This window comes from Capsicum annuum, chromosome 4, assembly GCF_002878395.1.
Source record: "Capsicum annuum cultivar UCD-10X-F1 chromosome 4, UCD10Xv1.1, whole genome shotgun sequence".
NCBI lineage: Eukaryota > Viridiplantae > Streptophyta > Magnoliopsida > Solanales > Solanaceae > Capsicum > Capsicum annuum.
The window spans coordinates 3,948,345-4,020,433 of NC_061114.1; the positions used below are offsets into that span (position 1 = coordinate 3,948,345).

The 72,089-nt window shown below is 36.5% G+C and overlaps 1 protein-coding gene across 1 annotated transcript; it reads right to left on the bottom strand.

The window, feature by feature from the left end:
* Positions 1-24,036: 24,036 nt before the first annotated feature.
* LOC107854207 (receptor kinase-like protein Xa21) lies at positions 24,037-27,828 on the bottom strand. Its single transcript, XM_016699210.2, has 3 exons — positions 26,777-27,828; positions 24,571-26,562; positions 24,037-24,482 (listed from the first exon to the last, which is right to left on the bottom strand). Exons 2-3 carry the CDS (start codon positions 26,477-26,479, stop codon positions 24,145-24,147), a joined length of 2,247 nt encoding a protein of 748 aa, XP_016554696.2. The 5' UTR covers positions 26,480-26,562; positions 26,777-27,828; the 3' UTR covers positions 24,037-24,144.
* Between the last annotated feature and the right edge of the window lie 44,261 nt (positions 27,829-72,089).

Here is a 72,089-nt window from a genome sequence, read left to right on the forward strand (position 1 = left end):
CATCCCCAAGACCATCATCGTTTGACATCTCATGTATGGGAAATGACTGGTACAAGAGCAAAAAGGGCTTAAACAGACTCTCCTTTGAATTATCTTCGATCTCATCTTCTTTTATTGGTTGGTATCCTACTCCACGCTTAAATGCTCTTTCCGAGACCATAATAGGCTCAATAATTTCTTCGGAATTCTTACTCAAGGCAGCCACAACTTTCTCTATCATTTCTACTCCTTCTATCATTTTGGAGTTTCGTGAATCCACATTAGCAATTGTCTCGCTAGATACCCATTCGCCTGCTATCCCTTGTGATTAGGCAATAGGTTACTAGCAACATTGGGTGCCAACACCTGAAGAGTGATGATCTTCTGATCAATCAAGTCCTGGACCTTGTGTTTTAGATTGATGCAATCTTCAGTATTATGCTTGGGAGCTCTTGAATGATAAGTATAGAATTGATCGGCATGAAAGAATTCAGAATTGAGATTGGTAGTCTTTGGTAGAATAGGCTGTAAATAACTGGCCTTCATCAATCTTTCGAAGAGATTGGTACGACTTTCAGCCAATGGAGTGAATTTTTTAGGAGGCTTCTTCTCAAGGCTTACACGTAGGTAGTTATACCAATTTTGATTAGTAGGAGGAGGTACTTGATGATAGTTTGGAGGCGCTTGGACATTTATTTTATTGTTTGGAAGAATAGCTTGAACATGAGATTGATAATTTGGCTGCGGAATTTGACACTGGGGTAAAATATTTGAAATTGGAGCTTAATATTGGTGATGGGCGTAGAATACAGGCGGAAAATTTGGTGACGGTGGTGAGGAAAGACTATTCCTAGGCTTGAATTTCCTCTTCAATTTATCAACAAAATCAGTAGAGACCGCAGTCACATCCTCTCTTTTCTTCTTTGAGAATGCAGAAGATTCAGATGATATTGGGGTTTTGGCAATTTTCCCTGTTCGGATGCCTTCCTCTAATGATTCCCCAATCTTTACTAAATCTGCAAAATTTGCTTGGACAGCGAATACCAACCTAGTACAATATTCTCCCTCCTGAGCATGAGAGAACACGCCATGGGAGGTTGTACTTTGGCAGCTTCTTTTCTCCAACGGAAGGCATAGTCTCGGAATCACTCATCATTCCTCTACTTAATCCGATCTAATAAATATCGGTCAGGGACTATTTCAATGTTAAATGCAAACCTATTGAGGAAACTTTTGGCCAATACCCTCCAACTAGTCCATTTTTTCAGTTCTTGAGATGTGAACAAATCTAAGGCTTCTCCACTTAAGCTTCGGTTGAATAAGTGCATCAATAATTACTCATTTTTCCCTACTCCCCCCATTTGATCACAAAACCTTCTCAGAGGGGCCGTTGAATTTTCGGTGCCATTGAACAGTTTAAATTTAGGGACCTTATACCCTTCTGGTAGATCTACTCCAAGGTGAACACATAAATCATCGTAACCTAACCTGTCGTTCTTCCCCGCTTCATGAGATTCCTTGATCCTCATGATCTTTTCATTCATAGCTATCAACTTTATTTCATGCTCGCTCCTCCACTATCAACTTTATTTCATGCTCGCTCCTCCACTCTTACTCCTTCTCCTCGTAATGGTCCACCTCAAGATTAGGAAGGAAATTATAGATGTCAAGGGATATGATGACATAAGAAGGATTTGGAAAGGCAAATTGATTTTATGGATGAAAGGAAATTGGTTGGTGGGTGGGGAGAACACTTTGGAAACTGGAAAAGTTTTGTGGAATTTGAGAGTAGCTTGGTGGGATCTGGGATGGATTTTAAGGATTCAGAAATGAAGTTTGTGGGTTCAGAGATAGATTTGGCAGATTTAGTAGATCTGCGGATGGATTTTGTGGATTTACCAATGGGTTCTGGGATTTGGGAATGAATTTTGAAGATTCGGAGAAGGATTTTTTAGGGCGAGGGCTAGATTTTGTAGATGGTAAGAATCTAGGTTATTTTCATGATTGGTTTATTTGGACAAGTGGAGGGGCAGAGACGGACGATATGTTATTTAGCTGATCCCCCAGAATAGGCGTACTGAGGGGAGGGATTTGGAATGGAGTCCTGTGTCTTCCTGGAGCAGAGCATTGAAAGCGATGGCCAGGTTAGCCAAATCTCGAGTACGATTTATTTCCCCCTGAATCATTTCTAGCTTTCTTGGGAGTTCCACAATCATCTCCTGTTTCGCTATTACATTATCCCTGATGGTCAATATATTTTCTTCATTATTTCCGGTCATTATTGAATGACGGGCAGAGGATGGGGTTTTGTGAGCTTTTGATCGGGTGAAGTAAGGATGTTCTACCAGATTATTTCAACATGGAGTAATTTCTATTATTTGTAAAGTAAAACAACTCAAAGGCAAATGTGTTAGTTTCCACATATGATAAGCAATGCAAAATACTTGACAAAAAATAGCCACGTAGAGTTGTTTGTGTCATAGCCAAATCAATCCATAGGAGCATAGCGGATAAATTTGTCTTTGATCCAAACAAACGCACATAAACACATAAGACAATTATATCACATAAGAACATTATACTAATGCATATCCTAACTGGGGTGACCCTTTTGAGCCAAGGGTTTAGGCCTAACGATTTTTGAAGAAAAATATATGCTTGCTTAAGGTCAATCCATTATCCCCCAACTTTTATAGACACTAAAAGGGCATAAATACCTACAAAATATAACCCAAAAGGGATACAATTTTTAGGGAATGGGAAAAAACATGAAAGAAGACACGTTTCCACACAGCGGAATAGAAAATACAAACTCCTGGGTGCTTCTTCTATCAGCCTTCGCCTTCTCAGCTTCGTCCACATCTTATATTTGTTACATCCGTTGACTTTCAAACTGCGCCTTAGATGCAACCTCCCAAATCGATCAATTTCTTGCTCAATTTGCTTCAATTCTTCTTACGAAAGTAAGCAAATCAAGCTTTTTACCGACCCCCAAAGGATAATGGATTGAATTAGATAAGCATATATTTTATTCAACACATAAATATGGTTCATCTATAATTGACTCGGGATCAATAGACGCAGGAAAGGTATTCTAATGAGCCCAATACCCCGCTCAGATATTGGGTCGTCCTAGACTCATGCCTAAAATAAGATTTTGGTTTCTTTCTATCCTAGGTGTCTAGAGTTGGTTTGAACACTAGTTCTCAAGTGGACAACTTGAGTTTGAAAATATGAATAGCCATCAGACGACTCATGTGCTAATAAGCCATTCGTATTTCCAACACATTTTTGGAATTGAACAATATGGGCCGGGACATCCACGAAGCCCCGAAACAATTTACATAATGTAGAAATATGCCATGAGATGCGATAGTTAAACTTTACAGAATCGAAACACATAAACACCTAACAGTTAATCAAATGACAAAATCAAACATTTGGTTATAACCTAGTCAAATTCCCCAGCAGAGTCGCCATTTCTGTTTTGCGGAGAAATTTTCTACTTTTGAATGGTCGCCACTTAATTTTGAAAAGGAATTAAGAAACCCTTATAAAGTTGCTTCAAACGATTCAAAATAGGAAAATTGTTTAAGTTAGAGATTCTAGGTAAGTAGTTCCTATTAACATTTTAAGAAGGTGTTAGGCATCTAAAATATCCACTAACTTGCGGCTATCCGGGCTATTTGAAAATCGTCTATGATTAACCTTGAAAAAAGTTGATTTTTTAAAAGAAAGCGATTTTAGGAATAATTTGGTATTTATGAAAAACAAGTTTTTTAGCGACTTGACTAAGGATTTAACTAGGTTCGCAAAAAACATAAGGAAAACAAGAATAAAGAAGAGGGAAAAGGGAGGAAGTAAGGGATTTAGGCCATTGGGCCCAAATCGATAAGACCTGTCCTAGTCTAATTGGTCTTTCGACCCATTTCACCTGTCCTAGTCTAGTTTTTTCTCTCGAACCCTTGGCTCGAGTTGGCATCACTTGAAATAAATTTACAACCTTGGCTTCGAGGCCTAAATAAAGGAATAAATGAAATAAATAACTAAAGGCGACAATAAATGAGTAAATAAGCAACATAAGTAAAAGAAATAAAAAAAATAAAAATCGAGAATTTCAAGTCTCTTAGCCGCTTCAAATATGGGTTTAACCATTGCTTCTTCTCTCGCTTCCTTCTTGCATCAATACGCCATATGATCGATGTTTGGGCTTTCTCTCAGAATTTACTCGACGAGGAAAATGCAATTGAGAGTCCGTGGCGAACTCAGATGCAACACATTCACACGCATCAAAAAGGAAAAAAAATAATTAACAATTCTACTAATCGATTTGGTCACAATTAAACACATTATGATCAAACTGCAAATGATGATCACTTAAAGAACTTATATCCAAGACAGTTCAAAAGAGGATCTGAGAGAATCTTAAGATCCATTATCACATTGAGAAGGGTAAGTGTTAATTAGAATATAGAATCTACATGAATTTAGTTGTAGGTCGAATCTACATGAATTTAGTTGTAGGTCTTTCCAAATATTACTATGTGATGTCGCAGGTAAGCAACCGAACACCTTTGAATCTTAAATTGGTGCAGCAAACAAATTGTTTTGATACACTTTCAAAGGCACAAATTCTTTATTCATCTCAACAATCATTGATCTAGAAATAACTATAAGGCTCTTACTGATATTTTAGAGATCAAGGCTTCTATAATTCCCTAGTGTAGTGGTAACTCCATTGATTTGTCATTATACGAGACAATTATTTATACAACCAATTAATCACGAAGACAATTAGCTACTAGAGAACAAAGAAATATTTCGATTTGAACAAAAAATAGCCATTCAAATTAACTAGAACTAAGCAAGTGGGCAGGTTGCATTTAATAAAATCAGAATATAATCTCCAACTATAACCCAACATAGATAGCTCGAAACTGCACCGATGGTGATCTAAAAATAGATGAACCAAGCAGGACAGTAATACTACTAGGTAAATGACATGCCAATTCGAAATGAGCAACAACTAAATTAATACGAACAACTAAAAAGCAATCAATAAAAAAAAGAACGAAAATTCTCAAAGTTTTCGTCTTAAACTGGAGAACCCCCCAAACAACTGAAAACCATGATGACGGTAAGACAACCCCCAAAAAAGAACCACCATTTAAAAATAACAAATTTAACTATCATGAATCATAATGATGCATCAATCTTGGTAACTTCGTCTATAACAATTTTCAGGAAATGAAAACGAATGTAGCCATTCTCCAAAACATGGTCTTGCCAAACTTTAAGAGTTTTAGACCCTGAAATCACTACCTAAATGGGAGAAGAAACGATGCAAAACAGGTTCAAGAAAGAGTTTGCAAACTTCAAGGATTTTCCAACATCAGAAATGCCAAACAATGACCAAATCTAATCATACCCAAAATTATAATTTTGACAACGACAATAATCGGTGATAGGGACCCCATTTACCCCCCTTTTTCATTGAAGCACAATATACAACTGTCGCTACATACTTACGCACCCAGCTTTACCTCAACATGCTAAACGACGAAATTCATACACACACTTGTACAGAACAAACATACGCAGATACAAAGAGATGAAGAAGAAAGAACGGGAAGCAGAGAGGGAATTAAGGGTAGAAGAAATAATAAGATAGTGAGCGATAGAGAGAACGCAGCAAAATCAACATCACAATCAGAAGCCTCTACTCGATTACTGGACTACGTTCATAGAATAGTAGCAAAAGAAAGAAACACACACTGTGATGAAAGAACAAAAGGAAACACGTTCACCTTTTACGGAGCAGAAAAAGGGTACCTCGAGGCTAACTTCAGAATCACAACCACTAAAGAAAACATCTTCCTGCGAATCGAGGCTCTAATCTAGTGGTTAAACCTTCGAATACAAAAGCAGAATTCCTTCTAAATGACTGATTTTTTACAAGAGTTTTCTTTCTTTTCTGTTCTTTTCTTTTCTCCCTCAATTTCTCAAACCCAAAATTTCCTCTCTTGTGTTTCTGCCTTTTAAGAATTTTTTCCTCAAATTCCTAACCCAAGAATTTCCAACCCTCCAAAAAAAATCCTCTGAAATAGTGACCCAAGGGGTCTATATATAGAAGACGAATTAGGGGTCCTTTTGGGATTTGAAAAAAAAAATGATATTTTGAATTTTTAAATTCTAAAATCTCCCCCCATAGCCCATTTTCGTGCTCAATTCGTATCAATTGTTGGATTTTCTCTAAGAAATTTGTGACGGGTGGACCAATAGGGTTTGGGAAAAATCAATTCCCTTCAAGAACCAATGAAAAACGTCTCAATATGTACGAAATCATACAATCCCATCCGAGAATCGTGGGATTGAACCGTTGGAGAGGCCACCTAGCCTCGTTTCTAGAATATTCTAGGCTTCTCATCGTCCAAATGTTACGTGAAACGCGTGTGAAGAGAAAACTGACGGGCTGGGGCTAAGTCGGTTCGAAAACAGGTTGGAGATGATTTGGTTTTTGCTGGATCGGGTTGTTGGAGGCGGGTCGTGAAGTTCATGGAGTTGGTACGTAGCTTTTGGTGAGGGTTGTATGCTAGTTTATGCGTCTGTTTTGTTTGAAGGAGATAATGGATGGGGAGTGGGCCGGGTCGGAGGGATTTTGGGCCTGGGTTATTGGATTAATTAGTGAAGGGAATGTGCTGATTTTGGTTTTGATTAGGTTATGGGAATTGGGGATTTGGCCAATTCATTTATGTTTTGGCCAAATTGAAAATCAATTGGCCAATTGAATCGCAATTGGGGCCAATTTGATTTCAATTATGGTCAAATCTAATAGATTGGCTAAATTAAGTCAAAATTCGAAATGAATTAACATCTTATTTAACCCCGAGTTTCTTGATTCCATAAAATCAAAAACATATTTATTCAAATAAATTATATTTAAAAATCAAGACTTTGTCCTTTTGGATTAATTTTTAAATTTAATCAATAAAAGTCTAATTTTATTTAAATATAAAAGTTTATACATTCTCGTATAAAAATACAAAAATGTATTATCGTTAATTAATTGACAAAATTAGCTCAAATAAATATTTTAAATTGCATTTACTGAAATAAAATAATTATTGTGATTTTATTTTAAAATTGAAGAAACTCGAAATTAAATTGGATTGCGGAGGGCAAAAATTAGGTGTCAACACTAAGCATAACTTGATACCATACTGAGGCGTGAGGAATGGAGAACTCACGGCATGGACTCATTAAAGAGATCTAATCTGAGGATATACCTGAAATAAATCTGAATTTTCACTGATCGTTAAGAGCAACACATGTGCACAAGAGTCATGAACTATAGTTTTTGGAATTCATAACTTACGGAAAGTAATTGTGACTGCTGAACAAACTGAGAACTCATCATATTAGGCACTAGGAGAGTACATGATTTCTTATCATATGCATGACCACGAGCTATGATCATGAAGCTGAAATATAAAGCATGAGTATGTATCGGAATAACTGAAGTAAACTGCTGAAATAAGAATAGATTGAGCAACAGTCTTTCTCACAACCAATTCCACAACTTACTCGTACATCTATTAGCATTTGAAAACTTGACTTGGTTACTCGTTCTATCATCTCCCCCTTAGATTTAAGCCATTACTCTAAGTTTGTGAATCACTATATACACTCTGGTATAAACTGAAATCACTTTACTCTAAAGTCAGGGATATAATAGTACACATTAAATTAAACTTACCCTATAAGATGATATCTTTATGTACAATAACCAATGCTAATACCTCCTTCTAAGATTTAACCCTTAGGTTTCTATAGCCCCAAAAGTCATCATATAACAGGTTAAACATTCACCAACTTAGATTCTTCTAACACTAAACATGGATATCTCCAAACCTTTGATGAACCATACCACTTTTGTCATAGTCCACCAGCATCATGCCGGCAAATGTATATTTCTAAACCATGAGAATCAAGATTATACAAAAAGTCTAAATATCATTAATCATAACTCCATAACTTAGCTATCAAGAACATCACATATTATCTAACTAGTCTTTCGCAACCTAGCAACAGAACGGTACTACTAACCACACAACATGCAATGATCTTTGAAAATAATGCATCCCCATAGTACCTTTGACGTACTTCTACATCATACTTACAACATCAGACTTGATTATGAATTAAATAAACTTAAGCTCTTGTATACATTGTTCAAGCCTACTAGATCACTTTCACACAACTAGCACCACCACATCAATTAATTGTATCCACTTTGATCACCATCTACTATTCCAACTTAGTGTCTAGTTCTAGGTATGATGAACCACAACTTCACACAATTTTCTTACATGCCAACATCTGAAAACATTAATCCGCTAAAACTTCATAAAAGTAAGGATAAATCACAATCCTATGATCTATCTTATTTAAAATCCATTAACAGATTCTCCTTCTACACATCATTACTCTCTACCCCTTTTATACAACTAAACTTAGTTCATAGCTCTATAAGTCCCAACTAAACTCGCTCTTGTAACCTTAGGGGCATCTAAATTAACACCACTCATCCATCAAGTACCTTTATTAATAACCTATAATTTTCTTGGACGAAAAACACCGTCAATAACTCTTTTCATACTTCAGGTAAACAACAATTCACCTTAACTAATAACTCCTTCTCTTCCTTACCTTCTACTAAACTAACACACAAGGACATATCACTTCATTGCCAACTCAATCTCATGCAAAAAATTTGGCCATACATATATTCAATAAATCACCCTTACCACTTTCCTTGCCATTACGCCATTAAACCCCAGTTCCAACTAACACAAGAACAACAAGATGAACAACATGATGCTAGTGAATTAAAATAAGCCCCATGCAGCTCCACTAGACTTTGATTTTGTGTTTTGAACAATAAATAAGATAAATGACAAGGCAACTATGCTAGTGAATCGAAAGAGCCCCACACGGCTTCACTAGACTTTCAGTTTCAACAACACAATGATAACAAGATTACAAGAGATAGAAGCTTGACACACAACATTCAATGATCTAAGAATACACATCTTACTCTATATAGATAAATAAAATCAAAGTCAAACACTTCCCCCATAAACTACCATACAATCCACACATGATACTATCTACCATATTAGTCTATCACTATAAAATGGTAAATCATTCTCAAACATTAGTTATTCAACTAAACACATTTATCTACACAAAAATCACCCTCACTCTAATTTTTAACCTTGCGACTTCACATCACCAACTTCTTGGTCCAATATCACTAACAATAGGTCATGACACCGTCCTTTAACTTATACTACTACTCGGGTGAAAATACAGTTCCAACATTCTTCTACACATTATTCCCCTAAAGAATGACGTCTACAACATAAATTTTTAAATGACTGAAAACACTTAATACTTCAGGCTAGCTGGAAAGAACGATTTCATCTAAATCAAAGTTTACACTAGAAGCAATATACCTTGGATCACTAACGAACTCTTCTCAAGTCCTTGCACAAATTTTAAACTCTTATATGGCTTAATCATAAAGGACCATACTATTTAGACTCTAAACTTCTACACTTGTTTCACCCCAATAATGAGACATATCTGAGCACATCAAAGTAAGAAAAGAATTGGGATGACTTTACTTCTGTATGTGTGACACCATAGCATGAATTAGAGTATGTAAGAAGAATATTCTGACTCCATAGCACGAAATAGAACATGAAGAAAGAGAGACATTCCTAAATGCCTAGTCGCCTCCTGCCTATAAGTGTGGTGCACTACATATCCATAAATAAGACTCTACCCAATGCAATGTCGCAGACACCCTGGGACCATGAACAGTGCTCTGATGCCAAGTTTGTCACAACCCAAATTGGGGCCTTAGGAGGGATATCCCAAACCTTGAAGGCCCAAAAGCCCTTCTAACTTGTAATCATACACACTATTCATATAAAAAAAAGAAGTGCAAAAAAAACATACTGAAACAGATTCATGGTCATAAGTCTGTACTCAATTTATAATGTAAAAATAAATACCAACAACAACTAGACAATGTCTGAACCAGTCTGCAAAATCTCTACTACATAATCAATGAAAACTATTGGAAAACTGGGACAAGGTTCCCAGTAGACCAAAACCACAATAATGATAAATGCTTGAGAGGAGCTAGGCCTTCTGAAGTATAGAAGCCTCGCCAACTAGTACTCTTCACTTCTGACTGAAGAAATCTACTGCTTATCAGGACCCCTAGATTCTGCCTCAGAACCTGGGAGGTAAGGAGCTCAATACAAATGTACTGGTACGCGAAGAAATCCAAAATAAAGCTTGTATATAAACAAAATAATTGAGATCTAGTCATAAACATCGTGAAAGATATAATTTCAAAATACATGGGAATTTTTGACAACATAAAGCCTTTCTGTCAATGCAATCTATTCTTTGTATTACTTTTGAGTTAGGTGGCCAAACCTTACAAGTCTGATATTCCATGGGCTATATGGAATCTGCCATTTACTCGGTGGGGAAGCCCCCAACCCAAGTTTTTTGCAAGGGTTGGAGTCTTTGAATCTACTAGACCGCAGGTCCATCGCCAGCGTACAATAATATACCTGGATCAGCAAATCACGAATTTAGGTAATGAGTTATTTGAACTCATTCCTTCTTTGTGGAACCACCAAACATCTCTTTAAGCCCAATGTTTTCCTTTTCTGAACATGCATCACTTTAGTTTCAAAATCTAAAAATCTGATTCCAAACATGCATTCTATTTTGTTCTGAATTAACATGGCATTATCTGAGTTGGTGTCGTCACACCAAGACTTGCAAGTCCAATTTGTGAACCCTAATGCATCATGCATGATTATTTTATCAAAACTCAATTCAGACCACCCAAACATGCAAATATTATAAGAGATTTCATGTTCCAAAAGCATAAGTAAAAACTGTTAAGAATTGTAATACTCGAGCTTATTCCTAGCTAGAAATCATCTCAAGGATGCTAGTACTTGCTTTTAAATACAAATCTATTTTTTGTACCCATGGTATTTTTTAGATTTCTACTATCTATCATGTGGGAAATTGAGTTATCTTTCAAACGATACCAATTTTGTCCCAATCCAACACCAGACGAGGAAGTTATGGATGTTTTATTCAAAACTTATCAAAACGCCCAGGTGCGACGTCCAAGTTGACAGACCGCCAAACGAGTGATGGAACACCACTTTGACCGTCATAGCCAAGGCAGTAGGGCCACGTTCTGGATAATGATTGATGGATGAGTTGACGGACCATCAGATTTTTGATCGACTGTCATCCAGGTTGTCAACTCTTATCTAGTGAACCCCATTTCGGGTCCACGTATGACAGTTGAAATGATGGACGATCAAGTTCCTGATGGACCATCAATCGGGTCATCACGTGCCACATTTAGTTTACTTCTAGGCCATTTTAACAAGGGTATTTTGGTCACTTACCACTTGCCTATATATACCCAGATGAGTTTGAATTCAACCATTTTACTCATTATTATTTCACAAACAAAAACTAGGGTTTCTCTCAAAATTCAAAAGATTTCTAATCCTTCAAGCTAAAACACATAAAGAACTTTGAGTCAGGTATGCGTAGTGTTCATCTATGGATCCATTTCATTCATAGAGCTCAAAAACCATGTTTTAAATATTATTTTATGATTCTCTTGTTGTGATATAAGCATGTATATGTTGATGATTGTTGTTTAAGTTTCAAGATAATATCTAAAGTTGATTTAATGAAGTATACGAGTTTGTTAGTTGAAAGCCATGATCCTTATATGGCTTAATATGGTGAAATTCATGAACACACATAGGCTAAAAGAATGCATACAAAGTGTTTGATAATATGCCTAGATGATATAATTCATATCCCATGATTTAATAATGCTTAAATGACAAGTCCATGCTCTATGCTTTATGATTTCCCATGAATTCCATGTGAGTGATATGCGTTGTTGTTGTGATATGGATTGACCATGATATTAAAGCTATGCAAGTATATACATGTTGTATGAATTTCCCTTCCATGTATAAGATATTGAGAGCTATGCTTAGTGTTAAATCTCCTACTCATGATCTGGTAAATTGTGGACACTACTCTTATGATCAAATTAGTCATGTGTGTCAGTTTCCTTCTATTGAGTCCTGGGGGTACTTGTACCCGAAAGATATAGCTGCATTCCTAGAGCCATGTCATGTTATCATGATAATCTCAATCAAGCCGTGATTTATAAAACTCAGTCGGGTATGTGACTCTGGAAACCTCAAAAATCTCATGATTTCAGTTAATTCCCAAATAGTAGCATTAATCCGTCAGTCAATGGAAATCAGTTACTCAATCCATGTACCATCAGTTAAATTACATTCAGTCTCTTCAGATGGGAGTAGAAGTTAGCACCGAGTAAACCTGAGGATGGGAACTCACTTGCCAGTTTAGGGTGTGATTCTTAGCAATCATCTTTCTGTTCCATAACTGCATAGACAACATAGGTTGAGACATCTTAACCTGTCAAATTAGGGTTGATGAGGTGGTTAATCCATCAATTTAGGGCTTCTACCACTCTCATTTTAAGTACCTGCCAACTAAGGGTCACTCACAGTTGTCCTTACTAGTAGCGTGGTATTGACACCTTTCCAATCAGGGAAGAGATTGGACCCCAACTTAGCTATATGCTTTATTGGGGCATGTCGGTCAAACAACTAACTCTCACAGTTTCATTCCTAGTTTCAGTAAAAGAACTCAGATAGTTCTTCAGATTTTAGTATATTAGGACTATTGAATACAGTCAATTCAGTTACTGAATAGAATATAAATAGTTATATTAGATTCAGGATTTCAGACACAGTCAACTATGTTATTAGAATTTCAATATTTTTCATGCTATATATCAGTAGATCATTTATTTGTTTCTAGATCTAGATATCATATAATCACGATCTTATTTACTACGTATGCATGTTTATGATCTTATGTTCATATCAATCAGTCAGTTAGCATCATTCATGTATGTAAACCCTTTTTGCATTTAGCCTACCTCACTCGTATACTCAGTACTCCCAGTTGTACTAACGCATTTAAGCTATGGTGATTTCTTTCACCTTACACCATATGTTCACAGATACGAGCTCCAGATCAGCAACAGTAGTAGTATTCCAGGTGCAGAGTTGCAGTGAGTTCTCATCCATTCAAGGACGATATTATTTATTTTATTTATTATTTCTGTTCAGTTTTTCTAGATGGAGTTAGTTGGAGACATGTTACTTCAACTCTTTATTCAGAAAGTATTTAGAGGCTTTCAGATTTAGTTCAGATTGATTCAAATTTCAGTTGTTCTGGGTATTCGTTACCCCATATGGATGTTATGATTTGTCAGATAGTCTATGCAGTTGAACCTTATGGCCTCTTGTTTATGTTTTTGGTATTATTATATCATATATTCTAGTATACAGGTACATATATAAGTCATGGGTTAGCTTGTGGTCCCTCAGGATCATGGGCACCATGTAGCGATCCGATTTAGAAAACTGGGGCGTTACAAACTTGGTATCAGAGCCTAAGGTTCAATAGATTCCTAGAAAGTTTGAAAGCTACATCTAGTAGTCTTGTGCATGGGTATGTTGCACGCCACATTTTTGTGTAACAGGTTATAAGATGTTTTAGGAACAGTTTCCCTTCTTTTGGTATTCATATCGTGCTAGTGAGTATAATCTCAAGTTAAAGTCTTAGTCTAATTTGTTCTTCTCTTATTTCAGAATATGCCTCCAAAAAGAAGAAACCAGCCAGCTCCTCAGCCTGAAGATCCTTTAGGCGAATATGTTTCTCATGCCGAGTTTACAATCGCATTCACCACACTTGCTCAATTTGTGGCTGCCCAAAATGAACGGCCACCAGTTATTCCAGCCCAGTGGCCAATTCTGTAGTAGTTAGGATTCGGGACTTCTCCCGAATGAACCCTCAATCTTTCTTTGGGTCTAAGTCTGATGAAGACCCTCAGGAATTCATTGACCAAGTCCAGAATGTCATAGACATCATGGGAGTTACTTTTTGTTAGAGTGATGAGTTAGCCATATACCAGTTACAGGATATTGCTCACACTTAGTACAAATAGTAGAAGTTCGAGAGGTTAGAGGATGCAGGTCCTATAGATTGGGAGGAATTTGTCACGACTTTATTAGACAGATTCTTTTCCCAAGAGCTGAGGAAGGAAAAAGTTCTAGAGTTCATCAACCTCAGGAAAGGAAATATGATGGTTAAGGAGTATTCTCTCAGATTTACTCAGCTAGCCAGATATATCCCTTATATGGTTGCAGACAACAGGGCTAAGATGAGTAAGTTCGTGTCAGGGGTGAATGATAGCATGGTAAATGAGTATAGGTCTACGATGCTGAACAGTGATAAAACTTTACCCAGGATCTTGACTCATGCTCAAAAAATAGAGGAGCAGAAGATTAGGACTAGGAAGAGACAGAACAAGAGAGCAAGGTCAGGCAGTTTTTGTTTCGCTCAACCGAAATTAGAAAGAGGAAATCGTTCGCAGTTTCGTCCTAAGCTAGCAATTCCAGCTCCTTCCTCCACCAGTGACCCAATACCAAAATTCAATGATGGAAATAGAGATTGAGCACCAGGCTCTAAGTCTCAGGGCAGTGTCAGCAATGCCCGAACTAATCCCCTGTGTCAGACTTGTGGTAAGAACCACAAGGGTACCTGTAGAGCTGGTAGCGATGTTTGTTTTGATTGTGGTAAGCCAGGCCACAGGATTAGAGAATGTCTGCATTCAAGTCTACAGGGTCAGCAGAATTGCTCCACATCCCATCCGATCTCCCAAATCAGCAAAGTGCCGCCTCCAGTACTACTAGTGAGCAACACCCAAATAGAATCTATGCTCTTCAGACCCAACTGGATCAAGAAAATTCTCCTGATGTCATTATTGGTACGTTACAGATTTTCCATGTTTATGTTTATGCGTTGCTAGATCCAGTCCATCCTTGTCTTTTATTACTCCTTATATAGCATGCGATTTTAGAATCAGTCCTAAAATTTTAGCAGAGCCCTTTTAAGTCTCTACCCTAGTGGGTAAAACTATCATAGTTCGGCAGGTATATAGGAACTGGCTGGTTATGATATTTTAGAAAGCCACATCAGTAGATTTAGTCGAGTTATAGATGACTAATTTTGCTGTCATTCTCGGCATAGATTGGCTTCATTCCTGCTATGCCATAGTCGACTGCAGAACCAGGGTAGTTCAGTTTTAGTTCCCAAATAAGCCCGTCCTAGAGTGGAAGGGTAGTACTTCATCTTTTAGGGGTCAGCTTGTTTCCTACCTTCGAGCAAGAAAAGTGATTTATAAGGGGTGTGTGTATCATCTCGTGCATATTAAAGATTCCAGTTCTGAATCTCCTAGTCATGAATCAGTCCCAGTTGTAAATGAGTATTCAGACGTGTTTCTAGAAGACCTTCCAGGAATTCCTCCTGAAAGGGAAATAGACTTTGGCATTAACCTTATTCCAGATACTCAACCAATTTCTATTTTGCCATATAGAATGGCACCAACAGAACTCAAGGAACTAAAAGATCAGTTGAAGGTTCTCTTAGATAAGGGATTCATCAGGCCCAATGTATCCCTATGGGGTATAGCAGTCTTATTCGTGTGCAAGAAAGACAGTTCTCCCAGAATGTGTATCGATTACCATCAGCTCAATAAAGTTACGGTCAAGAACAATTATCCTCTTCCTAGAATAGATGACTTGTTTGACTAACTTTAGGGTGCCAGTTATTTCACAAAAATAGACCTCAGATTAGGCTACCATCAGCTCAGAGTTAGAGAATGTGACATCCTGAAGACAACTTTTCATACTCGGTATGGTCACTTCGAGTTTCTAGTTATGTCCTTTGGTCTTACAAATGACCCATCCTCTTTTATAGACTTGATGAACCGTGTGTTGAAGCAGTACTTGGAGATGTTCGTCATAGTATTCATAGATGATATCTTGGTCTATTCTCGCAAAGAGCGTGATCATTCAAACCATCTCAAGATTGTTCTACAAACTCTTAGGTAAATTCAGTAAGTGTGAGTTTTGGCTAAGATCAGTAGTATTCCTTGGCTATATTATTTCTGGTGATGGCATTATTGTAGATCCTAAAAAGACCAAAGCAGTAAGAACCTGTCCTCTCCTCATCTCTCCATTAGATATCAGAAGTTTCTTGGAATTGGCTGTCTATTATAGGTAGTTTGTCGAGGGAGTTTTTTCTATTGTATCCCCCATGTCCAGATTGACTCAGAAGAAGGTCAAGTTTTAGTGGTCAGATCCTTGTGAGAAGAGTTTTCAAGAGTTGAAGACTCGACTTACCTCAGCTCCAGTTCTAGATCTTTTAGATTGTTTAGATGGGTTCGTGGTATATTGTGATGCATCTAGAGTGGGTTTAGGTTATGTCCTCATGCGGCATGGTAAGGTCATATCCTACACCTCCAGATAATTAAAGCCCCATGAGAAGAATTATCCTACTCATGATCTTGAGTTAGCAGCCATAGTATTTGCCTTAAAGATTTGAAGGCATTTTCTATACGGAGTTTATGTAGATGTCTTCACGGATCATAAGAATCTCCAGTATGTCTTTTCTCAGAAAGATCTCAATCTTCGTCAGAGAAGGTGGTTAGAGTTTTTGAAAGATTATGACATGAGTGTTCTTACTAATCGGGCAAGGCCAACATTGTGACGCTCTCAGTAGACTCTCCATGGTAGTGTTTCTTACGTCAAGGACAAAAAGAAGAAGATAGCTCGGGAAATTCATTAGCTCGCCAGACTAGGTTTTCGCTTAGTCGATTCTTCGGAGGGTGGTGTATGTGTTCAGAGTAGTTCAGAACCATCTCTAGTTTCTGAGGTAAAGGAAAAGCAAGACAGGGATCCTAGCCTTGTTAAGGTAAAAGAGTCAGTTTAGAATCAGAGGGTAAAGGTTTTCTCCCAAGGTGGAGATGGGGTTCTTCGTTGTCAGGGTCATTTGTGCATTCCAGGTGTAGATGACTTAAAGCAGTGGATTCTTATAGAAGCGCATGGTATGCAATACTCTATTCATCCAGGGGACACTAAGATGTACCGCAACCTATGGGAAATCTATTGGTGGAGTGGGATGAAAAAAGATATTGCAGAGTTTATGGATAAGTGCTCTACATGTCAGTAAGTTAAGATAGACATGAGAAGCCTAGTGGACCCATGCAGGAGTTCACCTTTCCTACTTGGAAAAGTGAACATGGACTTCGTGATGGGTTTTTCTCTAACTCATCATCAGCACAATTCAGTAGTGTTTATTATAGATAGAATGACTAAGTCAGCTTATTTCCTTCCATTTCATACCTCTTATTAAGCTGAGGATATGCCAAACTCTATATCAAGGAGTTAGTCCCATTACACGGTGTTCCATTATCTATTATTTCAGACAGAGGTACTCAGTTCACCTTTAACTTCTGGAAAGCATTCCAAAAGGGTCTTGGTACCCAAGTCTTTCTCAGTACAGCCTTTCATCCTCGATTATAAAGGACCATTTATACTTTTGAAGATATGCTAAGGGCTTGTGCAATTGATTTCTAAGGAAGTTGGGATGACTAATTTTATTTGATTGAGTTTGCATACAACAATAACTATCATTCCAGTATTAAAATGGATCCATTAGAAACTCTCCATTGCGAAGCTGTAGATCTCTAATTGGTTGGTTTGAAGTCAGTAAGGCCTCAGTCATAGGTCCTGACTTTGTTTTCTATGCCTTAGAGAAAGTTCAATTGATCAGAGAGAGACTCCAGGCTTTTCAGAGCCAACCGAAGTCTTATGCTGATGTTTATAGAAAGGATCTCGAGTTCGAGGTTGATGACTATGTCAATCTTAAGATCTATCCCATGAAAGGAGTAAATAGGTTCGACAAGAAAGGGAAACTCAGTGCCCGCTATGTCGGTCCCTTCAGGATTCTCAATCGTTTAGGCAAGGTAGTTATGAGCTCGAATTACCTTTAGATTTAGCCTCGGTTCATCCAGTCTTCCATGTATCCTTACTCAATAAGTGCGTAGGTGACCTAGCAGTTGTAGTCCCTATTTAGAGCGTTGATGTTTAGAACAGTTTCTCTTATGAAGAGATCCCAGTCAAAATCTTAGGCTATCAGACTTGTCGATTGAGGAACAAAGAGGTCCCTCTAGTTAAGGTTCTTGGAGAAATCAGTCTATCGAGGGAGCTACTTGGGAAGAAGAAGAAGATATGTGTGCCAAGTATCCTTACCTCTTCTCCGCCAATTCCCATCAAGTTCAAGGTAATAGTTCTCCTTTAGCTTATTCAGTTTCATATTCATGTTCCCTTTATAAACGTGGTATCTACTACCATTTCATACTCTGTCATCCATTCATGTATCAGTTTAGTTATAAAATCATGCATCAGCTATGCATTCTCGTCTTGAGAAACTCAATTTATCAAAACACTCAGTCATGCATTCATGTACCAGTTAGCCATGCATCAAATGTACATGAGTTCAGTATATTTAGCATGTGAGTCATAAATTTATGTCTCAGTCTCTCATGTTTAGTTCATGCTCATTTATTATTTTTTCTCTTAGTCAGTCTCATTCGAGGACAAATATTCTCAAGGGGGAGATATTGTAATACCCGTGCTTATTCCTAGCTAGAAATCATCTCAAGGATGCTAGTACTTTCTTTGAAATACAAATCTATTTTTTGTAACCATGGTATTTTTGAGATTTCTACTTTCTATCACGTGGGAAATTGAGTTATTTTTCTAATGATACCAATTTTGTCCAAATTTGACACCACACGAGGAAGTTATGGATGTTTTACTCAGAACTGACCGAAATGCCCAGGTATGAAGTCCAAGTTGATGGACCACCAAACAAGTGACGGACCACCACTTTGACCATCACAGCCAAGGCTACGGGGCACGTTCTGGATAAGGATTGACGGCCGAGTTGACAGACCATCAGATTTTTGATGGACCGTCAACTCTTATCCAGTGAACCCCATTTCTTGTCCATGTATGATGGTCAAAATGATGGACCGTCAAGTTCCTGAAGGACCGTCAGTCGGGTCATCACGCGCCACGTTAAGTTTACTTCCAGGCTGTTTTAACAAGGGTATTTTTTTCACTTACCACTCGCCTATATATACCCAGATGAGTCCGAATTCAGCTATTTTGCTCATTATTATTTCACAAATAAAAACTAGGGTTTCTCTCTAAATTTAATCTCCAAGAACAAGATCCAATATTCTTCAAAAATCAAAGGATTTCAAATACTTCAAGTTCAAAAACATCAAGAACCTTGAGTCATGTATGAATAGTGTTGGATCTATTTCATTCATAGGGCTCAAGAACCATGTTTTAAATATTATTTTATGATTGTCTTGATGTGATATGAGAATGTACATGTTGATGATTGTTGTTTAAGTTTCAAGATAATATCTAAAAGTGATTTATGAAGTATATGTGTTTGTTAGTTGAAACCCATGATCCTTATGTGGCTTAATATGGTGAAATTCATGAACACTCTTAAGCTAAAAGAATGTATGCAAAGTGTTTGATAATATTCCTAGATGATAGAATTCATGTCCCATGAGTTAATAGTGCTTAAATGAGAAGTCCATGCTTTATACTTTATGATTTCCCATGAATTCCATGTGAGTGATATGCATTGTTGTTGTGATATGGATTGACCATGATATTGAAGCTATGCTAGTATATACATGTTGTATGAACCTCCCTTCCATGTATAAGATGTTGAGAACTATGGTGAGTGTGAAAACCCCTTCTTCTGATATGGTGAATTGTGGATTCTACTCTTACGATCAAGTCAGTCATGTGTGTTGGTTTCCTTCTATTGAGTCTTGGGGGTACTTGTACCCTTAAGATATAGCTGCGTGCCTAGAGCTATGTCATGTTATAATAATCTCAGTCAAGCCATGATCTATAAAAATTAGTCAGGCATGTGACTCAGGAAACCTCGGAAATCTCATGAGCTCAGTTAATTCCCAAATAGTAGCACTAATCTGTCATTCAATAGAAGTCAGTTACTCAGTCCATGTACCGTCAGTTAAATCACATTCAGTCTCTTCAGATGGGATTAGAAGTTAGAACTTAGTGAACCCGAGGATGGGGACTCACTTGCTAGTTTAGGGTGTGATTCTTAGCAATCATCCTTCTGTTCCATAACTGCATAGACAACATAGGTTGAAACATCTTAACCTGTCACATTAGGGTTGATGAGGTGGCTTAATCCAACAATTTAGGGTTCCCACTATTCTCATTTTGAGTACCTTCCAGCTAAGGGTCACTCACAACTGTCCTTACCAGTGGTGCGGTATTGACACCCTTCATGTCGGGGCAGTGCAACGCCTCGAAAATGGGTTTCGGAGTGTCACACGGTGCTTGAGACTACGAGTATCCCCAAGCTAACCCTTTGAGCCATTTTCATTTAGTTCAACACGAAGCAATGGGATTTCCATAAATAACCCTCAAATATCAACAGAGTAATCATCATCCAAGAATAAAATAATTTCAGAAAGATAACAAAATACGACTTATTAGTCAACTCCCAAAATCTATACTAGTTTGACAACCCTCTAAGAAAATCAATAAAACCAGCGAGCCATTGAGACATGCCCCAAACTCAGTTATCAAATGTAAACAATTCCGTGAAACCAACATCAGACATCACGTCCTCGGAACATGAGGACTCACAACAACAGAGGATGTAGAACAGCGTGCCCAAAGAATCACTGTCAAACCTGCAACTGAGCACCTAAACCTACATTCCGAGAAAATATAGCCCATATCTGAAGATGTGGGTCAGTACCATGGAAAGGAACCGAGTATATAGGGGTGTATGCTGTTTTATAAACATCATCATCATAAATATTTATAAGAAATATGCAGGATGTATGAAAGACTCACATAGCCCAAAGAAAATCATCATAATCATGAGAGAATGAAATAAGTATAATAACACATGTCAGTCATCATATAATTTGTCAATCACTTTTAGTTCATCAAGAATATCAATTCTCATAATGTAAATATCATTTAAATCTTTCAAAAGAATAACTTTCACAATTCTACTTTCAAATCACTTCACCATTCACCATAGACACAAGGAAACACACACACTGGGACATCCTATGACCGACATAAACCATGTGAGCGACATGGAGTCCAACGTACAACCCACGTTGGGGAGAGCCATCCTATCCTTTCCATCGGAGTAGGACTATCGACATCAAATCCACATAAACTAGTGATCACTATATAAATCAACCTCAAGCTCACTCCTACGGGGCCACGTAGTTCTAGGGAAGTAAGGTCATTTTATACCTCCCACTCGGTGCTAAAGATTTCTCCCGAACTTAGCTCAAATCATTTCAAAGACAATCCACAACAAAATAATTTCAGTAATATATAAATATGCATCGGGAGCTATCATGCTTCCCATCTATCAAAATCAACCACGTTGTGGATTTCTTTCACACTCGAGTTCAAAACAACTCCATTAAGATCAAAAGGTCAAATCATTCAAAATATCTCAAATATTCAACATCAACGTGCTTATAACACACACTTTCTCAAAAAAACACAATTTCCAATGGGGATACACGACCCAAATATCAAAATCATACTACATATCGTTCAAGATTCATGCTTTATATCTCCACACATGTAAATTCATCTTTCAAAATCATAAACATCAAGATTTCATAATAATCATCACAAGATACTGGTTCATGCTTCAAATTCGTAAAAAATCAAATAAAAATCATGCCTTTGTAAAGAAAATTACTTTTGGGCACAAGAACGAAAGAGAGTTCTTGTTTAAAAACCCCACATACCTTGAATGATGATCTTTAGATCGATACTCATTTTCGAGATGTTAATCGTGCCTTTTAATGATGGTTCTTGGAGTTCTTGAACTAGGAACTTGGAATCTTGAATAAATTTACAGAATTAATAGTGAACTTTAACATCATGATCTAGATATTATTTATTTCACCATAATGGTGATCTAGATATCAGTAGATCATGTATTAGTGTCTAGATCTAGATATCACGTAATAACGATCTTAGTTACTATGTATGCATGTTTTCACTCTTACATTCATATCAGACAATTAGCATCGTTCATGCATGTAAATCCTTTTTGCATTTAGCCTACCTCACTCGTATACTCAGTACTCCCAGTTGTACTAATGCATTTGCGCTATGGTGCTTTCTTTCATGTTACACCATAGGTTCACAGATACGAGCTCCAGATCAGTAGTAGCAGTAGCAGTCCAGTTGCAGAGTTGCAGTGAGTCCTCATCCATTTGAGGATGATATTATTTATTTCATTTATTATTTTAGTTCAGTTTTGCTAGACAGAGTTAGTTGGAGACATGTTCCTTCAACTCCTTACTCAGAAAGTATTTACAGGCTTTCAAATTTAGCTCAGATTTGATTCAGATTTTAGTTGTTTTGGGTATTCGTTACCCCCTATGGATGTTATGATTTGTCAGATATTCTATACAGTTGAACCTTATGGCCTATTGTTCATGCTTTCAGCATTATTACGTCATATATTGCAGTATATAGGTACAAATATCAGTCATGGGTTAGCTTGTGGTCCCTCAGGATCATGGGCACCGTGTAGCGATCCGATTCAGAAAACGGGGGCATTACAAGAATGGACCTTAGGCCTAACTCAACCTCAAAAGCTAGCTCAAGAGGTGAGGATTACCCAACTCCATATAAGTAAACCACTAGTCTATTCCCCAACCAATGCGAGACTTTTACCCACTCTAACAAAAACTATGCAAAAATTCTCATTCTTTCAATAAACATGTGGTGGTCATGCAATCTTTGACAAGCCATGCAACTCTTTGCATTTTATGATTATGTTCAACATTAATCAACATAAACAACCCTCTCTTTTATAATCAAAATCATAATCCAAATATAACATTACTCAAGACATTTCATATCATGCTTTTCAAGATACATTCAAAACAATTCATAGCATATCATAAGTAAAGGTAAAATCCTAACAAGAGAGGGATTTTTCATGATTCATGCTCTCAATTCAAACATCAACCTTAAAACACATGCTTACACACACACACACACACACACACACACACATATATATATATATATATATATATATATATATATATATTTCCAGATCAATGTGGGGAAGGCCTAAAGACCAAAACAATATCATTAACGCTTCTAAAACATGAATGTATTCATAAATCCAAAACTCTTTTCTTAAAAACCATGATTTCTATGCCCATGAGATTTTAGGAAAGCCCCGCGTACCTTAAATTAGAAGCTTTTGAATGAATTTTCACGTTAGGGATGCTATACGTACGATTGATGGGTGCTTCTTGTAGCCCTCACAATGTTGATTTTCTTGGTGATTTTGAGAGAAAATAATGTTATTTTGGTGTTTGGGGCATTTAATCCCGTGTTATGGATGAATAGGGGGTGAAAATACCACTTTTGCCGTTAAAAACGCGAGAACAGAACCTGGAAATTGGGTGTGTGTGACAGAGCATGCGTCGGACGCTAATTGCGCGATGCTACTATCCCAGTCACAAAAATAGCCATAACTTTTCGTCCGGGTATCGGATTTTGGAGAAATTGGTATCGTTGGAAATATAATTGAAGATCTTTCATTTGATATATAGTAGGCCCTCTAACTCATTATATACAAAGAGTTATAGTCAATTGAAGTTGACCCAAGTTTCGACGCTCACTCAAACTCAAATTTCAACTCATCCTTGGGTTTGGGGACCTCTTTGATCTCAATTCATGCTCAAATAGGTTCCCACACTACAAAATTGGTTAAGATGCCAAATTATCATAGGATTTATGGCTTTTGGATCATCTACGCATAGAAACAACGGTTTTTGTTCTGGCCCAAAATGCGGGGTGTTACATTAATCTTTCTTGAGACATAGTACTCTAGTATGAACTTCTTCTAATAATTCTTTTTTTAATATAAAAAAATATTTTTTTATACATAATATTCAATTTTTTTAATACTGATTTGGAACAAAAGATTCCAAAAACATGTTTAACATGCAAGAAGTTGAATCTTGATCTTCTGCAGCATCCCTACAACATCTTTCATGTTAGTCCTTCTTGCTGGAGATTCAGCACAACAATCTAATGCAACTTTCATGATTGATGCCACAACATCCAACTCCTTCTGTAAGCGATTACCAGTTGATGTTACCAAGTTGGAATCTACGACGTCCATTATTGCCTGTGGGAGTGAATAACTCACCCATTGCATCAAGCTAAGGTCACCCTCAAACTCATTAGGCTTTCTCCTAGTAAATGTTTCCAGAAACATGACCCCATAACTATAGACATCACACTTTGTTGACACTAGTCCTTCCAGTCCATACTCTACAGTCAAACAATTCATTTAAAGATGCAATATACTTTCTAGGTGGGAAAAAAAGAAAGGAATAATCAGCAAAATTAAGAGACATACCTGGCGCAATATACCCAAATGTTGCTAAGGTTTTAGTGTACAAATTACCCTGATCTTCACCAAGCAGTTTTGAAATGCCAAAGTCGCTAAGGTGGGCAACCATATCCTCATCCAACAAGACGTTACTAGGCTTCAGATCACAGTGTATTACCGATGACAAGCACCCATGGTGAAGATAATCCAAAGCACATGCCACATCTATCATTATGCTTAGTCTCTGCCTGGTATCGAGGAAGTAGTTGTGTGAATACAAATATTTCTCAAGACTCCCATTAGGCATATACTCGAGAACTAAAGCTTTTATATCAAAGTTGGAACAACTATTAATGACTTTAATGAGATTCCTATGGCGAAGGCTGCACAAAAATTCACATTCCATATCAAAACTCTTGAATTCCGCATCCAGTTTCAGGTTGAACACTTTAACGGCAATGACAGTTCCACTTCTGAGAATACCTTTGTAAACAGAGCCAAAACTTCCAGAACCAATTAGATTACTCTCGCTAAGCGTATCTGTTGCTTGTATCAATTCATAGTATGAAATTCTTTCTCTTGTTATGGCCGACAATGAATCAGCTTGTTGAGAAGCTCTTTTACCTTTTCTATACCTTACCCATAAAAGAATAAAGGTGCTAGGAACAACTACTAGTGCAATTCCCAGCAAAAGAAAAAGAACTAGCATTTTTTTCCTATTTGATTTGTGCTTTGATGAAGTGGGGCATGGCGGGACACTAAATCTTGAAGATCCACACAATGCTTCATTGTAGATGAAAATCTGACTGGAGAGGTTCTTGAAAGGACCTCCCGAGGGTATTTCACCATACAATTTGTTGACAGAAATATTGAAATACTTCAAGTTTTGAAGCTTCTCCAAAGACTTAGGAATGTTTCCAGATATATTATTATAAGAAAGGTCTAGGAATTCCAAACCTACCATGTTGCTCATTGAGTCAGGTATAGATCCTTGCAACTTATTGTGTCTCAAAGAAAGGTGCACCAGATTTTGCAAGCCTCCAATTTCTCTAGGAATTTTATTTGAGAATTGATTCATCGATAGATCCATCTTGGTTACCTCCTTTAGATTTTCAATTTCTGGAGGTAAAGAACCTACCATGTTGTTTGACGATAAGTCAAGAACCACTAGATCGTGAAGGTTCCCTAAGCTTGGTGGTATATTAGAACTCAATTTGTTGGAACCCAGATGTATCTCCCGAAGGGGTGTAATATTCCCTAAACAATAAGGAAGAGATCCTGAAAATTGATTTTGACCCAAGTAAATATCACCCAAATGCTGGAATTTGCATATATGATCTCCAATAAATCCTGTAAATTTGTTGCTAGTCAAGTTGAACCGCTGAAGGTTTCTCAAGTTCCCAATTGATGTGGGAATCGATCCAACCAAGTTGTTTCCAGAAAGATAAAGGAATAATAAGCTGCACAAGTTCCCAACCTCATTAAGAATTCTCCCTTGGATTTTACAACTTTCAGTGTCAAATCTTCTAAGAGAGGTGGAAATGTTCTCCGTGGAGGCTGGAAGCATGCCATTTAGTGGGTTCAAATATAGAGAAAGATATGTTAAATTTCTGCTATTGGTTAAGGAAGTCAGGATGCTTAATGATGAGTCGCTGGTTAAATTGTTTCTCCGTAAATTTAGATACTGTAGATGAGTCAAATATCCAAGTGAGTTGGGAATCAAGCCACTGAGTTTCTTGACTGAAAGATCTAGATGAGTAAGTTTTGAACAATTGGAGGTTGAATGAGGAATAGTCCCAACATGATTGGTTAAGCCATACAGAAAAAGTCTTTCAATGTTGGGTAAGATAGAATCAATATTTGGTGGGAGGTTTCCTGATAGATTGTTTAATGAAAGATCAGTTATTCTCGGCCCTGATATGTTGAAGATCTCCATATGAAGTGAACCACTAAAACTATTAGTCGAAAGAACAAGTTCATCCAACTCAATGAGATTGCTTATCTCTTTGGGTATTTCACCTGTCAACACATGAAGAAAGAATAAATACAAGTGAAATGAACTAGTTAGCTTATCTCATTTGGTGTTTTTTGTCACACTTTTAAAGATTTATTGGTAATTGTTACATTTTATTACTCATCACATGCATATATTCATAGAATTTTAATAGTTCTAATGGATCTATAAACATTAACATGAGTAAAATAGTGCTAGTATTCATAAGATGAAACGTACCATAGAAATGGTTGGTTCCGAGTTCTAATATCTACAAGTTACTCAATCTTCCAATTTCACTATGTATTGCTCCATCAAACTCATTTTCCGATAAATACGAAATTTGAAGTTGAGAACAACTTGATAAACTTGTAGGCATATGACCTCGAAGCTTGTTTGTGGATAAATAAAGCCCTTTGATTATTGGGATACCATTGCATAAACCATTGGGAAGATGTCTTGATAAGCTATTGCTTGCAAGTGCAATGACTTCGATTCTTGAAATATTGAGAATTGTGAAAGGTATAGAACCCGTAAGTTGATTAGCTTGTATGGATAGCACTTTCATGTTGTGAAGATTGATGATCCCTTCTGGAATGTTTCCTTGAAGTGAATTAAAAGATCTCTCCAAAGTCTCCAACCTTGAGGCATTCGAGAGTGACGTTGGAATAAAGCCTATAAGCTTGTTACCTCCCAAGTTTAATACACTAAGGTTTACAAGACTCCCAATGACTTTTGGAATTTGACCCTCTATGGAATTGAATTTCAAATTCAAAGTCTCAAGTTTGGAAATATTAGAAAAAGAAGGGATGGAACCAGGAAAATATTATTTCCAAGGTTTATAAGTTGAAGTTGGTGTAAAAACCCAAACCAAGAGGGAACCTCCCCGCTGAAGCTGTTGAAACTTAAGTCAAGAAACTTAAGACGATGCAATTGTGTCATTTCTTGGGGCAAATTTCCATGGAAATTGTTGCTTCCCAAGTCAAGAGAAACAAGAAATGTGAGGTTCCCAAGTTCACTGGGTATTAAGGCCGTAAGAGCCATGTTGGAAAGATTCAAGTACTTTACTAGCTGGTGGCGGGAGCCACAAGTCACTCCAACCCAATGACAAATAGACATAACTGGAGACCAACTTTCATCCAAGTAGTGAAAGGGGTCCGAAATGATTTGAGATTTCAGGGAAAGGAGAGCTAATTTATCAGTGGAGATATTAAATTGGTTCATGTCTGAACTACTTATGACATAGTACTGAAGCAAGGAGAGAAAAGAGGTGAAAGCTTTCTCCATAATTGCATATATTGGTAAGAATATGGATATGGATAGTAATGATGTGGTTTTGAGTCTTTAAATAGAAAAAAGGTCTCTTTCTCTTTCTGATTTTAAAATCTATAAAAATCTTTTTTATGAGAACTTTCCATTCATACATATTTAAGGAAAAAAGGACTAGCTTTCCTTTATTCGTTAATTAAGTCATCTGAAGATTAATAATACAATGAAAGAAACAAAAAAGGAGACTTTAATTTGTTTAAGTGGCAGACCAAGAAAAAAGACTCAAAATGGAGTCTTCCACTAAGTTTTATACCACATGTAAGATGCTCATTGGAGGAGCAAGAATGAATTGATTAGATTTTCTTTATTATTAGCTTTGTTCAACTCCGGTAGATATAGGTGAAATTCATAATTTGAGTTAACAACTTAAACAGTCCTGACTACAATATCACAATGAATAAGGATTTAGTTTTGGCAAACCAAAATTTAACTAGTGTTAGCTATGGGTTTACAGGGATTTATATCTTTTGATACGGAGTATAGATATATATGGAAAAAGGTACTAAAACATCAACAACTGTTTGGTTTGAACCTGTGATTTTAAAGGAATTCTCGTAGTAAACCCCCCGGTAAAGTTTGTTATTACTGATGGGCAAGCCCCAATGTCTCTTAAGTTGCTAATTGATGTGGAAATCGATAGATCCAACTAAGCTTTTTTCGTTGAGATAATGTCATGTTAAGATGGTTTATGTAACAATTACACCTTATATAACAGGTAGCAAACAAGAGTAGGAACCAATGCTAATTTGGTATTTGGTATTCAGCTTTAGCTTTCAGATACAAACGGCGCGCTATAACTCCATATTCCCATTAGAGAATTGATTTATTTTTTGGGTTTTGAAGAATTTGATTCAATTTGATAGACCCCTTTGTGTGTAGGAAAGACGGCTCCCTCCGCATGTGTATAGATTACCATCAGCTGAACTAAGTTACATTAGAAATAAGTACTCTCTTCCCAGAATCGATGATCTTTTTGACAAACTTTAGGTTACCAAGTGTTTGTCTAAGATAGACCTTCATTCAGGGTATCATCAGTTGAAGGTTAGGGAGAGTGATATTCCCAAAACCACTTTTCGAACCTGGTATGGTCTCTATGAATTTCTAGTCATTTCTATCAGACCGACTAATTCCCCCGCAGCATTTATGGACCTCATGAATAGGGTGTTTTGTCAGTTTCTAGATCTGTTCGTCATAGTCTTTACCAATGAAATCTTGCTTTAATTTAAGAGAGAGGAGGAACATGCCAATCACCTCCGAATAGTCCTTCAAACTATTAAAGATCATGAGTTGTAAGCAAAGTTTTCCAAGTGTGAGTTCTGGCTTAGTGCTATTGGTTTCTTGGGGCACATTGTTTCTGGTGTGGGAATTAAGGTTGACCCTCAAAAGGTTGAAGCAGTGAGAAAATGGCCCAGACCCATGACTCTGACCGACATCTGGAGTATCTGGAGTATCTGGAGTATTACAGAAGATTTGTAGAGAGTTTTTCATTCATAGCTACTCCACATAATAGATAAACTCAGAAAAAAGTGAAATTCTTGTGGTCTGACTCTTTTGAGAATAGTTTTGAGAAACTGAAAGACAAGTTAACTACTGCACTGGCTTTGACCCTTCTTGAGGGTACAAAGGGCTTTGTTGCGTACTGTGATGTGTTCTGGGTGGGACTTGGGTGTGTACTTATACACCATGGTAAGGTGGTGGCCTATGCATCTAGATAGTTAAAGGTGCATGAGAAAGACTATCCCACCCATGATCTAGAGTGAGTAGCGATGGTATTTTCACTAAAAATTTAGCGTCATTATCTTTATAAGGTGAATGTTTATATATTTACTAATCATAAAAGTTTGTAGTATGTTTTCACGTAGAAAAAACTAAATCTCAGGCAGAGGCGATTGTTGGAATTGTTGAAGGACTATGATATGAGCCTTCACTATCTCCCACATAAAGCCTGTGTGGTAGTAGACGCCCTTAGCAAGTTGTCTATGGGCAGTCTTTCTCATGTGGAGGAAGGAAAGAAAAATATTGTGAAGGATATTCATTGGCTTTCTAATTTGGGAAAAACAAACCAGAGAGCAAAATCGGAGGTGATGGGATTTTGAGTTATCAAGGTTGACTATCAAGAAGTAGCTAAATCATTCTTATGTGCTAAGGTTAAGGAAAAACAAACCAGAGATTCTATTTTGATGCAAATTAAGGAAGAGATTGGTCAGCAAAAGGTAATGGCATTTGAAATCGGAGGTGATGGGATTTTGAGTTATCAAGGTTGACTATCTGTGCCAGACGTGGATGGGTTGAGAGAAAGTATTTTTGATAAAGATCACACTTCCAGGTACATTATTCACCCTGGATCTACAAAAATGTATCATGATCTTAAGGCTATTTACTATTGGAATAACATGAAAAGAGATGTTGCAAACTTTATGGCTAAGTGTTTGAATTGTCAACAAGTTAAGGTAAAATATTTGAGATCAGGTAGCACTTCCTAAGAGATAGCCTAGCCTATGTGGAAATGGGAGATGATCAACATAGACTTTATTATAGGACTTCCGAGGTCACGAAACCAATATGACTCCATTTGGGTGATAGTAGATAGGATGACCAAGTCTGCCAATTTTCGTCCAGTGCAAACCAATTATTTGGGGGATGATTATGCTAAGCTGTACATTCAACAGATAGTTCATTTGCATGGGGCTCCAGTGTCTATTATATATGATTGAGGCACACAGTTCTATTCTCAGTTTTGGCGGTCTTTTCATAGAGGTTTAGGTACCAATTAAACCTTAGTACCACCTTCCTCACTTAAATAGACAGGCAAGCAGAGTGCACCATTCAGACCATAGAAGATATGTTGAGGGCTTACGTGATTGACTTTAAGGGTAGTTGGGTAGATCACATTCTGTTAATATAATTCCCCTATAATAATAGCTACCACTCCACCATCCATATGGACCCTTTTGAGGATTTTTATGAGAGGAGATATAGGTCACCCATTGGGTGGTATAAAGTAGGTGAAATCCGTTTGTTTGGGCCTGACCTTGCTCATCTGGCTATGGAGAAAGTAAAAGTCATTAAGGAACAACTTAAGACAGCTCAGAGTCGCCAAAAGTCTTTAAGCAATGTTAGAAGAAGGGAGTTAGAGTTTCAAATTGATAATTGGGTATTTCTAAAAGTCTCCCCTATTAAGGGAGTCATGTGATTTGGAAATAAAGAATAACTTAGTCCTCTCTATATAGGCCCTTATCAGATTACGAGAAGGATCGGTGGGGTTGCTTATGAGTTAGATTTGCCCGCAAGCTTAGTTTCTGTTCATCCCATATTTTATGTATCGATGTTGAATGTATTGGAGGTCATTCTCTTGTGTTGCCTGTGGAAGATATTAATATAAGAGACTTATTGTCATATGAAGAAGAACCCATTGCTCTTTTAGATCTCAAAGTTTGAAAGTTGAGATGTAAGAGGATAGCTTCAGTTAAAGTATTGTGGAAGAATCATAAAGCTGAGGAAGCTACTTGGGGTCAGAGAATGACATGCGTGAGCGATATCCGTCCTTCTTTGAATCTGTAGATGATGATATGAAAGGTACTAATCTTATACTACTCGTTTCTTTCCATGTAGTGTATGAAATCATGCTCATTGTATTCCTAGTAATCATTTGGGAATAAATGACCCCAAGGGGGAGATAATGTAACACCCCTTAGTTGTAATGCTCTATTAATGAGTCTAAAATGACCTTTAGGACCCCCTAGTGATGGTAGACCATGTGTAGACGTTGTGGGAGGTGTTGGGGGTGTTTTAGGTCCTCAAATCTTAGTGTGCGTTGTAACATAGGACCTATGTGATGGCTCTGCATCATATTGCCATCGCCTACTACCATTGGAAAGGCTAGGCAATGGGCTAGGCACCGCCCACTGGGAAGCTTGGCCATGCACAAGGCGCTTCCCACTTAGGGGTTAGGACATGGGCAGGGCGTCGTCCAGATAGAGCCTAGGCCATAGGATGTGCACCGTATGGCCAATACATAGTGGCGTAGGGGACTCCATTTTTGTGTTATTTTAAGTGAAACAAGGTATTTTTATGTCTCATAACCATCCCTAAACACTCTTAGGTGAAATTAAAGTTCATATTCAATTATATCACTCACAAATCCTTTGTTCATCATATTTAAGAACAAGAGGAGAAAAACAACCTAGGGTTGAGAGATTAAGCCTCGAGAGTAAAATTTTCTCAGTGTTTCCTTCAATCTAAGGTATGTTGGACTATCCTAAACTCCATGGGCATAACTTTATCATTCAAACAACTTTTGTAAAGTATATGTTTTTGTATATGAGATGGGTTTTGTCATGATTGAAGAGCATGAATTATGAATTTATTTTATTATGAAATTTAGTATAATTTTTGAGGTTGCTATCCAAAATTTGAACCTTTTTCACATATACGAATGTTATAAATTTTGACAAGTTAAATGAGAGCATGATTTTTACGAGATTCCCTCTCCTGTTATGGAATATATTGTTTAATTGTATTGTGGGTTGTTTCAATTGAATGAACTATGGGTTTGAAAGTAAGCTCCCTATTATTGTTATGGTTCACATTGTTTATGACATGATGAGAGGGTATTTTCCTTGTTTATAAGTGTCCATTCTGTTAATTGAAAAAAATGCATGTGTTTTAAAGAAGGATTGGCCACCATTTGATAAAGTTTTTCAAAAGGAGTATTTTTTATATGTTTGCATGTGTTTTTAATTAAGAATTTCCTCCTGAAATATTTGAATCTTTTGGGGTGGTCATCTATATGATTTCTTTTATGAAAAAGGGCTATGATTATGACATGAGATGATATGGCTTGCAAGTCTAGGTATGGCTATACTTGACACGAGGTGACCTTATTATGAAAGATACAAAATGTTTTGAAAGCATGAAGCATTGTTTTAAAGGACTAAAACTGGGCTTAAAGAGAGCTAGTTAGTTATCCGAAGAAGACTTGACTTCAGATAACTCCTAGCCCAAAATCGTGTTTTGCCGATAATGGTTTTATGCACTATTCGGAAAGTGGGATAGCATGGTATGTCGACAAGTTGGGCATACCTTTGTCATGATACTCCAATCCTTGTGGCAAACTCGGATTGGGGGATTGGCCACGGAGTTAAGGGCGGACCCATATAGCCCGTGGGTATTCATATTTTGTTGGGTGGACCATCTAGCTCAGAATTAAAATAAAGAGTGGTATCATGATTATAAGAAAATATTTTAAGACGCATCAAACAATGAACATATGTTTTTAATTATCTTATGCTAAATGTTTTTATGAAATGCTCTCACCTATGTTGTATAAAAATATGTTATTTTGGATTGTTCTACATACCAGTACCTTTGTGTATTGACCCCCTATATTTCAGGTTCATAGGCCCAGTCCCGTGGTCCCGCTAATCAGTAGATCATTGTCAAACATTTGGAGTTGGTGAGCCTTCCTTATTTCGGAAGGTCTTTTTCCATGTGTTAATTTCATTTGATTTTAGTTCGTGGTCCGACCAGGGGCCTTGTCCCAATTTCAAACAGATTATTATTTTAAGTTTAGTAGAGACTCCGTAGACTGGTTATAGATGGTTATGGATTTTCTTATGGATTTATGTCCCGTATTGTTAAGTTGAAATAATAGAACCACCATGTTTCCAGTTTACTTCTGCATTATTATAATTGATAAGTTATGCTTATGATTACAAGCTAAGGGGTCTCTCGGGCCTTCATGGTTTAGGATGCCCATCGCGGCCAGGTCCTTGGTTCGGGTCGTGACATTAATCCACAATCTTTCCGCAACAGCCATATACCAATTATGTTGTGAACGATGCACCATTTAGAACTAATATTGGGAGGACCAATAATGCATCATAAAAGCATTACTTGTTACTTGATTCAAACGAAAAACACAATTATCAGACTTTTGGAGTAATAAGAAATGATTGGAACCTCACCACCTAATAATAGAAACACAATTGACAAAATAACTCTACATTTTCTCCTTTGAGTCACTTTCGGAAAGAGACTGATACTCCAAATTATCTACATCATCATTTCGAGGAGGTCAGCCCAGAGTTAGACTGATAATATGGCAAAGGGCCCCGAAGAGAAAAGAATGCATTTTTAAACTTGTCTCTCACATCATCAACTGTACCAAAAATAGACTATGAGACATTACTCTAACAGAAGGCAGAAGATTAACTGGAGGCATACCTGGAGCTAATTTAACTAACTGTTCATTATTAAATTTACGGGGTCAGGTCAGTATGGCCGCGAAAAGGACTCGGTTTCAGATGGGAAACATAGTGAGTCATCATAATGAGGAATCCAGCGGATGCATTGAAAGTAACAGATCCTTTCTGAAGTGTAGGACAAACAAAATCCATTCCGCTCTAATCAGGATATTTTATTATACTAACCATTTATGTTACTTGCCTAACTGTATTTAAAGAGAGAGAGAAGAAGATGGGAAAATAATCGTATGACAACTATTTAAAGAGTATATACAAGACCTACATCAGCAAGGATAGACTTGAAAGTTACAACAACTATAAGAACTCTATAACAACAAGGTGTCTAGTAATTATCCGTTACTACGCCCCCAAAAGTTGGTGGTGTCAACAACACCCAACTTGGAATAATGCTTGACAAAAGAGATTCTTGGAAGTGGTTTGGTGAGTATATCTGCCACTTGATCAGCCGAATGAAGGTGTTGAACTGCTATATCCTTGTTTTGAACTTGTTCATGAACAAAGTGAAAATCAATAGCAATATGCTTCATCCTACTATGGAACGCCGGGTTGGCACAAATGTAGGTAGTGCTAACATTGTCACAAAATATCCAAGGAATGTCTGAAATATGAAACCGAAGCTCATGGAGTAAACTTGTTATACAATTGATCTCAGAAACAGGAGCTGCAACAGCCCAATATTCTGCTTCTATGGAGGAAGGGAGACAGATCTTTGCTTTTTAGTGGACAATGATATTAGGGAGCTGCCAAGGTAAACAACATAACCTGTGGTAGAGGTTCAATCAAGAGGATCTCCATCCCAGTCAGAATCTGAGTAGGCTAGTAAACGATGATCATGTTCTTTGGCAATCCGGAGGCCAAATGAGGATGTTTTGTGTAGATACCAAAGAAAACGTTTCATGACTGTTCAATGAGATATGAAGGGCTGGTGCATCGACTATGAGAATTTGCTGACAACAAATGTTATGTCAAGACATGTAAAAGAAAGGTAATGAATTTTACTGATGATCCACCTATAAAGAGAGCTATATACTAGAGAATCTTCAGCGAACTCTGGGAAAGTTACAGTAGAATCCATTGGTGTTGGAACATACTTGAAATTTTGCATATTAACTTCCTGTAAAAGATCTGTAATGTACTTCTGTTGAGGAAACAGAAGACCACCCGGATAATAAAAGACTTCAAAGCCAAGTAAATAATGAAGTGGACCAAGATCCTTCAGTAAGAATCGGATTGCAAGATTATCAATAACGCTTTGAACAACATGAATCTGATTACCGGTAACAATTATGTCATCAACATATACTAGGACATAAACAATAAACTCAAAATTCTGCTAGATGAGCAATGAAGAATTAGACTGGGACTTATAAACCCCAAAGTAACCAAATAATTTTTAGGTTCAGTGTACCAGGCCCTAGGGGCCTGTTTGAGTCCATAAATAGCTTTTTGAAGCTTGCAGATATGCGCCGAATGTGCAGAAGATTCAAAACTGGGTGGTTGGCTCATATAGACTTCCTCATCAAGACAACCTTACAGGAAAGCATTATTGATATCTTTTTGACGAATGGGCCAGCTTTGTTGTGTTGAAATCGAAAGAACTATTCGAAAAGTTGCTGGCTTTAACTCAGGGCTGAAAGCGCATTGGAAGTCAAGGCCAGGTCTTTGTGTGAATCCTTTGGAAACCAAGAGATATTTGAACCTATCAACAAAACCATCAGGATGATATTTAACCCAAAAAAGCCACTTACTTAATCCACCAAAATTTTTGAAGGATCACATGGTACCAACTCCCATGTATGGTTCTGAACTAAGGCATCAGATTCATTTTTCATAGCTTCACGCCAACGTGGGACTTGTTGAGCTTGCTTAAAGGTTCTAGGTAGGGAGGAAGTGGTTTGAACAACAGAGTGGAAATGCTTAGTCTTAAGGCTATTGGTCTTAGATCGAGAAATCATGTTATGGGTGGGCGTTGATTTAGAGATAGGGGCAACAAGAGAAGGTTGTGGGGCCACAATAAATGGGACAATTGGCGAGGAAGAGGGTTGTACCAGTGGAGTTATTTCTACACTAGTAAGTGATTATTCTGGATTGTGGCTGTATATTTAAATGCGGAGAAGGATGAACTGGTGAGGACTAAACATTTGGTTGAGGTGAAATGTGGCTGAAAACTTAATTTTGTATGGTGAGGAAAGAGGGAAGCGGAGATGTTGGAGAAGGAGAAGAAGTATAAGATAAGGGAGAAACTGAATTACCTAAGGTGGTGGTACTTGTTCGGGCAGAGGATATGGGTGAATGTGTGTCCATGGGCTGCTGCACAATGTGAGCCGGAAGCTTATAAGAATCATTTGATTATTGAGTATTATCCTATTGCTATTTTTCAATTGAACAAATTTACCAAGATACATCTTTATTTTGTGTATTTTACAAATGTGAAAAAATATTTTTCGAACAGAAACTGATTTTCAAAAAATAAAATGTCACGAGATAAATATATTTTGAAAGTTAAAAGATCAAGACACTGGTGGCAGTAATGTTCATTCGTAAATCCTAAATAAACACACTATATCGAATGAGGTTCGAATATGTTTTTGGCATATGATTTGAGCAATGGATAACACAAACAACCAAATACTTTATTGGAGTCATACTTGGGCATAGTTTGAAATAAAATTTCAAAGGGGAACTTATGCTGAAGATTCGGTGTAGTTAGCCTATTTATAAGATAAATGGCTTGTTCATAGGCAAAACTCCAAAAGTGTGAGGGTAAAGACACTTGGTGCAGCAAGGTTCTAGTAGTTTCAATAATATGTTGGTGTCATCTATCGACTAGAGCAGCTCTCTATGGAGTATACGAGTGTCACGACCCGAATCAGGGTCCTGGCCGTGATGAGCATCTCAAACTATGAAGGCCCGGGTGCTCTTCTATATCTGGTAATCTTGCACACTATTCACAATAATACAAGAGAAATCTGGAAATAAACAAACGGAATCATGGTCATGCACTGAGTTCAACTTAACAATACGGAATGAAATCAATAAGTATCTAGACAACATCCATCTCAGTCTGTGAAATCTCTAATACATCAGAATATAATAACTTGTCTAAAAATGGGACAAGGCCCCAATAGAACCCAAAACTAAAATGAAATAATAATGTTCTAAAAACAGGCCTTCCTAAACAAAGAAGGCTCACCGACTGCACATCTTTTTCTGATAAATCGACTGCTTAGCGGGACCTCTGGACTGAGCCTCAGACCCTGAAATATAGGGGCAATACAAACATACTGGTACACAGAGCTATCCAAAATAATATGTTTACATATACATAACATAGATGAGAGCAAGTATGAAATATCATGCATGAAATAGTTAAAAACACATGGACAATTTCAATGATCTTAAAATAATTTTGTCAATGCAGTTTTAATCATTGTATTACTTTTACGATAGGTGGTACGTGCTACAATTCTACGACCCCACGGGCTATATGGAGTCCGCCCTTGACTCGGCAGACAAGCCCCCAATCCAAATTTTACACAAGAGTTAGAGTTTTTTATTCTGATTCTGATACACCACAGGGCACTAGGTCAGTATATAATCCCTCTTGGGGATACAATAACCCGCATCGAAAAAACACAATTTCGGGTAATGAGTTTTCTGAACTCCCGCCTTCTTTGAGAAACCACCTAATATCTCTTGAGCCCATTTTAAACCTTTTCTGAACAATCATCATTCAAAACTCACATTCTAAAAATATAAGTGAAATCTGACTTCTATTATGTTCTGAATCTACTATGGCATTATCTGTGTTGGTGTCGTCACACCAAGTCTTGCAAGTCATATTTCTGAGCCATAAAATATCATAGTAAAGTCTCTTCTTTAAAGCATAAGGTTTGGACCATCATACTTCTAACAATTTATGAAAATTCATACTTCAAAATATTTATCAAATTATACAAAGATCACTCTTTTCAACGTTTCAACAAACATGTGGTGGTCATGAAGTTTGTGACAAAATATGCAACTCTTTCGCTATGTATCTTCAACATTTATCAACATGTAAAAGAACCATCTCCTCAATTCAAAACCATAATCAAGTCATCAACAATAACTAACACATTTATATCTTGTTTCTCTAAAAGTAATTTAAATGGCTAATAACAAACGAAAACAAAAGGCTTAGTAACAAGACAGGGGTTATAATTGTTCACGCTCTTAATTAAATATTAAATATAAATTTCATACATACTTATATACTATTACAAATCAATTTAGGGCAAAGGCCTCAAGACCAAAATAATAATATCATTTAAGAATTCATAATGCATAATTACAAATGCAAATTCCTAAACCTTTTTATAAATCGTGATCTTTATAACTTTAAACCTTATTCAATGTGTTTTCAACAATCCTATGTAGTTTAGAAAAACCCCATGTACCATAGATTACAAGGTTTAAGGAGTTGAACTCAAATCTTGATTCGTTCCTTGGAAATCTTTGACTTAAGAGTTTGATTCTCGATCATGAAGGAAACCCTAGTTTCTACCTTTTTCTTGAGAGTTGAGAGGATTGAGATGTGTTTAAAACTGATAATGGTTGAGTAAATAACATTTCAGGTGTAATTTAATTCCTGGAAAAGGTTTTTGGAGTGAGGAAAGGGCAAAAATACCCATAAGGAAACCAAAAAACTTGCAGAATTACATTAGTTAACGACCAAGGTTGATGGACCGTCACTCAGGTGATAGGCCGTCACCTAGGTCATTAGTTTTTGGATGAATTTTACCATTTTCTTCCCTAGACTTACGACTAGGGATGGTAGGCCGTCACATAGTTGATAGTTTGTCATCCTCGTCGTCATATTTTGGCAGAGAGACACTTCGAAGTAAAATGATCATAACTTCCTACTCCAATATTGTATTAAAGTGAAACTAGTTGAGTTGGAAAGAATACTCAAAGAACTTTCATTTGATATATAGAAGGACCTCTAACTCATTATATACAAGAAGTTATGATAGAAGGAAATTGACCCATGTTTAGACGTTCACCAAAACTTAATCGATAGAAAAATTTTCAACTCGAGTTTGAGTTAGGGAGCTTTTGTGACCCTAATTCATTGTAAAAGGTATTCACACACTACAGAATTTATTATCATACATATATTAACAAAGAATCATTGGGTTTGGGTCTATATACATAGGAAAGACAGTTCAAACTTTAGCCCGAAAGTGCAGGGTGTTACATTATCTCCCTCTTGGGATCATTCATCACTAAATAATGGGTAGGGACTTCTTGAAGCTCTAAAAGTGTAGAATAAAGAACGTAACATGTAACACCCCGATGTCTTCTTAGCTAAATTCTGTCCTTGGAAAGTCTAAGCATTAGCTTTTAGAATGATCTAAATTAATTTTCATGTGTAATTTCCTAGATTTCAAACTTTCATTATGTAGATGACTTAATTAGCTTTCCAACGATATAAGATTCATCCAAAATGGACCCTCAGTGAAGAAGTTATGAATAATTTAAAGTTCCAGTTATAAACATCAAAATTTTTGTGTCTGGCGCATTGCGGAGAGGGTCAAATTGACAATTGTCAAATCCTAGTGGGGCTCCACGATGATGGCACATTGCGGAAGTACTCAATTTCCCACTCGTCAAATGCCAGTGGACCACCGCGATTGTGGAGCGTCGCGGTGGCACCCAAAATCGGGGTTTTAAGTTCAAATTTCCAGTTCTGTTTATGTAACACCCCGTAAAAGTTGTGCATGGATTATCCTTTAATAGAGTGATCTTAGGCTTAAAAACTTGAAAATTTTTCTAAGTGTAATGAGGACTTAGAGTCATCTTAGCTGGCAATCTTTGGGATACAACTTTTCAACCTTCCCGATATCTATTTTTGATTTTTAAGTTGCGTCATCGGACAAGCTCATAGTACATCTTGGATAAGTTTTGGAATTTTTCGGAATGCATAAGGCTGCGTTTGGATTTCAAAATACTAGCAAAACGCATAGCCTATTGCCCAGTTTTCAGCATTTCAGGGTCAACTTCAAACAATCACAACTCTATGAATATAATGAACTGGGAGAGCTTCTACCTATCAAATGAAATCTCTTTGAGTCTTATTTCCAGTGCAACTGGTTTCATCCAAATCCAATAGCTGAGTAAGGAGTTATATCCATTTTACTTCAGCCTGTTAGCTTTTCAACTGAGGGACAGTTTCGACTTTGTTTATTTTCTTAGGGGCATTTTAGTCATTTAAACTCACCCAAATTTCGTCTATAACACCAGATTTAACTCCTAATTCATCAAAATATAATCCTTTTCTCAAATTTTCTCTCATGAACACCCCTTAGGGCTTCAAACAAAAATCCCAAATAACTCAAGATTCAACCGTGGGTTTTGGAAGATAATACGAGATTTGGAATCTCCACATCATAGGTTTCAAGGATCATCCCTCAATTTCTTAAATAAAGGTATGCGGGGTTTTCCTAAAATCTCATGGGCATAGAAATTTTGTTTTAAGAATGGGGTTTTCGAATTCATGTACATACTCATGTTTTAGAAGCTTTAATGATATTGTTTTGGCCTTTTGACTTTCCCCCAAAGTGATTTGAAAATTATATGTATATGTATATATTTGTTTGTCTTGAAATATGAATTGAGAGCATGATTTACATGAAACCCCTCTCTTGATGTAAATTTTCCCATGTTTCACGTGATATAGATTGTTTTGAAATACATCTTGAAAAATCATGATATGAAATGCTTTGACTTTTGCTATGTTTGGAATATGATTTTGAAAATGAAAGAGAGGGTTGTGAATGTTGAATATGCATGTAATGAAAGAATGCATGATTTTTCCAAAATGCACATGACCACAATGTGTTTGATGAAAGTTTTGCATGGATTTGACTTGTGTTTAGGAACATGAAATCTTTTATGCAAACTACATGTTTGGGTGGTTTGAAACTATACTTCTATGAAATATCATTCTTAATGCATTATGGCTCAGAAATAGGACTTGCAAGTCTTGGTATGACGATACCAACTCAGAAAAATGCCATAACAGACACAAACTAGTTGAGAAATTAGATTTTATCAGACTTTCATGATTTAGAAATTTCAGAATGATGCATGTTCAGAAAAGGTAAAAAATTGGGCATAAAGAGATATTAGGTGGTCCCTGAAGAAGGCTTGAGTTCAGACAACTCATTGCCCAAAACCGTGATTTACTATCTGGGTATATTATTATACGTTGTCTTAAGTTCCGTGTGGCGTATTAGACTCAGACACTCCAATCCTTGCGGCACATTTGGGTTGGGGGCTTCCCCACCGAGTCAATGGAGGATTCCATATAGCCCGTGGAATATTAGACTTATTAGGGAGTGCCACCTAACTCAGAAGTAATACAAAGATCAGAAATTGTTTTGACAAGAATGTCTTATGATCTTTGAATGGTGCCCATGTGTTTTAAAAACTATTTTACTCATGATGTGTTGATGAAAATTGGTCTCATCTATTATATATATGTTCAAATACTTTATTTTGGATTGCTTTGTCTGCTAGTACATTTGTACTGAGCCCTCCTCTTTTTAGGTTTTAAGACCAGTCTAGGGGTCCAGATAAATAGTAGGTATTTCAAATCGCAGAGCAGATTGTGCAGGGGTGATTCCAGAAGGCCTGTTTACTTTTAGATATTTATCTTTAGTCATGTTTTGGTCTACTGGGGGCCATGTCAGTATTATGATCACATTCAAAATGATCATGTTTTCATATTAGATTTTTATTTTCACATTATCTTTTATTACATGAATATTATGCATGATTACGATCATCAGAGGGCATCCTAGGCCTTCACGGTTCGGGAATGCTCATCACGGCTTGGGCCCCAGTTTTGGTCATGACAAACTTGGTATCAGAGCACGATTCATGGTCCTAGGGTGTCTGCAAAATTGCATCGAGTAGAGTCTTGTTTATGGGTGTGTATCATGCCACACTTATAAGCAGGAGGCTACTAGGAATTTTGGAATGTCTCTCTTTCTTCATGTTTTAGTTCGTGCAATAGAGTCAGAATGTTCCTCTTTCATACTCTAATTCGTGCTATGGTGTCGCCCATACGAAAGTAAAAAGTCATCCCAAATTCTTTCCTTACTCTAATGTCTTCTGATATGTCTTATTATTAGGGTGATTCAAGAATAGAGGTTTAAAATCTAAATGGTATGGTCCTTTCTAATCGAACCATATAAGATTTAAAATTTGTGCAAGGATTTGAGAAGAGTCCGTTAGTGCTTCAATGTGTATTGATTTCGATGTAAACATTGATCCAGATACAATTGTGCTTTTCAGCTTGAGGTATTAATTGCATTTAGTCCCCTTTAAATTTATGTTACAAATGTCTTGCTTAAAGGGGGATGATGTGTAATAGAATGTTGGAACTGTATTTCCACCCGAATAGTAGTATGCATTAAAGTGTTGTTGTCATGACCTATTGGTAGTAATATTGGACCAAGAAGTTGGGGATGTGAAGTCACAAAGTGAGAAGTCAGAGTGAGGGTGACTTTTGTATAAATAAATACTTCAATTGAATAACCGATGTTTGGAGATGATTTACCCCTTTATAGTGATAAACTGATGTGGCAGCTAGTAGCATGTGTGGATGGTATGGTAATCCATGGAGGAAGTTTTTGACTTCGATTTTATTTATACAGAGTAAGATGTGTATTCTTAGTTCATTGGATAATGCGTATTAAATTTCTATCTCATGTAATCTTGTCATCAAGGTGTTGTTCAAAGATAAAGTACAGTGAAGCCGTGTGGGGCTCTTTCGACTCACTAGCATAGTTTTCTGGTTATTCATCTTATCAAAATATAAAATCAAAGTCTAGTGAAGCCATGTGAGGCCTATTTCGATTCACTAGCAACTCATTGTTCTTGAGTTGGTTTAATATATGTGTAGCTAAATCTGTTTGCATGCGATGGAGTTGGTAAAGAGGTGATTCGTCCTTGTGTGTTAGTTTAGTAGAAGTAGCGAAGGAGTTGTTAGTCGGGGTGATTTGTCCATTGCTTGAAGTGTGAAACATGGCTATATTAGCCAGTAAGTTATAATTAGAGACTCATGGTTGTTTGTGGAATTTGAAGGTAGTCTAAATGTACACTTGAGTAAGTAAGTATGAGGTAAGAAATCCGTATAAGTAGAAAAGATTGTATGGGGTTATAATATAGGATTAAGGTTGATCATGTCTATTATGTAACTTTACCCCTTGACCTTCTTTTCGTTGGTAGTTGTAAACTAGTACTACTTGTGAGAAGGTATGTAGTGATTTTTGAGGCATTTGTATAGTATGTCCCAAATTTTATGGACTAGCATATTATGTTGCATTTTTCAGTGCTGATAGATAATTGGAAAAGGACTATATGCCTGAATTTAATGTAGAATGTGGCGGTAAAAATAGTGGCAGGAGATTAATGATGTATGTTTTGTGGGAATAAATTAGTAGGCTAGATGTGTTGAAATAGTACGTGCTAATGAGTTATGATAAGGAAGACCGTAAGGTCAAGATCAATTATTTGTTGTTTGGAAGTTCTAGTGTACTAGTGTTTCTTGATGTTTACTTCATGGTTTCCAAGTGAGAATCATGTGTAATGTTGGGTTGTAAATCATGTTTAGCACTAGACATTAAGTTTGAAAAGTTGATGACCATGAAGGTGGATGTGATGATACATTGATTAATGATACTAGTTATATGGAAGTGATTTATTTGTCTTGAACGGTGTATGCAGTAGATTAAGTTTATTTGATCCATGATAAAGTATGATGTTGTATGTATGATGTAGAAGTATACCAAGGTGATATGAGGTAGTGGCATTTCTCTAAGACTATTACATGTTGCGTGTGGCTAGTAGTACCATTGAGTTTCTAGATGGAGAAAGACTAGTAGATGTTATATGGGCTCTAAATAGCCAGGTTAAAGAGTTTTGATTGGTAGTGTTGGGCTCTTTTATATGATCTTGATTCTCATAGTAATGAGATATAAGTTTGGAGCCGCAATATTGGTAGGCTATGTCGAAAGTGGTATGGTTCATCAAACGCTTGGTGATATCCGTGATTAGTCTTAGAACCTAAGTTTGAGTTTTAAAGGTTGAACTGATAGAAATAAGTGTGCAAGCATTATACTAGGACTATTGGGGCTATCGAAATATAGAGTGTGTCTCAGAATGTAGTTTTAGCAGTGGGCTTTCCACTTATATGTGTGGTCTTTCAGGTTAAGTTCTATTAATTTTGCATATTGTCATATTTCAAACCGCAGAGTGTAGTGAGTGTTGTTAAGTTTAAAGTCTAGAAAGGGATCTCCCAAAATTAAGATGATGGCTTAAAGACAAGGGGAAGATGATAAAACAAGTAACCAAGTTCGGCCATCAGATTCTAGTAGTGATGTCAGTATGACATAGAACATCAGAAGGGAAGAGTGAGGCTCAACCTATTTCGGTATCAGTATTTTTCAGTTATCCTAATACCTACTCGTACCTCACGTTTTAGTTCCATGTTCATGTATATGATAGAAAATCATGTGCTTTTCCAGATTCCTAAATGAGGAACTTCAGTTCATTCAGCTGTCGGAATCACATTCCATGTGTTATGAACCCTAAATTGAGGTCATGCAGCTCATGACTCATGTATTCACTCTTTATAGTGTGCTCAGTTCCCATAATTCATGCTATACTCTTTATGATAGGTGAAATATAGTTCATAGCCATGTATGCCCCAATTCAGATTTTTCTTTGATAAATCCCGGATGTTGATTTGATATTCCTCAGGCCTCAGTTAAGTGTCAAGTTTCATATAACATCCTTCTATGCTTTAAGATCTTATGTTCTAATCTTTAGTGACTCCTCTTTATGTGATGGTAGTGGTGATGAGTAAATGTTTCTATTTGATTGAAGATTATAGTATGCTTGTTTTAGATAAGGCCTTAAGTGCGAAGTAAGGTTGGGGCCAAGTCTTTGATGCATGTGATGGTTAGCTAAAAGGTGTGTGTGTCTATGTTCTTGGGGTAGCGTGTGGGAGCTATATCGATAGATTGTTAGTAGAATATGTGAAGTGTGTCTTTATGAGTGTTTACTTTGAAGTTCATATGTGGTTATAGAGATAGTCTTGAATGACATGTTGGAATTTTTGTAAAGGAACGCTACATGCGCTAGCGACTTCGTAGTAATAGTTCAGAATTAGCCATTCAAGTAGTAAGGCATGATAGGCTTAGGGTGTGATCTTTTAAGAGATATAGAAGGTGAAATCTTATGGTTTAGACTTGTATCGTGGAGTGGCATGTAGTATTTTATGAGTTGGAGTTAGGCCTGATCACGGTGAAAAGGATTTAAGTTACTATAGACATTAGTAGAAAGATTTATAAATGCAAATACGAAAACAAATAAGTTGGATCGAATGAATGTGGTATCTATAGGTAATAGTACAGTTAAGGGAGTATTTGAGGAGTGTGCTAATCTTTAAAGTAAGAAGTCGCATTGACTAAGGCCTGGAAATTCTATCCTAATTTATGAGTTATATGTCTTTATTCTAGACTGCAGAGTAGTGTCAATATTGTGATTTCCTCAGTTGGATGTCTTGTGTAATCCATACCCAAGATTCATGGCTCCCTATTACTGCCAAAACTTCTTTAGAGAGAGTGTTGAAGAGATACTCTAGTTAAGTATGAAGGTCCTGCATAATTCAGTCTATATAATCAGTAAGTCAGTTTAACAGTCAAATTTGCATGACTTGTTTTCTCGTCTTTTCATTTGTTCATGCTACTCGAAATCTCAGACATGCTACTATTCCAAGATAGAGTATACCAGTAGTTGCGAGTATAGCCCAGTTCAGGCATCTTGCATTATATTCAGATTCCGGAGGTTTATTTATGATTCAATTCGTACGTTCCCTATGCATCGCCTCAGTTTTCTGAGTATCTTAGTGAATTGAGCATTCATAGAGGGACATAGGGTCCCAAGGGGGAGATACCCCATTCAGTTGCATGCATAGATTCTTATTACAAGATTCGCACCAGTTATCATTGCGTATTCAGTCATATGTTCATACATCAGTTTAGTCAGATATGCATGAATATGAAATGCATGTCCAATGGAAAAAGTTTTGCTTATCAGTGTATTCAGTCCTGCGTTCATGAGAACAACTCAGTAACAAATCCATGCATCAGATATGGATATTCATTATGAGAACTCAACTTATGAGTAGCTTCAGTCATGTATTCCATGCATCAGATATGCATGTCCGATATAAGAATTCAGAATATCAGTAGTTCCATCTATATGGTCATGTTTCAGATCAGTGTATTCTTTATTAGAGGACATGTTGTGTCCGCGTTATTTCATACCTATAAGGCTTCAACAAGTTCCTACCCATCATTCGAGGACAAATGATCCCAAGGGGGAGATAATGTAACACCTCGTAAAAGTCGTGCATGGATTAGCCTTTAATAGAGTGCTCTTAGACTTAAAAACTTGAAAATTTTTCTAAGTGTAATGAGGACTTAGAGTCATTTTAGCTGGCAATCTTTGGGATATAACTTTTCAACCTTCCTGACATCCGTTTTTAGATTTTCAAGTTGCGTTACGATCGGACAAGCTCATACTATATCTCGGATAAGTTTTGGAATTTTTTGGAACACATAAGGCTGCGTTTTGATTTCAAAACAGTAGAAAAAGGCATAGCCTATAGCCCAGTTTTCAGCATTTCAGGGACAACTTCAAACAATCATAACTCTCTGAATATAATACCTATCAAATGAAAGCTCTTTGAGTCTTATTTCCAATGCAACTGGTTTCATCCAAATCCAACATCTGAGTTATACCCATTTTAGTTATTTCACCTCACCCAAATTTGATCTATAACACCAGATTTAACTCCCAATTCATCAAAATATAATCCTTTTCTCAAATTTTCTCTCAAGAACACCCCTTAGGGTTTCAAACAAAAATCCCAAATAATTCAAGATTCAACCGTGGGTTTTGGAAGATAATTGGAGATTTGGAATCCCCACATCGTAGGCTTCAAGGATCATCCCTCAATTTCTTAAATAGAGGTACACGGGGTTTTCCTAAAATATCATGGGCATACAAATCATATTTTAAGAATGGGGTTTTCGAATTCATGTACATACTCATATTTTAGAAGCTTTAATGATATTGTTTTGGCCTTTTGGCTTTCCCCCAAAGTGATTTAAAAATTACATGTATATTTATATATGTGTTTGTCTTGAAATATGAATTGAGAGCATGATTTACATCAAACCCCTCTCTTGATGTAAATTTTCCCAGGTTTCACGTGATATAGATTGTTTTGATATACATCTTGAAAAATCATGATACGAAATGTTTGACTTTTGCTATGTTTGGAATATGATTTTGAACACGAAAGAGAGGGTTGTGAATGTTGAATATGCATGTAATGAAAGAATGCACGATTTTGCTAAAATGCACATGACCATCATATGTTTGATGAAAGTTTTGCATGAATTTGACTTGAGTTTCGCAACATGAAATCTTTTATGCAAACTATATGTTTGGGTGGTCTGAAACTACACTTTTATGAAAGATTATGGTTAATGCATTATGGCTCAGAAATAGGACTTGCAAGTCTTGGTATGACGATACCTACTCAGAAAAATGCCATAACAGACACAAACTAGTTGAGAAATCAGATTTTATCAGACTTTCATGATTTAGAAATTTCAAAATGATACATGTTCAGAAAAGGTAAAAAAATTAGGCATGAAGAGATGTTAGGTGGTCCCCAAAGAAGGCGTGAGTTCAGAGAAATCATTGCCCAAAACCGTGATTTGCCGATCCGGGTATATTATTATAAGCTGGCTTAAGTGTCGTATGGCGTATCAGACTCAGATACTCCAATCCTTGCGGCACATTTGGGTTGTGGGCTTCCCCGCCGAGTAAATGGCGGATTCCATATATCCCGTGGAATATTAGACTTGTAGGGGAGTGCCACCTAACTCAGAAGTAATATAAAGATCAGAAATTGTTTTGACAAAAATGTCTTATGATTTTTGAATGATGCCTATGTGTTTTCAGAAACTATTTTATTCATGATGTGTTGATGAAAATTGATCTCATCTATTATATATATGTTCAAATTTATTATTTTGGATTGCTTTGCATGCCAGTATATTTATGCTGACCCCCCCTCCTTCCTAGTTTTGAGACACTGTCTAGGGTCCAGATAAACAGTAAGTATTTCAGATCGGAGAGCAGATTGTGCAGGGGTGGGACTTCTATATTCCAGAAGGCTGGTTTACTTTTATATATTTATCTTTAGTCATGTTTTGGTCTACTGGGGGCCTTGTCCCAATTTTTAGATAGTTTTGTTTAGTTCATAGTAGAGATTTCGCAGACTGAGTCAGACATTATTATTATCCAGATATATTTTGGATTTCAGTTTTCAGTATTATGATCACATTTAGACTGACCATGTTTTCATATTAGATTTCTATTTCCGCATTATCTTTTATTATATGAATGTTGTGCGTGATTACTAGATAGACAGAGGGCGTCCCGGGCCGTCACGGTTCGGGAATGCTCGTCATGGCCAGGACCCCGGTTTGGGTCGTGAAAGTTTAGAAGTCATTAAGGGTAATTTTGACTTTTCCCTAGCCTTTAAAACCATCCAAGAATCCTCTCTAGAGATTCAAACAAGAACTTCAAGAAACTCAAGATTCAACCGTGGGTTTTCAAAATCGATTGAAAATTTGAAATCCCCAGATCATAGGCTTGAAGAAACACCCATTGTTTTCCTATTTTGATGTACGCGGGTTTTTTCTTAAAATCTCATGGGCACAGAAATCATGTTTCAAGAAAAGGGTTTTGGACTGTGAATGTATTCATGTTTTAGAAGCTTTAATGATATTTTTTTGGCCTTTTGGTCTTTCCCGGAAGTGATTTGAAAACTTATATACATATATGTATGAGATTTAAGTTGATATTTGAAATCGAGAGCATGACTCACATGAAATCCCTCTCTTGATGTGATTGTTTCTATGTTTCACATGATATGAATTATTTTGAAACGCATCTTGAAAAGTTTGTTATGAAAGCCTTGATTTATGAATGATTTGATATGAATCTTGAATTCAAAAGAGAGGGTTGTTTGTATTGATAAATGTGAAATATACATATAATGAAAGACGCATGGTTTTGCCATAAGAACATGACCACCTTATGTTTGAAGGGTTCTTGCATAGTTTTGGCTTATGTTTCAGAACAAGATATCTTTTATACCGTTTGCATGTTTTAGTTGTCTGAACTATATTTTTATGAAAGATCATGCTTAATGCATTATGGCTCAGAAATAGGACTTGGAAGTCTTGGTGTGACGACAACAATTCCGATTATTCCATGATAATTCAAAAAAAGATTTAATGCATGTTTGAAATTAGACTTTTTAGATGTTTAAACTAGAAGCATGCATGATTTAGAATAGGATAAAATTGGAATAAAGAGAGTTTAGGTGGTTCTCCAAAGAAGGCATGAGTACCAAACAACTCATCGCCCGAAACCATGATTTTCCAAATCAGGTTTATTTATTACGCTGGCCTAGATCTATGTGGCGTATCAGATTCAGTAACTCTAACCCTTATGGAACACTTGGGTTGGGGGCTTCCCCGCCGAGTCAATGGTGGATTCCATACTGCCAGTGGAATATCAAAATTGTAGGGGAGTGCCACCTAACTCAGAAGTAATATACAGATCAGAACTTGCATTAACAGGTAGATTACATGTTTTTCAGAAATGCGCCCATGTGTTTTGAAGGACACTTGATGTATAATGTTTTGACAAAGTTGTTTCCCAAACTATTTTATTTACATATAAGCTTTATTTTGGATTGGTTTGTGTACCAGTACATTTTTACCCTCCCTCTTCTCTCCAGGTTCTGAGGCTCAGTCTAGGGTTCTAGAAAGGCAGTAGATTCGTTAGATAGAGTTGCAGTGATTAGTTGGTGAGCCTTCTCTATTCCAGAAGGCCCGCCTTTTAGATTATGTCCCTTATTATCATTTTAGTCTACTGTGGGCCTTGTCTCATTTTCAGAGAGTTGTCAGATTTTTCTGTCATATAGATTTCGCAGACTGAGTCAAATGTTATCAGATGTAGTTGATTTTCAATTTTCATACTTATGCTGAATTCAGAATTGACCATGTTTCCATAGTAGATTATGTTTCCGCATCTTGTTTATTTATATGAATGTGTGCATTCTTACTGTAACGCCCCAAAAATGGGTCCCGGAGTGTCACACAGTGCTTGAGGCTACGATTAGCCCCAAGCTAACCCTTTGAGCCATCTTCATTCAGTTCAACACAAATCAACGGGGTTTTCATAAATAACCCTCAAATATCAACAGAGTAATCATCATCCAAGAATAAAAGAATTTCAGAAAGATAACAAAATACAACTTATTAGTCAACTCCCAACATCTATACTAGTCTGACAAGCCTCTAAGAAAATCAATAAAATCAGCGAGCCATTCAGACATGCCCCAACTGACTCATACTCAGTTATTAAATGTAAACAATTCCATGAAATAGACATCAGTTATCACGTCCTTGGAATATGAGGACCCACCACAACAGAGGATGTAGAAAAGCTTGCTCGAAGAATCACTGACGAACCTAGAACTGAGCACCTGAACCTACATTCCGAGAAAATTCAGCCCCATCCGAAGATGTGGATCAGTACCATGGAAAGAAACCGAGTATATGGGGGTGTATGGAGTTGTATAAACATCATCATCAAAAATATTTATAATAAATATGCAGGATGCATGAAAGACTCACATAGCCCGAAGAAAATTGTCATAATCATGAGAGGATGAAATATGTACAATAACACATGTGAGTCTCATATAATTTGTCAATCACTTTCAGTTCATCAAGAATATTCATTCTCATAATGTAAATATCATTTAAATCTTTCAAAAGAATAACTTTAACAATTCTGCTTTCAAATAACTTCACCTTTCACCATAGACACAAGAAAACACACACACACAGGGAGATCCTATAACCGACATAAACCATGTGAGCTACATGGAGTCCAACGTACAAAACACGTTGGGGAGAGCCGTCCTATCCTTGCCATCAGAGTAGGACTATCGATATCAAATCCATACAAACAAGTGATCACTATACAAATCAACCTCAGGCTTACTCCTATGGGAGCACGTAGTTCTAGGGAAGTAAGGTCGCTTTATACCTCCCACTCGGTGCTAAAGATTTCTCCTGGACATAGCTCAGATCATTTCAAAGACAATCCACAACAAAACAATTTCAGTAATATATAAATATACATCGGGAGCCATCTTGCTTCCCATCTATCAAAATCAACCGCGTTGTGCATTTCATTCACACTCGAGTTCAACACAACTCCATTAAGACCTAAAGGTCAAATCATTCAAAATATCTCAAATATTCAACATCAACGTACTTATAACACACACTTTCTCAAAAAAAAATAGAATTTCCAATGGAGATTCACGACTCAAATATCAAAATCATGATAAATATCATTCAAGATTCATGCTTTATATTTCCACACATGTAAATTCATCTTTCAAAATCATAAACATCAAGATTACATAATAATCATCATAAGATATGGGTTCATGCTTCAAATTCTTAAAAATCAAATAAAAATCATGCCTTTGTAAAGAAAATTACTTTTGGGCACAAGAACGAAAGATTGTTCTTGTTGAAAAACCCCACATACCTTGAATGATGAAATTTAGATCGATACTCATTTTTGAGATGTTAATCGTGCCTTTGAATGATGGTTCTTGGAGTTCTTGAACTAGGAACTTGGAATCTTGAATAAATTTGCAGAATTAATGGTGAACTTTGGAGATTCTTGAAGTTGAATGTAGGAGCTTAGGGTTTTCTTTTTGAGGGAATTTGATGAAATATAAAATATAATGCTTCTAATAGACTTTAATATAGGGTTTGTACGGATTTTGGATGAGGGGGAATGACCAAAACGCCCCTAAAAATCAAATAATTCTCGAATCTGTTCTTTGATGGACTCTTTTGATAGTCTGAAGTAGATCAACCATAATGTTTTACTCCGATATCCAAGTTTGATGAAACCAATTTCATTAGAAAGAGAACTCTCATATCTTTCCATTGATATATAGTATCTCACCCATATCATTGTGTACGAGAAGTTATGATATAGGTCTCTATTTTCTGTTGTAAGATTCAGTAGTTGTTTTTGACGTAGCTTCTTGCATCTTCGTTATGTCTTTGCTGTTTCACTTTAAAGCTCATATTTCTAATTTTTTTGTTACTTTTGAAGGGTGTTCAAGTGAACAGCAAGGAGAAACGCACGCAGATTGATTTTGGTCGGAAAGGCTAAATGGCAAAAAGTCATGGTCAATGTTAAGACTCTTTCAATAGGTGAGCAATTGGAGATAATGAACTGGAGTAATGGAGTCTTTTTGTATGAAATAGCATTCTTGCCATTCTTTTTATAATGATGCTAAGTTGATTATTTAACTATTTTTTTTAGTGATGCTAAGTTCCTTCTTTTCTACACTTTGCTTACTCTTCTTCACTCAGACCCAGTTAGTTATAATTGAAGATTAGTTTTCCACTGTCTGCGTTAAGATTCAAAACATATTGTTGCACAATTTCTTGAATGAGTTCATTTTACATGGTGTTGCATGACTGTCCTATTTCCTACTTGTAAACTTAACCCATGAGTTTTTGGCTATGCTATTGAGTAGTAGCACATTTGTTTTTTTCATGTATGTCAAGTTAGTCGAGTTGTGCGAAAGTTGACCCGGACATCACAATTATCTGATAGAGTGATTTTTCATAAGATATGTTGTTATGTATGTTCTCTGTTAGGGTTCAATAATAGCTTTATTTCCTATTATGTTCACTTTTATTCTTCATGAAATCTTGTAGGTGATATTTAACATATTCATCAAATTCTTCAATGGATATTCTTGGATTGGAATGCCAAGAAACACACTAGAGTATTTGCTTGGTTTGAATCAGTTTCTACATTTTGTATTTACCAATGTAGCTATAGGAGATAAAATAAAGTGTCCATGTCCTTTATGTGGTTTTAAAAAGTGGCAAACAAGAAATGTGGTGTTTCACCATTTGATAAACAAGGATTTCCCTGAACATTACGTCACTTGGGTTATGCATTGGGAATTAAATGTTTTGCCTAATTCCGGAAACATAGAGGTCATTCAAGATACGCCACCTTTTCTAAATCCTATTGAATTATTGATTAATGAATCATTCGGGGGTTTAAGGCATGAGGGTGTTGATATAGGTCCATCACAAGTATCGGGAGAAGAAGAAACTTTGCATGATTTGTCTGATTCAAATAACAAAGATTATTTTGAATTGCTTAAAGAGAGAAGTGAAGATTTGTATGAAGGATCCAAGTACTCAAAGTTGGAATTTTTATTTAAGCTTTATCACATAAAGTGCTTGTCTGGGTTAAGTAATCAGAGAATGACTATGGTGCTAGATCTACTCAGGGATGCATTTAAATTTGCAAAGATCCCTTTATCTTTTTATAGGGCTAAGAAAACCATTAACAAGTTGTGTCTTGATTATATCAAGATAGATGTTTGCCCAAATGAATGCATGTTGTACTGGGAAGATGATATTAATGCAGAATCATGTAAGCATTGTAACACTTCTAGATGGAAGCTCAAGAAGGATAACGATCTTGATCATGCTCATAGTACAAGTAAGAAACAAAAAAAGAAGCAAAAGAAGCCAGCCAAAATTTTGTGCTACTTTCCATTAAAACAAAGATTACAAAGATTGTTTATGTGCTCAAAAATTGAAGAGCATATGAGATGGCATCCAAAGGATGATAACAAAGATGGGATCTTAAGACACCCTCGAGATGGTGAAGCATGGAAAAGGCTTGATACAAATTATCCTGAATTTGCTTCTGATCCTCAAAATGTTCGATTAGGACTAGCTACTGATGGTTTCAATCCTTTTGGAATAATGAGTACTAACTATAGCATTTGGCCGGTGATTTTGTTTCCATACAATCTTTCTCCTTGGTTGTGTATGAAGCAATCAAATTTTATCCTCTCAATGATCATTCCAGGTCCACGTACAGTAGGGAATAACACAGATGTATATCTACAACCACTTATTAAGGAGTTGAATGAGTTGTGGAGTGAAGGTGTAGATACTTTTGATTCATCAAAGAATGAAGTGTTAAAAATGTGAGCAACTCTTATGTGAACAATTAGCGATTTTCCTGGACTTGATATCTTATCTGGTTGGAACACCCATACTGGTCTTGTATGTCCTTCTTATAATTTTGATGCAGAACCTTGTTGACTTCGTCATAGTAGAAAGTGGTGTTTTATTGGCCACCATCTATTCTTGTCAAGAAATCTTAAATTTAGACTGATGAGACATCGTTTTGATGGAAATCTGAAAGAGAGGACCTCTCCAAAGAAGTTATCTGGGTCAGAAAAGTTTCTGTAGGTGAAAGATGTCAATGTCACATTTGGAAGACAATCAGAGTTGCAGAAAAGAAAAAATAAAAAGAATTTTGGGGAAGATGCAACTCAACAATGAAACAAGAAAAGCATATTCTTTGATCTTCCATATTGGGAGTTTAACCCGTTGCCCCATAATTTTGATCTGATGCATATTGAAAAGAATTTTTTTGACAATGTTATATTTACTTTGTTAAATGACAAAGAAACGTCAAAGGATCATGTTAAGGCCCAAAAAGATCTATAAGATATGGGCATAAGGCATCATCTTTGGGTCGATGAGAATAATGAGTGTAAACTTGTTGCATTTGCAATTCCAAAGAACAAGAAAATGGCCTTCCTCAAGACTTTAAAGAATATCTCAGTGCCGGATGGTTATTCAAGTAATATATCTCGGCATATCGATTTGGATCATAAAATAATTTTTGGATTTAAAAGCCATGATTCTCACATTCTTATACAACAGTTGTTACCTATTGCAATTCGTAATGTGCTTCCAAGATAGGTTGTTGCAACTTTGGTTGAGTTTTCTTCCTTTTTTAGTCAACTTTGTTTGAAAAGTTTAAGTCTTGCAGACTTAGACAAGCTACAAAATTGAATTGTGGAAACTCTTTGCCATTTACAGATTTTGTTTACTCCTTTATTTTTTACTGTAATGATTCATCTAACTGTTCATGTAGTTGATGGGGTAAAAAAAGGTGGCCCGGTACATTTTCGCTGGATGTATTTTGTTGAAAGGTAAAATATTCCTTATTCAAAATAATTTTAGTTGATTTTATAATAATACTTCAGTGTAAATACTTCTTGTTACATATTAATATTTTGGATATAGATTGTTGTGACATTTCAAGTCCCTTGTAGGGAACAAATCGCAACCAGAAGGTTCCATAGGTGAAAGTTACATAGTTGAAGAAGCTCTTACTCTTTATTCTCGTTATTTTGAGGAAATTGAGTCAAGGTTAAATCGACCTAAATGTGTAAATGATGGACCAAGTCAAAATGAAGCTTATGAAAAGTCAAGTATGTTCCCTCAACAAGGTAAGCATGTTGGAGGCTTCAGAATAGAACCATTGACTTATTTGGAGAAAACACAAGCTCATCGATATGTGTTACTTAATTGTGCGGTCGTGAAGCATTGATTTGATTTATAAGATATGTTTTGAGTAATTTGATTAAAATTTGTAATTATGGTGCCTTTATAGTGAATTTAAAGATTACATCAAAAGAGGTACATAAGTCCATAGACTGTCAACAACAGAGGTAGAGAGAAGAGTTAGTAAAGAGTTCCCTGATTGATTTCCTAAGAGATTGAGTGAATGACATTAAAATATTTATTTTCGTATGTTTTTTTATCAATTTAAAATTTCTAATATAAATGTTTTATATATTTAGATTATGAATCCGGATATAGCAAATACTATCTCTGGTGAGATGAAGTTCTTAGCACAAGGTCCAGCCCGAGATGTAAGAAGATTCAGTGCTTATAACATTAGTGGATTCAAATTTTGAACTTTATCTAGAGAACAAGGATTAAAAACTCAAAATAGTGGAGTTTTTGTTGTCTCTAACACTTCTTGTGTTGCATCTAGTGCAGATAGACATGCAACACAAGTAGACCTGTCATATTATGGAAAGTTGGAAGACATTGTTGAGCTTAATTATTATGGAAAATTCAGGCTTGTTCTTTTCAAATGTCAGTGGGCTAACACTACTCGGAACAGAGGGTTCAAAATAGATGCTTGGAAGCTTAATTGTGTCAACTTCTCCAAACTGATTCATACTGGTGATTGTGTGGTTGATGATTCGTATATTGAAGCATCACAAGCTAATATGGTCTACTATGTTGATGATGAAAATGATAAAGAATGGTGTGTTGCTGTACATCTAAAACCAATAGATTTGTTTGACATGGGAGAGATCGATGAAAAGGAAATATATGAGAATAAGCCATACCAACAACAAGAGTTTGGAAAATTTTTTGATGTTGATTACGAGGATGTCCAAATTGCAATAGAGGAGCATATGACTAAATAGATATATCATTATTTTTTAGTTTCCTCTAGCACTATCTTCTTCTCGCTAGATTAGTGTTTTTTCCCAAAACTTACAATCTTTTGGCTTAGAAAGTTATAACTATATTGAGTTTTGTTCTATCCCAGTCATCAATAATTTGGTTTATTTGTTTTTCATAGTTATATCTTGTAGCTAGCGTTGTAATGAATTGACTTGTAACTATATTTAGTTCTTTTTCATGTTCAAACAGCCTTAAAGAAGGAGATGTGTTAAATTACCTCTCATCTTTAACTTATCCCTCTCTGTAGTAGATGTTGGTTGTAAAAGCGGTTGTGTTTGATCTTGTAATTCCTGATTGTCTACGGTCCTATCATAGAGTTTAATTCTGAGGTTCAATTTCACCCAATGAAAAATAAAAGACGTGTTGTAATAGTAGTCATATCCTTGTCTTTAGGTCAAAGAAGATTTGGACTTGTATTCGTCGTGCTAGTTAATTGTCTCTGTGGAGCAGAAGTTGCATTAAGGTACTTAGTTTCTTTTACTTCTCTTGTTCTTAATGCTATGTTCTTGTAAATTATTAGTTTTGAGGTGTGGGGTTTAGAACTTTGAGTGGATAAGAGTGGCTATTTGCTATAGTGGAACAGAAGTTCAATGAAGGTACTTTGTTTTTCTTACTTATTTTGTTCCTTCATTTTCTGCTTCTGCTGGAAAGGTTGTGTGCTTGAAGGCTTTCGACCATTTCTTCCTATCTGTCTTTATACAAATATTTAATGGTCACTTTATACAAACATTTATAGGTGCAAGCCATACTTGATTTTATCCGACATGAAAGATACTATGGAGAGGAAAAACAACAAATTTGTAACTATATATTATGATGTAATGAAAATTTTGATTAGTCTTGTCTTCTACAAAATAGTTATGGACTGTTACTTTATTATCTAGTTTTCTCTGTCGTAGTCTGCTAAATCGACATGCGCGAAAGCTAGCCCAGACAATTGTTTCTTGGTTTTTTACCTCTACTTGTCTTTGGAGAGACTGGACATAGTTGATTATTTCATCTAGCATTCCTGCTTTCCCTGTGATCTTGTTACACCGTGGTACCAAATCGTGCAGAAATCTCATCTGGTCACTGATCTCTTCCCTTCTCACCGGCCAAAAATATGAATTAACTTGCTGGTTAAGTTGTTCACTGGAGTAAACTATTACTTGTGCTCACTATTATTTGTGCTTCTTTTGTTTCTATGTTTCTCTGTTGTTAGTTTGGAATCTCCTTAATCTATGCATTCTTTCAATTGTTCTGCAACCTCTTGAAAAATCATCCCAATTGTTCTCCAAACAAGGGTCTGTCTTTGCCTAAGTCACAAGCTCATTAAGACTCTGATCATTTACATTGATCAGACCATGAAACTGTTGAGCTTCAGATGATTGATGAAAATAATTCATCAGTTGATCATTTTGTGCACTAAAATAACTCATCTCTTGTTGATTGACCTGTTCTTCCTGCCGCTTCATTCTCGCTCGTTGTCGATTAAGAATGTTCAGTTCTGTGCTTCCATTACCTCCATTGCTATATTTATTCCTAAATCATCATCTTTCTTCACGAGTTCTTGGTTGTTTGAATCCAAAATGTGGATGGTTACATAGTAGAACTAATCCGAAATCGCATTGTCAAGACAGTGAGTCCTGCACTAACCGTAAAGGTGTGTCCACCTTATAGTATTCTTTTTGGTTCAGGCTCCACAGGTGGTCTTACTGAACCTTTTGACCAATTTTTTCATTTCTCCCTCAAACTTTCGTGAACACTTTCTATTTTATGTAATGTAATCGGGTATCGACAGGAACTATTGAAAGGATGTTGCAGGGACATAACTTCATAGCCACGTACAGAAGTTAAAACTCAAAGTTCGTAGAGTGTCTTAAGCCTGGAAAACTGGTAGAGATTAAAAAGTTAACTTGTTGTTTCACAATGCTAAGTTTTCGGCTACTTCAATCATGATAAACGGCTAGGATAACTTGTTGCTTGAAAGATGGCATAACCACTTGGCTTAAATGATACAGATGATTCATTGAAGTCTGGTGCTTCCTGCATAGTGAGGCCTCTGAACCCACCTGAAATTCACCAATTAACTTTTCTTGAAACACAGAACCCAGGAGGTGACTAAAAACTATAGTAATGTAAAGGTATGTGTTTATTTGTCTAACAAACAATGCCTTCTACTGCTACAGCTGTTTTGTAATTGTAACTCAAATGTGGATATTTGCCAAAATTTTGAAGATATACCAAGGTTCAAGCGCATGCAGAAAAAGTAAAAATCAGATTTTCTGATATCTACATCACAAGGTACTGAATCAGCATGTCTGCCAGCAAATCTGCCTCTGCCAATTCAGCATGCACCTCAACCATCTCGACCAGTTTACTCAGCATCCCATCCAACTCCTATGGATCAGGACACGCCACATCCGGGTCTGGCAGTTTGGCCTAAATCACAACCATCCCGATCAGTTCACTCTACATCACATCTGGGAAATCAGGATTGATCACAGTCATCTCGATCAATTCATTCTACATCACATTCGGATCCAACAAATGAGGACTCGTCACAAGCATCTCCCACAGGTCAGGCTGCACCCAAAAAACATCGTAGATGTGAATCAAATTCGCATTGGGTCGTAGACACAATAGGTAAATACTTCAGACTATCAATACATATTCTACATATCTTTCTAATCAAATGTAATGTCTCTCATAGCTTCAACTTATCTCTTTTCTTATTACAGATTCAAGAAATAATGTCAAGAAAATCAAAGTAAAAGCTAAGGAAGTGTTGAATTTAACCAGTGAAGAACGTATCATGGTTAAGTTTGATATTTATGATGAACCATTTGGTGAAGCACGCAGCCTTCTTTCGGGCTTTTGTGGAATTTTAGCATGTGATTTCTCTTTATTTCCAATCAACTTTGAAAAATGATCGAATTTACCTATGACATTCTTCAATCATGTCTTCGATCTTATTATAAAGGCATAAGGTCTAAGCTTAAAATGCGGAATGAAGTTAATGATCCACTTAAAGGTAAATAAGCTTAACATGTGGAATGAAGTTAATGATCCACTTAAAAGTAAAGCTCAAATTATGGACAAGGTGCCAGACGGGATCCCACCCGATCAATGGATTTCTTTTATTGAATACAATTTTAAAGAATCAACACATGTATTTATGTAAATGTATTTCTTTATAGTTGTATAATTATTTTTTTCTAGTTCACGTTAAAATATATTTTTATAAGAAAATGCGTCAAAGGAATCGTGAAAATCGAAAGAAACAGACAATTCCTCACACTGGTGGCTCCAAAGCCAATGCTACAAGGAGGGCTGAAATGGTGGGTGAATTAACCTCGAATGTAATATTCCTAAATAGTAAATTATTTTGATTACATTTTCTAATTTATATATGGCCGAGAATAGACAGTGGCCTGGACAAGCATAAATGTACATTGCTACTCATATGAATCAAGATGGAGTATATGTTAATAAAGCGGCAAAAGAAATATGTGAGTTTTACTTATGTGCCATAGACTCTTATTGAGCAATCAACCATAGTATGTCAAATGAATTTCTAGTATTAATTTATTTTGACAACAAATTTTCTATATGTAGGAAAAAATTGAGTCAGCTTTGAGCCAAAGAACATATGAGTCTCAAGTTTCGCCAAATGATGCCTTTGGTAAGGCTCTAGGGCAAGAACACTTTGGAAGGGTGAGATGTTTGGGATTAGGAGTTGTTCCTAGTAGAGTTTGTCAACAAGTTAGACCTCATTTTGGTGGTACAAGTGCATCAAGTAGTGGAGGTTCTAGTTCGTTCCATTGTCGAGAAAACTACAATCAAATGATGAATTCTCACAATCAAATATTGAGTGCTTTGAAAGCGTATATGATAATGAAAGAAGGAACGATAACAGAACAATTTGTGGGGCTCTTTGGTTCTCCTTCAATGGTTTTTCCCACAACAGTAAGTACAGTTCTCTTTACTATTTTTTTATCTCAGTGTTTTATCTCTGTCTACTCATTCATCTTAAAATTTGAAATATTCTTTTGTGTTTGAGCTTGCAATTATATTTATACTTCCAGTAAACATCAACATCAACTTGTTTTTACTGTTAAGCTTATTAATGAACTAACAGAAACTAACGGGGTGTTTTTCCATGATCATAGCGCCAACAAGTTACAAATCTTAGGTTATGATCGCTTTCCTTATTAATTTCACAACTTTCTTCTTTTTTTTTAGTACTGGGCATCAGAATGTTCATAAAATTATAATAAGTGAAGACCTGACTTTGCCGTGAATCACTGTGAAAAGAAAAGCAGAATGCACCAAAGTAGAATGCTACAGAAAGGCACCATAGCAACGACTGATAATTACTAGTCTTTGATGCAAAATTATTTTTCCTAATCAACCTCACTTTACATAAACTGCAGGCTTTAAAAGATTGACTGTTCCATAAACTGCATGCTTTAAATGATTGAATGTTCCATAACACTACCTCCATCCAATTTATATGGCACCGTTTGACTAGACATGAGTTTAAGAAATAAGGGAAGATGTCGTTATGTTTATCAATTGCCCTTATTAACCTCACTCTACATTTATCATGATGTTTTTAGTTGCTTTTAGTTGTACGCAAATATAAATGTTTTATAATAAGGACCTAAAGTTCATTTGATTGATTTTTATACTTTGCATTTTTATGTAGCCAAGTGATGCGGCCAGTGGACCCATTGCGCCCATGGATGCAAGGAGACCACATGATGATTTTGATCCTAATGACGGTCATTGATTTCATTGCAAATTGTCTTGGATCTTCAATTATGTACTTAATGTCTAAATTTGATTTTGAAGATACTACTTAATGTTGAAAAATTGAAGTTTGAAGATGTTAATGTTGAATATTTAATGTTTAACGTATTTTTGACATGTTTTTCAATTACAGTATTTAATTATTCATGTTGTGTTAATGACATATGAATTGAACAAATATTGGATTGTAGGTTATCTCTAAAGATACAATTAAATTTGAGCTAAAATTATAATCTATAATTAGTAATTTAAATTTATTGGCCTCATTAATTATTTTTTTTGTTACAAAAATAATAGCGGAGGTTTTAAACCGCTGCAACTTGTAACATTAAATTTGTTTTATTTTTTAAAAAATACAAATAGCAAAGGTTTAAAACCGCTGCAACTTGTAACATTAAATTTGTTTTATTTTTTAAAAAATACAAATAGCAAAGGTTTAAAACCGCCACAACTTGTAACATTAATTTTTTAAAAAAATACAAATAGCAGAGGTTTAAAACCGCCGCAATATGTAAATAAAATCGCCGCAAATTATTTGTGGCGGTCAGAAAAAAACAGCCGCAACTTGTACCATCTTATTCATGTTAAAGATTCTAACGCTGAAAGTCTCCCCCTTCAGTTTGTCCCAGTAGTAAATGAATTCCTAAAAGTTTTTCCAGATGACCTCCCAGGAATTCCATCTGATAGGGAGATAAATTTTTGCATTAATGTGTTGCCAGATACCCATCCTATTTCTATTCTGCCATATAGAATGGCTCCTACATAGTTAAGAGAGTTGAAAGATCAGCTAGCAGATCTCCTAGATAAGGGTTTTATCATACCTAGTGTTTCTCCTTGGAGTGCACCTGTACTCTTTGTGAGAAAGAAAGATGGTTCCCTGTGTATATGCATAGATTACCACCAGTTGAACAAGGTCACAGCGAAAAATAAATATCCTCTTCCTAGAATGGATGACCTTTTTTATCATCTTCAAGGTGCTAAGTATTTTTCAAAAATAGACCTTCATTTGGGATATCATTAGTTGAAATTTAGGGAGTCAGACATTCCTAAAACAACCTTCCGAACCAGATATGGTCATTATGAATTCTTAGTCATGTCCTTCGGGTTGACCAATGCCCCTGTAACTTTCATGGACCTAATGAATAGGGTCTTCCGTTAGTTCCTAGACCTGTTTGTCATAGTTTTTATTGATGACATCTTGGTTTACTCTGAAAGTGAGGAGGACCATGCCAGTCACCTCCTCACTATTCTTCAGACCCTCAAAGATCATAAGTTGTATGCGAAATTCTCCAAGTGTGAATTCTGGCTGAATACTATTGCTTTCTTGGGGCATATTGTGTCTAGTGAAGGGATTAAGGTTGATCCCCAAAAGATTGAGGCAGTAAAGAAATGGCCCAAATCCACGACTCCAACCGACATTCGGAGTTTCTTGGGTTTGGCAGGGTATTACCGGAGGTTTGTAGAGAGTTTCTCTTCTATAGCTGCTCCACTTACTAAGTTGACTTAGAAAAAGGTGAAGTTTTTATGGTCCTTCTCTTATGTGCATAGTTTTGAGAAGTTGAAAGACAAGTTGACTACGGCTCCTGTTTTGACTCTTCCGGAAGGTACAGAGGGTTTTGTTGTGTACTGTAATGCGTCCCGTGTGGGACTTGGGTATGTACTTATGTAGCATGGTAAGTTGGTGGCTTATGCATCTAGGCAGTTAAATATACATGAGCGGAACTACCCCACTCATGATTTGGAATTAGCAGTTGTGGTGTTTGCTCTTAGAATTTGGAGGCATTATCTTTATGGGTTGCATGTTGATATTTTCACTGACCATAAGAGTTTGCAGTATATTTTCTCGCAGAAAGAACTAAATCTCAGTCGAAGGCATTGGATGGAGCTTTTGAAAGACTATGACATGAGCCTTCACTATCATCCAGGTAAGGGCAAATATGGTAGCCAATGCCCTCAGCAGATTGTCTATGGGCAGTCTTTCTCATGTTAAGGAAGGAAAAAGAGAGATGGTGAAACATATTCACTGGCTTGCAAATCTAGGAGTATGAATCTTAGATTTCGAAGATGGGGGAATGTTTGTTCATGAGATATCTACGTCTTCCCTTTGTGTGGAATTTAAAAAGAGGCAGGTTGAAGGTCCTATCTTGATGAAAATTAAGAATGATGTGGGTCAGCAGAAGGTGATGTCATTTAAGATCGGTGGTGATGGTATTTTGAGATACCAGGGTAGACTATGTGTACTAGATGTGGATGATTTGAGGAATAGAATCCTTGACAAAGCTCACACTTCGAGGTATATTGTTCACCCAGTCTTTACTAAGATATACCAGGACCTGAAATCTATGTATTGGTGGAATAATATGAAGCATGATGTAGCTACCTTTGATTTCATGTGTTTGAATTTTAAACAATTTAAAGTAGAACACATGAGGCCAGGTGGTTCTTCCCAAGAGATAGCTTTGCCCTTGTGGAAGAGGGGGATGATTAATATGGACTTCATTACAGGGCTCCTGAAGTCCTGAAACTTGTATGATTCTATTTGGGTGATTGTAGATAAACTGACCAAGTCAGCCCATTTTCTGCCTGTTAGGACTAACTATTTGGGAGAGGATTATGCCAAGCTGTTCACTGCAGAAATAGTTCGTTTGCATAGTGCGCCTGTCTCCATCATATTCGATTGAGGTACACAGTTCTCTTCTCAGTTTTGGAGATCTTTCCAGAAAGTATTAGGTACCCAACTGAACATAAGCACTGCTTTTCACCCTCAGACCGATGGGCAGGACGAATACACCATTCAGACCCTTGAGGACATGTTGAGGGCCTGTGTGATTGATCTTAAAGGTAGTTGGGTAGAGCACTTGCCATTGATAGAGTTCGCGTATAATAGCAGTTTCCATTTCAGTATTAAGATAGAACCATTTGAGGCACTGTGTGGGAGAAGATGTAGGTCTCCTATAGGATGGTATGAAGTAGGTGAGATGCAAACATTTGGGCCCGATCTTGTTCATCAGGAAATGCAGGATGTTAAAGTCATCAGAGAATGACTTAAGATGGCTTAAAGTCATCAGAAATCTTATGCCAATGTTAGGAGAAGAGATTTAGAGTTTGAGGTCGGTGATTGGGTATTTCTTAAAGTTTCTCTTATGAAGGGAGTCATGCAATTTGGGAAGAAAAGTAAATTGAGTGCTTGCTATATAGGACCATATCAGATTTTGAGGAGTGGTGTTGTGTATAAGTTAGAATTGCTTGCCAGCTGGGTTCTGTCTATTTGGTATTTCACATATCCATGTTGAAGAAATGCATTGGAGACCATTCTTTGGTGTTGCCTATAGAAGAGACAAGGTGACGGCCTCCTTATCATATGAAGAGGAACCTATTGCAATCCTAGATGATCAGGTCTAGAAGTTGAGAAGTAAAGAAGTAGTTTCAATTAAGCTGTTGTGGAGAAATCAGAAATTTGAAGAAGCCACTTGGGAATTAGGGGATGACATGAGAGCAAGATACCCACACCTTTTTGACCCAGTAGATGATGGAGTTGAAGGTACAACCCTTACCTTAATCTTTCTATCCTTTAGTATTCTTGGAATCGTGCTTGTCTGTGTTCCGCATCATTATTCAGGGATGAATGATTCCAATGGGAGATATTGTAACACCCCGACGTCTTCTTAGCGAAATTCCATCCATGGAAAGTCTAAGCATTAGCTTTTAGAATGATCTAAATTAATTTTCATGTGAAAATTCCTAGATTTCAAACTTTCATTACGTAGACGACTGAATTAGCTTTCAAATGATATAAGATTCGTCCAAAACGTACCCTCGGTGAAGAAGTTATGAATAATTTAATGTTCCAGTCGTAAACATCGTCATTTTTGTGTCTAGCGCGTTGCAGAGAGGGTCAAATTGACAATCATCAAATTCTAGTGGGGCTCCGCAATGGTGGTGCATCACGGAGGCACTCAATTTCCCACTCGTCGAATTCCAGTGGACCACCGCAATTGTGGCGCGTCGCGGTGGCAGCCGAAATTGGGTTTTTAAGTTCAAATTTCCAGTTCCGTTTAGGAGTCATTAAGGGTAATTTTAACTTTTCCCTAGCCTTTAAAATCATCCGAACAAAGTATTTAGGGTATGTTTGAGCAACTTAACCCTACTTTCATCAAAATCATCAAGAATCCTCTTTAGCTCTTCAAACAAGAACTTCAAGAAACTCAAGATTCAACCGTGGGTTTTCAAAATAGATAGAAGATTCGAAATCCCCGGATCATAGTTTGAATCTAGAATCCTCCCTTGATTTATGAATGATTTGATATGAACCTTGAATTCAAAAGAGAGGGTTGTTTGTATTGGTAAATGCAAAATGTACATATAATGAAAGACGTATGGTTTTGCCAAAAGTACATGACCACCTTATGTTTGAAGGGTTCTTTCATAGTTTTGGCTTATGTTTCAGAACAGGAAATCTTTTATACTGTTTGCATGTTTTAGTGGTCTGAACTATATTTTTATGAAAGATCATGCTTATTACATTATGGCTCAGAAATAGGACTTGCAAGTTTTGGTGTGACGACACCAATTCAGATTATGCCATGATAATTCAGAACAGATTTAATGCATGTTTGAAATCAGACTTTTCAGATGTTGAAACTAGAAACATGCATGATTTAGAACAGGATAAAATTGGGCATACAGAGAGTTTAGGTGGTTCCCTGAAGAAGGCGTGAGTATCAAACAACTCGTCGCCCAAAATCGTGATTTTTTTATCCGGGTTTATGTATTACACTGGCCTAGAGCCCTATGGCGTATCAGATTCAGGAACTCCAAACCTTGCAGCACACTTGGGTGGGGGGCTTCCCCGTCGAGTCAATGGCTGATTCCATACCGCCTGTAGAATATCAGCATTGTAGGGGAGTGCTACCTAACTCAGAAGTAATATATAGATCAGAACTTGCATTGACAGGCAGGTTTCATGTTTTTTCAGAAATACGCCCATGTGTTTCAAAAGACACTTGATGTATAATGTTTTGACAAAGTTGTTTCCCAAACTATTTTAATTACATATAAGCTTTATTTTGGATTGCTTTGCATACCAGTCCATCTGTATTGACCCCCCTCCTTCCTCCAGGTTCTGAGGCTCAGTCTAGGGGTCTAGAAAGGTAGTAAATTCATCAGAAGGAGTTGCAGTGATTAGTTGGTGAGCCTTCTCTATTCTAGAAGGTCTGACTTTCATATTATGTCCTTTATTATCGTTTTGGTCTACTGGGGGCCTTGTCCCAATTATCAGAAAGTTGTCAGATTTTTCTGTAGTAGAGATTTCGCAGACTGAGTCAGATGTTATTAGATGTAGTTGATTTTCAATTTTCATACTTATGCTGAATTCAGAATTGACCATGTTTCCGTAGTAGATTATGTTTCCGCATCTTCTTTATTGATATGAATGTGTGCATGCTTACCAGATAGATAGGGACATTCCGGGCCCTTAGGGTTCAGGATGTTCGTCATGGCCAGGCCCTAGTTCGGGTCGTGACATGACATCACATTAAATATTTTCCTCAACAAAATATGCGAAGACAGTGAAAAAGTTTCATGATAACCCCTAGGAAAACGTGTAAGCATGAAGTGTGAGAGGATATGAACTGACATAGAGATGACCTTGCACATGAATTCTAGGGATCATGATCATCACAACATATGGTATGAGTTTATTTGATGATAACAAGCCCGATTCACATCGGTACAGTCATGAAATGAGATTTCGCGAGAGATAGGAATAAAAGCATTCTCTACTTTACATGATACCACGAATAGACTTACACTTAGACCCACTACTCATATATGCCCCAAACAATAAATTACATACCTCATCATTTCCAACTTACGATTCTTCCATCACATATACAACCACCAAAACTTGAGTCCCACTGTATAATACTTCTATGTTGAAGCCTAACTCAGAGAATAGAGGTGCTAGTTTAAGCTATGGGACCCCATATTCTACATTCACTTAAGAAGATTTACTTCACCTTATCACAACTGTCAAACACACTCAAGTTTTAAATCAAGGAGTACTAATCCCTACAGCGCATTGGTTTGTATTTTCAACAATCACAACATTCAAGCCTAATCATCACTACACCCACTACATTGATCTTCCCACTAAGTCCAGCGAATTCAATCATTCTCCCAAAGATTTTTGCCACATAACTCCTTTTTAACTATCTCACGTAATGAAAGTTCATCTCCTTCTTCCCCCTTCTCTTATAGCCTTAGCTCAATAAGTCACATCAAAATTTTCATCTTAAAAAACATCTACTCCACAACTTAACACACTACTATGCTTCCACAACCACCATCATACTAACATATGTTGGGTCATTAAGGGACCCGAGCATAAGCATCATGAATGGACGTAACATTATTAGACCATCAATCATACTTATTGCACTACTCAAAGAGGGACATGAGGTGAAGATACGATAGAATAGATACGAAGTGTGCCATATATCAAGTGTTTGGATCATAAGTAAAGAGTCGTTTGTCATAAACACAACACTACACTATTTCCTTGGACAGACCACAATGAGAAACTTGGGTACCCATATTCTGAGCTATATAGCATAAAACAAGAATTTGTGTAGTTAACAACAACTAAGACAAAGATTGCCAATTGCTCCTCATTTAAAGAACTAAAATTTACCATGAGTTTGTATAAATTTTTACCACTTTGGATAATCCCTAGATAAAATGAATCAGTAACATACAAAAACATAGTATCTTAGAACCAAGCATGATTCGGGACACAGATTTATGGTGCATGATCAATATAACATAAAGCTTGGATACTTGGAATATTGGATGATAGAGGGACCTTGTTTCTTCTAGTTTTGAGGTCAGGACATGACATGAGTTACATAGAGAGCTCAAACCTTAGACATAGGCAGGACTTGAATACAAAAGACTTTGGTAGCTGTCCAGTCATATCAATGTAGGAGGAACTTGCTTGAATAAGAATTTATTTATCATGATTTGTACTTGAAACTTGACACCACAAGAAAAAAATTCGAAACTACTGAAGTCTATCATCTTCCCCTTAGATCAATGTCAGACTCCTAAACTTGCGAACATAACCTCACATCAAAATCTATAGCTACAACTCTCAACGCAAAAGAGATATACCGTATACTTAAACTCTAAACTCTCCCTGATGAACTATACTCTGAAGGCATTGCTTTCCATAAATGCTACTCTTAACTTTCTCTATCCTCTATAGCCATCATTCTACAACTCTGACTTTCATAAGTGTATGCATCCATACTCCTTATCACAAGTGGGGGGTATGAATATACACATGAACACCAACTCCCCTAAATAATCTTTAATAGAAAGACACTAAATTATTTCTAGGACATCCCCTTGCAGGGACACTAATCATAATTTCTTATAACTCCTAAAGTCATCAACTTATGACTAACATCATCATGGGAATAGACACCTACACTTCTAAACACAACACTCTATCTTCAATTCTTTAGAATACTATCATTACACCTCTAATCACATAACCTACAACTTAACAAGATCTATAAAACTATACCAAAGGCGCCTATCGCCTACCTATATTTCCGCAATTCAACTCTAAAGAACACCATAGAACAACTTCCCAAACTTTTCCATACTACAAGATTCAAGAATGAAATCTAGGTACACAACACACTTATACATATAAAACTTTATTTAACAACCTGGTACCTGGGGTTCAACTTATTCCTATCTACTCACGCTCCTATCCACTTAATGATTCAACCATAATTCATCATTTTAATACTAGTCCTCAAGTACACATATACCTCACGATTATAACCTAAACTTTTCATAAATTATCAACCTAGGCCATTTCACACATCACATCAAGCCTGCTAATTAATTCCAACATGCATCATTAATCTTAAGCTACTACTCTTACCACCACACTCCACATCTAAAATTCAAGCCTATTTTGTAACAACACCAATCATATAACACCAATGAAGCAGGTCACACACTATACTATTCCATCAAATTGGGGAATCAGCCCAACTATGCCATTTAACTTAAGTATTGCCCACAAGTTTATTCTCTCTACAACATTACTGCCACATCTTAGAATCTTCCACACATCTTCTCAAGTGCAGTACTAGCTTACAACTACCGAAGAAAAGACAATCGAGGGGGGTCAAAGTCATATAAAAAGGATAGTCGGTCTAAATCATATAACATACCCATTACGATCTTATCTAAATATTCCACTTCCTCATATCATACTTACTTATCCATGTATGCATTCTCACTATCACCAAATTCCATAAACACCAATGAGTTTCTACCCATAACTTATTGACTAGTCTACCCCTTTCCATTCACAACCTATAACTAATTTCTATAACCACCATAACTATACACTCTAGGCTCCTTCTCTAATTTAAATAAATAAAGATCATATCCTGCCACTTCCTTCACAGACTACCATACAATCTACAAATATTACTACCACTTAATCTACCACTACAAAATGGCAAACCATCTCTCAATTAATGGTTACACAACTAAAACTATTTATTTACCCAAAAGTCGCCCTCACTCGGACTTCTAACCTTGTGATTGCATATCACCAACTTCTTGGCCCATCTCACTATCAATGGGTCACAACACTTTAACAAATACTGCTACTCGGGTGGAAATAAAGTTCCAATATTCTACTACACATCATTACCTTATGCATGACATCTGCAAAAAGATTTTTTAAAGGGGATTGAATACACTTCGTACCTCAGGCTTAAAAGCACAATTTCATAGGGACAAAGGCGTATGCTAGAATCAATACACCTTGAAGCACTAATGGACTCCTCTCAAGTCCTTGTACAATCTCATAACTTTTATGCATAACTTAATCAGGGAGAGCCACCTCGCTAGGGGTGCTAGACTTTTAGACTTGTATTGCCTAGACAATAAGGCATGGACTATTAATTTAGAGCAGGAAAGGAATTTGGGTAACTTTCTTATAGACGATGTTGTAGCAAAAATTGGAGTCTGAAAGAATAAGAAACAACTACTAAATGCCCGGTAGCCTCCTGACTATAAGTGTGGTACACAACACACCTATAAGAAAGACTCTACTAGACATGATTTTCCAGACACCCTGGGACCATGAACTATACTCTAATACCAAGTTTTTCACGATCCTAACCCGGGTCATGGCCGTGATGAGCATCCTGAACCACGAAGGCCCGGACGCTATTCTATATCCAGTAATCATGCATGCATAATATTCACAATAATACAAGAGAAATGCAAAAATAAAAAAATGAAATCATGGTCATGCACTGATTTCAACTTAACAATATGAAATTAAATCAATAAGTATCTAGAAAAAATCCATCTCAGTCTGCAAAATCTCTAATACATCAGAATATACTAACTTGCCTAAAACTGGGACAAGGACCCCAGTAGGACCTAAAACAAAAATGAAATAATAATATTCTAAAAATAGGCCTTCCAAAATAAATAAGGCTCACCGACTACACACCTCTGTCTGATAAATCTATGACTTAGCGGGACCTCTGGATTGAGCCTCATACCCTGAAATATACAGGGAAATACAAACATACTGGTATGCAGAGCAATCCAAAATAATGTCCTTATATATATATAACATAGATGAGAGCAAGTCTAAAGTATCATGTATGATATAATTAAAAACACATGGGCAATTTCAATGATCTTAAAATGATTTTGAGAATGCAGTTGTAATCTTTGTATTACTTTTGAGTTAGGTGGTAGCCCTACCATTCTATAACCCCGTGGGCTATATGGATTCAGCCCTTGACTCGGCAGACAAGCCCCCAACCTAAGTTTCCTGCAAGAGTTGGAGTTTCTGATTCTAATTCTAATACACCACAGGGCACTAGGTCAGTGTATAATCACTCTTTGGGATACAACCACCCACATCGGCAAAACACGATTTTGGGCAATGAGTTTTCTAAACTCATACCTTCTTTGAGTAACTACCTAACATCTCTTGAGCCCATTTTAAACCTTTTCTGATCAATCATCATTCAAAACTAACTTTCTAAAAATATAAGTGAATTCTGACTTCTATTATGTTTAGAACCTGTTATGGTATTATCTGTGTTGGTATCGTCAGACCAAGACTTGTAAGTCATATTTTTTAGCCGGAAAAATATCATAGTAAAGTCTCTTCTTTAAAGAATATGGTTTGGACCACCATACTTCTAATAATTTATGAAAATTCATACATCAAAACATTTATTAAATTATGCAAAGATCACTCTTTTCAACATTTCAACAAACATGTGGTGGTCATGAAGTTTGTGACAAAATATGCAACTCTTTCTCTATGTATCTTCAACATTTATCAACATGTAAAAGCACCCTCTCCTCAATTCAAAACCATAATCAAGTCATAAACAATAATCAAGACATTTGTATCATGCTTCTCTAAATGCAATTTAAATAGCTCATAACGTACGAAAACAAAAGGCT

What these genes read in the sequence shown, in the direction of transcription:
- LOC107854207 (XM_016699210.2), bottom strand. Translation starts at nt 26,479, where the DNA reads ATGGAGATCTTCAACATATCAGGGCCGAGAATAACTGATCTTTCATTA. An exon ending in ATTTGGGTATATTGCGCCAG is followed by an intron (nt 24,483 to 24,570) that starts GTATGTCTCTTA and finishes GTTTGACTGTAG; the next exon opens with AGTATGGACTGGAAGGACTA.